This window comes from Ananas comosus, linkage group 1 (assembly GCF_001540865.1).
Source record: "Ananas comosus cultivar F153 linkage group 1, ASM154086v1, whole genome shotgun sequence".
NCBI classification, from domain to species: domain Eukaryota; kingdom Viridiplantae; phylum Streptophyta; class Magnoliopsida; order Poales; family Bromeliaceae; genus Ananas; species Ananas comosus.
The window spans coordinates 9,589,674-9,661,762 of record NC_033621.1 but is presented as its reverse complement, the minus strand read 5'-3'; the positions used below and the strand labels follow the sequence as shown (position 1 = coordinate 9,661,762).

Genomic DNA, 72,089 nt, shown 5'->3' with positions numbered 1-72,089 from the left:
CATCTAATTCCCTCATCCTGTCGGCGCAAGGCCTCGGCTTGAAGAAGCGCCATATTCGACTGTCGCTCCACCACGCCAACTAAGGTTGCCAGCTGCTCTCTTAACTCCTGGATCTCGCCGAATTTGGAGGATGCAGGCTTCTCTGGCTCAGTCGCCTCGGCCGTCACAGAGCGTGTCATCGACATCACAAGCTGCAACAAACATAACAAGCACAAGTTAACACAACCCTTGCTATCGCAGTCCCACTCATAATATACAAAATCCTAATCATACGAAAGTAATGAAGTGACCTCCCACTATTCCCTGGTATCACGTTGTCGGCCGCCAATGTGATCTTGCAAGGACATAGATGTTATTCATTTCGATCCAAACCCCAACACTTTTGGAGTTAAAACATGACCCAATCATAATACTTTCGCCAAATTGTCTCAAAAGTCTCCGTCTCTCACGCTCCTAATTCTTATCATTCAACTGGCCTAAAGTTTGCTAGGTCCACTAAGACTCAACTTTAGACTCTGATACCAATATAATCTGTCACGCCCGGACCCAGCGGAAGCCTGCCCGACGCGTGCACAGACTCGCTGTATACACCAAGCACCCCCGATGCACACAAGGCGTCTACTAAACAAGGAATAAATAAGAGTAGATTCCTAATAAGACTATCAGAGCAAGTAAAATAAAACTACTAATAGTCTACAACATCGACATCCACATGATATACAAAGAGCATATACAACTGAATCCAAAAGACTAATAGATCTCTAAATATACACATAATACATATTTTCCACAAATACAAAAGGAAAGATGACACCGGGTCCATCTATAATAACTCCGCAGAGGCTCTAGCTAGTTGCTAACCACTTGCCACGATCCCTAACCTTTTACGCTGCGGAAGGCTCTGAAACAAAAACCAACAACCAATGGGAGTGAGAACTATTAAACAATAGTTCCTAGAGGGTAAGCCGCGGAGAGTGACGAAATACACCACTAAGTCAACTGAGGCATGATATAATATGGTATGTAAGCAAATATCAGGGTAACAAATAAATTCAACAACTTAATTTATAAATCATGCCTCTACCAAAGAAGGTTAACTATCATGTTCATAATGTTCTAATGTCACATGTTCAATTATATGCCAATGTCAATTTACATGCATGTTCATCATTTCTATAATGCCATGAGTAAATTATATTTTTCATTGTCATTCCAACCATGCATCTATACTAATTTACATAGGTGTATATTTACTACCACTAAGGTTGTCAATGTAATAATGTCCCACAAAAATGTCCCACTATTATGAATGCATCAAGTGGTAACATAAGGTAGCAAACCACAAGTATGTCTATCTACTATATATGCATCAACCACGGTGATGTACAATGTCAAGTTAAGTCTCAATACCCAATTTACGAGAGACTTATACGAGGTAACGTCCTGCCTCGTGCCATGCCTAATGACCCCGTGGTAGTATACACTCCCCACGGCATCCCACTTCACCGCCCAATCCCGCACGGGCGATCTATCGTCGCAAGGCTAACTCCGGAATGTTAGCCGGTAGGGAGCGACCCTCACAAGTATGTGCGAATGAGCACATGGGCAAGCAAGCGTGATAATAGCATAGGATCCACAATTTGGATACTCAATCATCATGTCTAAAATATGAAATTTCACACATCGACTCTACGGTCGAATACTAGATCATGCATGTCATGTCTTGTTCAAAATTACTTGGGTGGTATGTAACTACCAACACATAATGTGCCTAAAGCATGCATAGTTCACATGTCATTATCCTATCTAGGATAGTTCACTATTTTGTTCAAGACTCCAAAGAGGTTCATAAACATGCAATTCCAACAATTGTTAAGGGAAACAGTTACCAATGCCATATGCAAAAGAGTTATAACAATATCCACAAAAACCATAATGCATGTCATGCATATGCTTTTCTACCAAAGTTCCCACTACATAGAGTAGAAGTGTTATCATGCAAGCAATTCATTTCACTAATATTATATGCAATTATCCTTATTAGGGCTCGCCCTAAAGGCTTTGTACTGTCATTTTCTCATGGCTAAAACATGAAATACAACTATATCTCTAAATCGAATACCATGTCACAATGTCAAATTCTAATTGTTCAACTAGATTAAAGGCACCAAGCTTAGCTTCATATTGACCTTAACATATACTATGTCACAATGTCACATTTATCTTGTCTTCAATAAGTATATTGTTCATCATGTAAGATAACCACTCTTTCTAATCCATACACTATGTGTACTCCAAAGATTGAACCTTTATTCATTATCTAACATGCTGCCTAAGGTTACATAAAAGGGAATTATCATGAAGTGTCATTCCATGCATAAGTCCATATTGTAAGCCTCTACTTCATAGAGCATAAATTTTTCTACACATAACATGTATGAAGCATGTTTTCAAAAATTCTAGCTGTCATATTGAGCATGAATATGCATCTAATTATGTCTCAAACCATAAGGAAGACATAGAGGGAGTTCACCCATTTCGGTGAGGTCAAACCCATCAGATACTCCTTGAACCCTTTCGTTCCTTCGAACGAAGTTGTCCACCAAGCTTTTAGCACCCTAAAAGAATTTCTAAGAGGGTTACAAGATTCGAACAAACATCATACAAAATTCACCAAAAATCACAAGGAAAAGAAGTGAAAATTTTCTTTAACCAAGTAAAACTTGTCCAAGGCTTAAATCAACTCAATGGAGCTTCAAATCCAACCTAAAGGAGAGTTCTACACTCATCAATTAAGCTCCAAAAGCCCCAAAATAAGAAACCCAAAAATAAACCCTAGTTCTTCCAAAATTAGATTTTCATCTACAAATCTTTCAAAACTCACAAATAGATATTGCAAGAAGAATACTAACCTTCAAGAAAGCTCCAAATCAAGCTAACTTGAGCTAGGGTTGGAGATTGATCCACCAAGAAGCTCCTCTCTTTACTTCTAAGCTCCCTCCCAAGCTCCAAGATGCAAGCTTCAAGGAGGAAATGAAGAGAAACAAGATCAAATCCCAAATCAAAGGAGGTTTGGGAGAGAAATCTAGAGAGAGAAAGGGGAAAACCCTACATTTTTCCCTTCTCAGCCTCAGCACAAGAGAGGGCGTGTGGGGAAGAGGGTGTAATATAAATATATTGTAACAATTCCCTCAAGACCCTTCAAAACTCCAAAAATTGCAAACTGCACGAACTGCAGTTTCTGCACTGTGTACCGGTACTCGGGGAGGAGTACCGGTACCCGGCAACCAGATCTGCCAAACCCGAGCCCCAGTCAAGCGATCTGTTTACGGCGTACCGGTACCCGCTCGATACAGTACCGGTATCTGACCTCAATACCAGTACTCGGTAACTCGGTACCGGTACTCAGCACCTCTCAGCCCAAACCCGAGAGCGACTCTGTCACGCCCCGCGACCGCTACCAATTTGGCTCGGCCCGGGCGCGTCGAACAGACGCCGGACAGACAGCACCTCCCTTATACGCCCAAAGCTAAAACGACAAGATCATGTACAAGAGTTGCCCAGAATAAACTCAATTAACATACATGATTCAATGAAGCACCACAAGTGCTATACCAACAAGAGCAAGATACAAGTAAATATACAAGTGCATAAAAGAGAGATAATCTAGCTATTACATCCATGTGGCATTCATCATTCACATTTACAACTTTGATTACATATTTCATCTCACCAGAAATGAATACAAGTTCATTTAGATACATATCCATCTCACATGCATAGTACGATCTCCAAAATACATCCTCTACTAGTCATGTACACGAGGGTACTCTAATGCAAAATGAAAGCTGCTAGCTAAATAGGGCGCTATGCCCTTACCACGGTCCTCTGCCGGTACACTCTCGCTAAGCCCTGCAATAAAGTGAAGTGAGAACTATATAAATATAGTTCCCAGTGGGTTCGGCCGCCGACTCCGCCGATCTTCCCACTAGATCTAAGCAGGCATAAGCAACAGATAGATAGATAGGTATGAAAAGAGCTGCTACATAGTAATGGAATATACACATGCTACTATGCCTCTGTAATCATGAAATGCTTGAGCATAGTAATGATATTCTACTAATTATGATACTATGCTTCTATAATCAATGAATGAGCTACTACAAAGGATGTACTCTACAACATGCACTATGTCTCAATATACAATTGAATGAGCTACTACATAGTATGAATCTACAACATGATACTATGCCTCAATAAATAATAAATGAGCTACTATATAGTATGCGATCTACAACATGATACTATGCCTCAAATAATCTAAATGAACGAGCTGCTACATAGTGCGTCGTGCTACTATGCCTCGATAATCAAATCTCATCTCGGCTAACCCGAAGGTTACAACCGACTCATGGCTAACCCGAAGGTTACTGCCAACTCACATCTCAAATCTCGCTAGTGGGGAGAATCTGCGCTACACCCACCCAAGACCCGTCTGCGGGACAACTGCGTCTGTCCCAACACGACTACTACTCCAGAGCTCACTACTTGGTTGGAGCAACCATGCCAAGGTTACACACACTATGTGAGTATAATCCAATTCCCTCACTGGAGGATAGTTAATGCTTCTGCTGCACTAGTTCACATGCTACTACTCAGGAGATCGTTATCTATCCTAAGTTCATGTCATAGTGTTCTACTACACTAAATTTGATTGCCACTCGTGATGTCATTTTGTTGTAAGTGTCTCGCTACACTAAATTAACATGCCACTCACTCATATTATAGTGTCTCAACTACACTAGTCCAATGTCACTTGTTTCTATCATCACAAGTCTAAGTTCATCACTTTATGCCACTATAGGATTCCATGTCACAAGACCCAATCCTCATGCATCCCTAGTCCATGTGTCAAGCCCACAATGCCACACTACTAAGAAAGCATGCAACCATCTACTCATCCTATAATGCATAATATCAATATATGAATATAATCAATATAGAGCATAGACATAAAGGGAAGCCCAGTTGCTTTGGGATGGACACCCCCCATCTTTAGGTGATGCTGCGAGTCCACGAATCCAATCTTATGATTTTTGGGAGCCTACGCCGCGTGTTGCGGCAATCTGTACCAAAACAGGCCTTTCCTTCGACTTCTTCGCGTAGGCTCGACGAACCGCCGAACCGACTTCGCCAACGCGTTCATATACCTAGCAATTAGGTTTGTATAGGGTTAATTTAGATCAAACCCTACTATTTCTCAAAACCCCATTTTGGAGCCCTAGAATCTTTCCAATGCAATAATCACCATTTAACCTTTAGATTCAAGCATCAAACATCTATTTGGCATCTAGGAGTTCCATAAAAACCATTTCTAGGGTTTAAGAATTAAACCCTACTAATCTACCATTAGAGCTACCAAAGCTTACCTCTTAAGCTTGCTCCAATGGCGAAGAAGAAGATGGAGAAGATGATGATCCCCTCTTCAAACTTCTTCTCCTCCAAATCCCTCTCCTCTAGCCTTCCTTGATGAGAGAGAGAGAGAGAGAGCTAACCTAGAGAGAGAAAGGGAGTGTTTAGGGTTGGGTTGGAAGAAATGAGAGGAAAAGAGAGAGAAACAAGCCTTTCTTTTAATCCTAACTCAGCACAATTGCTGGAAAAACCCTCCACTCTTCTATCCATGCAAACTGTCCAAACTGGGCCATTTTCGGGTACGGGGACCGGTCCTTGGTTTGAGGGACCGGACCCCGTAGGTCCAAAAATTCTGCACTTTTAGACTTGGCCAAAATTTCAGCATTTTCGCTAATTTTGGTCCGTTTTCGCTCGTTTTTGCTCCGTGGGTCTCCGATTCGCCTCAAATCGCACCGAGACTCTCAAAATATATTTTTAAGCGTATTTAAATCCTCTTTTAACCCACGCTAATGCCAGATTTAGTCCATGGTCCAACATATCCTTTCGAATTCCGTTTTCGCGCCCAACACGCAACGAAAATGCCCGAATGCTCCCGAACTTCGCCGGAATCATTCTAATGGCTTTTCAAATTAATATCCACTGAAACTTCATAACTTTAGAAGTTTGGTACCTTACAGACTCTCTCGGTCACGCACAGGGGTTCCAGTACCTCACCCAGGTATCGGTACTCGGCACCCCAACAACTGAATTATCAAATTTTGGTGCTAAGTACTCCTTCTCGCGTTCTCGAAACTCGAAGAATAGGTCAGTACTCAGTCAACGACCTTCAGAAACACTAAGAATAGCTCAAAACACTATTCTAACACTGCAACCTTGCTATTTACTAAAGTTCAGTGTGCTACACCGAATTGAACCAAATACACCTAATTGATTAACTTATCTTGCCTTCTTAATTTAGGCCTGACTTGGATCACCCAACCTAGCCTTCTGGGGTCGGTTGCTGATTTCCTTAACTAACAAATCATTTTGAATCAGATATCTAAACTTGAAAGGAGAGAGGCTGGCAAATAGGTTCAGATGGACCAAGTTGACAAGTCGATTTGATAGATTGCATAGAAGACTCTATTATTAGTATAATATCTTATAAATAAGATAGCTAATTTATGATTAGTGAGAAAGGCAAAAAAAAAAAATCTAAATATAGTGTGTTACTACAATTTAGTGTTCTTGGCCATGGTAATGTATATTGTTAAGTGTCCTTGACCATGTTAATATACATTGTTAAGAATGTACATGTACCACAGAGGAATATTGTAAGTTAATTATATTATTTCTCACAAATTTCCACTCATGTCCAATTTAAAACTGAAAATTATTGTTTGTAACCAACTAAACAAGTTTCATTTGAAATAAAATAAGATAGAAAATATGAAGCAATTAGAATTCGAACTTAAAATTGTCAGATCGTTGACGTTAACTATTAATCTCTAAAAGCCGAGCTGTTAGAAATACGCAATCAATTCACTTAAAACAGACACAGCGTCAAATAAGTCTTGATTGTAACTCCGCTCAACTAGTCTCATGCCTCTTCGAACATGATTCGGTCCAATCTGGCCTTCCGTCATTTTGAACATGACGCAGCCCAACATGACCTCCAGCCATAGGGCAAGACGCTGGCCCTTTAAGCCATCAAAATCTTGGATACCAATCAACTGTGCTCAAGGATGATTAGTATTGTATATGTCAATTGTCAATGCCTACAAACTATACATTATAATCCGATGGTGGCATTTTAGTAAATATTGAGATGTTTGAGGCTTTGAGGTGACTAAGCTCTAGTTTTTTTATTCAAACCATAGATTTGTTAGATATGGAAAGTGAAAAAATACATTTAGAATTGCTGATGTTGATAAAATTGCCAAATTGGGAAAAGCATGTTTCTTAGACTAGCTGGCCTAGTGCTTCTATCTACTTTGTGTGTTTCAAAATGAGGCTTGAGCTCTTGGCTTTTTATATACTGTATTATATAATAGTTAGATACTTTGTATTTAGGTATAATATCTAAATATATTGTTTAAAATTTTAAAAATATCTTAATATATTTTTGGTTGATCAAAACGTCCTTCTTGATTTCGACAAATTGCTTCAAATATTTCCAAATTTCTAGTGTTTACTAATAGGATTTGAGATATAGAAGGGTATTTTGATAATTTGTTGGTAAATTTTAAAATTTTAAATAGTATTCCGAGGTAAATAAGAAAAAGCCCTTTTTTCTTTAAATACTTTAGTTTCTAAACCCAAACCTTAATTTATGCTGCTTTAATTTTCAGTCCCTAATTGGTAAGAACACTCAACTTTTGCTGCGAAATAGCTGGACCTGGATAAAATTGAAAGAAGTTTAGGCATTTTATGCCAAGGGTAAAATGATAATTCTATAAGAAATTGCTAAATTCTTTTTTACGGTAAAAAAATTAAAAGAGCAACATATAAAAAAAATGCAAAAGCTAAATTATTCAAATGAAATAGAAGTAATGTATTAAATTCATTTTTATGATAAAAAATTAAACGAGTAATATATGTAAAAATGAAATATCTATATTGTTATTTAAAAATAAAAATATGTGAAACTTAACTGAATTATATATAGACCATTTGAATTTGGCTACCCAACCTTTCAAAATTTTTGTTTTGCTATTCAATATTTAAATTTATTTGGTTTGAGTAAAGAACAGCACTTTGACTCCAAAATATAAACCAATTGCTTACTTTAATTAATTAACTTTTATTTGTGAGAATTATATAAAATATACTAACTAAATATGTAAAGATAAACGACGCATTTTAAGTTTGAAGTGAAAGTATGGTTAACTCACTCAAATGAAACAAATTGAAAGTTTAGAGGGCAAAATCAAAATTTTGAAATTTTGATAGATTGGAACCTCTAATCCACATGCTCTATAATTCAGATAAGTTTCATATATTTAAACTAGAGTAGTATATGTTAATGCTAACTCTCAGAGGCCAGGGACTATCCATGTAACATTTTTACTAAAACCTATAAAGATGAAATATACTAATTAAATATGTAAGGATAAATGACGCATTCTAAGTTTGAAGTGAAAGTGCCGTTAACCGGCTCAAATCAAACAAACTGAAAGTTTAGATAGCAAAATTAAAATTTTGATAGATTGAATACTCAAATCCAAATGCTCTATAGTTCAGATAAGTTTATATATTTTTATAATTATTTAAATGAAACTAAAGTATATGTTGATACTAACTCTCAATTATGAGGTGAGGGACTATCCATATATGTAACACTTTTACTAAAAGAAAGAAAGCTGGCTAGCTAGCTGAGCTGTATGCATGGGGTTAGTCCAATCTTCCAGCATATAGAGAAATGGGGGACAGACCAAAAAGCAGGAAGTAGAAAATCACACAACCACTACTATTTTTCTTTTGGCTTCATTCTCTTCCACCTGTCTAACTAGCTACAGTAACCCCACCCACCAATTAATGCTTCCAAAAAACACCACATTTCTCAATTTGCTTTTGCTAAAAGCACATGGCCTTTGTTTGCTGGTCTGCAATGCATTGGAGTTTGAGGAGAGCATGCATGCAACTTGTTTGGAGGTATCAATATGGGCAAACATTTCCTCATTTATAGGTAGGGGTGTAAACGAGCCGAACACGAGCGAGCTGGCCTCAGCTCCTGTTCGACTCATTTACTAAACGAGTAATTCGATCTCGAGTTCATTTCGAACCAAACACGAGGTTGCAAACAGCAAACTGGATTGCCACCTCTACTACAATTCAACTTTTTTCTAATTTTCATTCACATGTTAAATTTAACTTTAACTCATGCTATTTAATAGCTTTTTGAATACAAATTTATGATATACAATTTACTTTAACAAAAATATAATTCTTATATAAATTGTATAATATAGTTTAATTATAACTGTTAAAATAGATAAATCTAAATGTTGAAATATATACGTGATCTCCTAGTAAAACTAACTATTTAAATGTTGAAATATATACACATGATCTCCTAGTAAAATTAAATATATTTTAATAATAAAATAGTAGATTCAGAATTTAAAATAATTNGTTTACTAAACGAGCGAGCCGATCTCGAGCTCATTTCGAGCCGAAAATGAGCTGACTCGCGAACAGCGAGCTGGATTGCCACCCCTATTTATAGGTAGAGAGCTAAAAATAATTACCAAGAAATAATGTATATACCCCAAATAAGTGCCCCACCAATAACCAATCATCCATTACTTAACCATGCATCCTTTGTTAATCACACAAATAGCTCATTTACTTGGCTATACATGTCATTTGGAAAAGCTTCTTTAGCACTACAGGTGCAACAAAAGTTTATGTCATTTGGCGAACAAAAATATAGAAAGCTTTTATTGTGTCAGGGGGCTGAAACGAACCTTTTTGAGCCTCGAAAAAATGATTTTGTTTAGAATTTTGAGTTCAATAAGAAATTATACGTTATTAGCTAGCGCTCCAGTATTCTACAAGCTCATTTGTAGAAACTGTATTCGCGCCTTATATATATGTTAATTTGGCCTATATAGCTTCTAATTTTGTTTTTAGTCGCAGTTATCTCTAAAGTACATACAACAACGCCAAACAAGCTCTAAATTATTCGTTAAACACTTTAGATAACCCTGGCAATGCTAAAAACTCTTTTAGCTAGGCCTTGTGTGGCTGTCCAAAGGAGTTATCCGATGATAATTTATCTAACATAAAATTTTTCTTCTATAATTAATTCAAAAGTAGAGAGTTTTATGTGGTACGCATTTGATCACACTTCTCGTCTACGGAAATTTTATGTGGCACTAACTCTTGGGTACATTGTTAATTAGTTACCCAGATCAATTCTAAATACTATACTATTCCCTCCATTTAATGGCTTTTGTTATCTCATGAGTGAGCAACGCATGCGACGATTACTATTATTGTAATTGGTGTTGCTACGGGCTTATACGTGGTGCAATTTATAACCTATTGTGATCAGGAGTTCCATTGCATCTCTTCTCGCAGAATATTAATTTGTGCTATCTTATAGAGTATCTTATCTTGTATCTTTTTACTATGGACCATGAGGGCACGTTTTCATGCTTTCCATACCTTCTATTTTATAATCCAATATTGAGGAATAACTAAAGAAGAACATACATCTTTATTTGCTGGCCAAAAGAGTGCGAACTAGAGCTATTCTAAGAACTTGTATTGAGGAATAACTATCTTTATTTGCTGGCCAAAAGAGGAACTTGTATTTTGTCTTTGTCCGGCTTTTCATCTCTTCAGAGGCCTTGTTGCCTCACCCATGTAGCTAAGTTCATACCCTGAATGAATGAAGCGGGTAGCGTGCTATCTTTTTCTCAAAAAAAAAAAAAAAAAAAAAGAAATTTCTGCAAAAGTATAATGAGGCAGGCCTAAGTCGCATTGAGAGGGAAGAAATTAACGTAAGGATGAAAAGAGAGATACACCAAAAATGCAATTTTTTGACGAACACGAAAATATTATTAATCAACTCTAAAAGGCTAATTACATTAAGCGAACGCCACATATATTTATATATGGTCGATATCCAAATCATATAGTAAATAAAGATGATAAATTAACTCTAATATTTTTCAAAACCTAAATCAATCTAAAATAACCAAATAACCAGACACAACTTTGTGAAAATAACCTAAATATGCAAAAATAGAGGCCTACATAGTTGAATTTGGTTCCAAACTAGATCAAAACAATTTTGTCAATCGACACATAGATCTCAAAAATTATTTTCCTAATTAGGGCTGCACGCTAAAAATGGATATATACTTGAACGAAAAGTTATAATCGTTGAAGGATTTTCCGCGTTGATTCTAAAAATTGCTGAACTCAACAAGATTTTCGAGCCAGTTTAGTTGAGTCACGATTTTTTTTAAACTCTAACACTAAATTGACCGAATCATATAACAATGTAAAACTTCGAAAAAGCATTAAGTGTTCTTAATTTGTTGATATCGTCTCAAATAACTTTCCACTATGCAAGAATCGGCCAAAGATTCATATTGGGTCTTTTGATTTTAGGGTTCAAATAAATGCTTTTTCACCTTATGTCACAAGAGTAATCAAATCTTTTTATTTACATAGGCCTAAATACTTAATTAACTATCACTTTACATAGCAAAATAAGCAATTATTTTACAGACAAGCTAACCAATTAAGTTATTATTTGATTTTTTTTTTCCTTTTATGTTGTTTTTTTGGCCCTCTAAACTTATATTAGTGTACCAAATAGATAGCCTCCAAATGTGATCAACCATTGAGGCTACATGGAACTAGCTAGCGTAAATCGAACTCAGAACCTCTCGATCTGATATGATGTAATTTAACAACTAGCTATTTCCCTGGAAAAACTTACTCTAACAAAGAGGATGTTTTACCAACCGTCTCTAGAGCAAGTGGCAAAGAGTTTGGTGGTTGGTACCCGAGACCCAGGTTCGAATCCTAGTTGATTCACATTTCCAGCTAAGTTTATTTCTAAATGAAATAAACGAAGCAGGTAGCGTGCTACCTATCTCTCTCTCAAAAAAAAAAAAAAACAAAGAGGATGTTTTAATATCATATATTCAATCCTAACCAAACTTATAGCCTCTTGAAGAATGAGTTGTCGCAATATTTTTTTTTTCAAATGTATTTTTCTAATCACCAGATGCCATTTTAGTGGGCAAAAATTAATGTAAATTGCAGCCAAGTTTTATACCAATATATGCTTGCATCCACCTCATAAATATTCTTTCCATCATCAAACTTAACTGTAGATAACAACAGGGACTAAATTGGTACAATTCAGAAGTTCAAGGGTTGGATATATTTAAACCATAAAAACTTTCCTAAAAGTTTCCAATAAAAACTTTCCATCCACCTCATATATAAAGGCCAAAGTAAAACTTTCCTAAAAGTTCAAAGATCAACGTTCACTACAACAACAACGGTGTATAGCGACACTTTTAAATATTGGTATAGGTCAAAAAAATATTGCTGGCTAAATTACCAAAATTTTTAAAAAGTGTTGCTCTATGTGGGGTCGCTAGATATATAGTGACAGTTTAAGAGTGTCAGTATAACCTAAAAAGAGTGCTGCTAATTTACCAATACTTATTTAAGTATTTAGTAACTGCCGGAACTTTACCTCGTTGGCTGCGGTGGCGAAGGAGGAGGAGAGCGAAGGGCTCTTCGTCTAGGATTTTAGCGGATTGAATGAGGGGAGAAGGGGCGATGGTGATCATTTTTTTTTTTTTCCTTTTCTGTTTGTAATTGAGCCAAATGGGCTGGGTGGGGTGGGTTGAGTAGAGTAACCTTTTATTTTTTATTAGATTGGGCTTTATATTTAGGCCTTAGTAGATTTTTTTAAAAATTTTGACATAAATAAGACACTTACACAAAAGTGTCCCAAATATGTGTCCCTATAATCTAATTCTGTTGCAGTGAGCAATGTAACATAAACCCAAAGCATCTCTAGGGCAAATGACAAAAGGCTTAGGGCCCGTTTGAATACTCCTGAAAACGTAGCATAGTTAAACTATGCTACAGCGGTAGAAAAAATATCCTATGAAGCGTTTGGAAGGAAAAAAAGTAACGTAATTTTTGGAGTATAGTTAAACTATACTCTAAAAAATAGAGTAAAAGTTTAATCCACTCTAACCAAAGAAAAAAAAATTCCACCATTCTTGAGCTCCCTCATTCAAAAAAATGCATCAAGTTCTAACTTTTAAATTTCAACATAAAATTTTAAATTTCAACATAGATTTTAAATTTCACATAGATTTAAATTTTAAAATTTAAAATTTAAAATTTAAAATTCAAAATTTCACATTTCACATATCAAATTTTAAATTTTAAATTTTTTTTGAAATTTTAAATTTTAAATTTTAACTTTTAATATTAAAATTTAGAAAAATCCCGTGAAATTGTACAATGCGTATCCAAATAGTTTAAAAATTGAATCCGTGGATTTTTTAGAGTTGTAGGATTCTCTACTTTATCTAGATCAAAACCACAGTTTATAAATCCGTGGAGATTTTTTACTGTGTATCCAAATAGGCCCTTAATGATTGGTATCCGAGATTCTAAATTAAAAATGTAGTTACTTCACATTTTCAGATAAGTTTATTTCTAAAAAAAAGGGTGCAACATAAGCAACTTTTTTACGTTTTCTCAAAGCCACATATACTCACCTCTTAGAGGCCCTCTTTGTTTTTTAGTTTGAATTATTGTCTTCTTTTTTTTTTTCTTTTAAGAGATAGGCAGCACACTACTCGGTTCGTTTATTTCATTTAGAAATAAACTTAGCTAGAAATGTGAATCAAGTAGGATTCGAACTTGGGTCTCGGGTACCAACCACCAAACCCTTTGCCACTAGCTTTAGGGACGGTTGGTAGTTTGAGTTATTGTCACTACCAGTTATGTATATCCCTATACAGCTAGTGATCATCCATTGAATTTATCCTTAGCCAATATATTCCTTCCTCGTATTGCAGGTGGTGCTAATTAGGTTACAAATTCAAAATGCGGTGGGTCCTAATGCAAGTCCCCTTTGGCTCGACATATATGGCTCTTTGGGCACCTAAATAAACACATTTATTCCTGCTAGAGCCTATGTTGGGAATCCGGTACTTACCCCGGTACCGGAGAATCCACAACTCGCTGCGATATCGACTGCTGTGAATTCGGTACTGATTATTACGATTCTGCAACGGAAGTGTCAAATTAGATTTTTAACATAAACCCGTCTCCTTAGCAGAAGCTGATATAATCACAAAAAAAAAAAAAAAACCAAACAGAAATTATGTGGGTAAAATAAGATTCATTAAATAAGAGAAGATTATACATGATCCATCTTCTATAACATAGTAGCTACAACCCCAAGCCCTCTTCTTGAATCTCTCATACCCTTCTCTCGTCTTCTGTAGTCTCAGAAGATATTTCTCTCATCATGTACACCCGTGCACAAGATCTAGGGCTGCGAAAGCCGCTCACGTCCTCTTCCACCCATGCATTAATTAGGTGCATCCAAAATCATGACTACCTTGACCATCCCATATGGGTGTGGCTAATCAGTACCACCACTACCACAATCATAGCACATATGCTATATTTATAGCTTACATCAAAAGCTACCAAAATCCTAATCCAATTAGATTTTACTCTAATTAATATTTAAATCCTAATTTATATCTAATAAATTTAAATATTAATCCTAATCCAATTAGAATTCAACTACAAATCTAACCAAATCCTAACAATATATACTTAAATAAAATTTTGGGTGGTTTTTGTGACCCACTTTGGACTACATATAATGTGTCACCTTAAAGGGGCGAGCATTCTGTCCCCTTTAAGGCATGGTTGGGCTAAGTCACATTCGAAATAGCGGGAGGTTGGATTAAGCCGAATTATGTTCGAAGTAGCGCGAGGCTTATTGGGTCGAGTTTTGATATTCCACATCCGTGGGCGATGTGTTGATATATATACTTTAAGCGAATTAATTACATATTTTTAATAGATCAAGCTTTTGGAATTAATGTTAGTACCAACAATCCAACATGATGTTGAAAAAAATTTGACTCTAATACCATATCATTGAAGCTCGAATGCTTAAGACATGACTTATATTAAGCAAGGATTGGTCCTTTTTATATATTACATGTTCAAGCAGAAAAGAAAAATAATTCAAAAGCAAAAAATATTATACTCCAAAAGGGAAGAAAATAATGTTGTAATATGATACATGCATAATCAAGTGAATAGGATGACATGCTGATATCCTTAAACATACGCTACATGCAACTGCTTAGGGCTAATAATCCAGCTCGCTGTTTATGAGCAAGCTCGTATCTAGCTTGAAATGACCTCGAGATCAATTGATGGCTTAATAAACAAGCCAAACACGAGATAAATTTTTCAGCTTGAAATCTTAAAGAGCTGAACACGAGCTGGAGTCAACTCGCTCAAGCTAGCATTTGGTTTGAAATGAGCTCGAGAACAATCACTCGTTTAATAAACGAGCCGAATACGAACTAAATTTTTCGGTTTGAAATCTTAACGAGCTAAATACATGATGGGATGAGCTCACTCATATTCGGCTCAATATAGCTTGAATATACATACATACATACATACTATATATATATATATATATATATATATATATATATATATATATAGAGAGAGAGAGAGAGAGAGAGAGAGAGAGTAGGGCTAGAATACTTGTAAAAGTATCATGGGGATGATATTTGTGTGCTTTTAGCCCTTGGATGGAGAGATGTGAGGTTGAGATGATGGTGGTAGGTGGAATAGTGATTAATCCAAGGGCTATTAATAATCAAAAAGTAGATCCAATGGCTTAAAACCTAATAGCACCATGATGGTGATACTTGTAAAAGTATCATAGCTCAACTCTCTCTCTCTCTCTCTCTCTCTCGTACTATATATATATAATATAACTAGAGAGAGAGAGAACTCGAGAGAGAGACAGGAGAGGATGACGAGAGAGAGAGATGGGAGGAGAGAGAGTGACTAAAATACTATCGATAGCAAACGGACTCGTTGCCACCCATTGTATTCGATTGATGAGCCTTCCAAAATCGACGAATTCGGTTACGTTGACTATGATTCTATATCACTTGAAGTATTTTAAGAAATCAAATTTATTATATTTCGATATTGTTCTCTTTATCCATCGAGTAGACACAAAAGTGATGAACGGCCTGAAAATGAATATCTTTAAAAATACAATGATTAAGAGTCTTGTAATCAAGATCAAAAGAGTATAGATACTGTCTTTACAAATGGTAAAAAATTTCTAACAAAAATTCAATTTGATTTGGATATCTTACGCCCGTTAAACGAGAAAACGCCTCTATCGACCATTAAAACTACAAATTTTGAACCCTCTTGATAATTAAAACAATATGATTGTGAAAAGATTTAAAATTTGTTTTAACACTTTAAGTAGTATAGATCATGTTCAACGGTGGCCGATCGGTCAATTTGGAGGCTCTATCATTCGAGAAACAAAGCGCGTGGAACGCGAGCTCGTTTACTATTCGATAGACTATCTAGCCTCAACGCCTATATATCTATATATATTATATAATATATTATATTGGCCATGGTATTTATACTATTATGATATGGATCCTCGTACTCATAACGTTGTGTTTCGATTATGGAGCTTCACGAACGACGTCACTCCGCTTAAATATGATCATAGAGGTTATTTGAAACTTTAGAAAATACATTTCAGTAAATTTTTGAAATTCATAATTAAAGTCCATCAAGTGGCAGCTAAATGTACGTCAAAATCGAAACGACATCCTAAAAAAAAGTATGATCGGATCTTCAATTTCAAGATCGGATTTTTGACATTTACTCTATCTTAGGAATATGAATTTTCTATCAAAAAATCAGAACAAATTCCGATTCTTTTACACCGTTCAACTAGAAAGTATCCCATATCGGCTGGTCCGTTAAAAATTGTTCAAATTTGTGACCTCTTGATCTGTAAGGTAAATGATGTCGAAAAATTATAACAATTTGATTCTAGAAGTTTTATAATTTGTAAGATAGATGTTTAACGGTGTGGGATTGTTCCGATTCGGAAGCTCTATATCTGAAAAACAACGTTATGAGTACGAGAGCGATCGTACTCTAATAGTATAGTAGCCGGACCTCATATATATTTATAATATTATAAGTGAGGCTACCTATGCTTATCGGAAGCACGGACCTTCGTTGCTTCCAGCTCGTGTTTCGATGTTGCGGGACTTTCGAATCGGTGATACGGCTCCGTTTAAACTTGATCTAGAGTATTTGAAATACCTAGAAACATAAATTTTATTATTTTCGGATATGCATATTGCTAGTTGATCGTAGGGGCTCAAAATCAACAAATTTCAAAGGGTCGTAGTGAGCCGTTTGCAAGTTTAGGTGTAGAAATTACAAATCACGTGAATTATTGATAAGAATTCTTATACTATATAAAATAAGATCAATATCTTCTGTTTAAAATTTTAATGTCATATCTTTCCACGATTTTATAAGATTTTACTTTTCAGCCGTTGATTTGTGAGCCCCTCTTCACATAGGCAAATTGATATCGCAAAAATAAATAAAATTTATTTTCTAGTTACCTCAAATACTTAGATACAAGTTAACGGTAGTCGATCGACGATTATGGAAAGTCGCAACATCGAAACGAGCTGGAGCACGAAGGCTCCGTGCTTCCGATAGCATACGTGCTCACTGCATCATATATATATTTATATATAATATATATATATCTACTATTATATATATATATTATATATATTATTAGTATATATATATATTAATTATATATATAATATATATATTATATATATATTCAGAGCAGAGGAGAGAGAGTCTGGATTACTATTACTTTTTATGAGTACGATCACCTTCGTACTCATAAGTAGTTTTCGATGATAGAGCTGTTCTAATCCACATCCTATCGTTTACTTAAACATTATCTAGATCATTTAAAACTTCTAGAAATCAAATTTTATAATTTTTCGACATCATTTACTTTACGATCAAGAGGTCACAAATTTGACAATTTTTAACGGCCAGTATTGGATACTTGCTAGTTTAACGGTGTAAAAGAATTGAAATCGGTTATCCACTATCTGGATAAAGAGCAATAACTCTGATCTTCAATTAAGAAATCCGATCATCCATTTTTAGGACATTATTCGATTTTGACTGTTCATTTTATACCCACTTGATAGACTTTATTATGATTTAAAAATTACGAAATTTATTTTCTAAAAGTTTCAAATACTATAGATCATGTTTAATAATATGGATTGTCGATTCAGAAACTCCATCATCGAAAACAACTTATGAGTACAAATGCTTCTACACTCATAAGAGTATAGTAGTCCTACTATATATATTGTTGGAAAATCTTTCTGATTTTTTATTAAAATATTCTTTAAAACAATTCGAAAGTTTAGTTTTAGTTTTAGAAAAGATCTGAAGAAGAAAATAAATAATAAATAAATACTTTAAAGAAAATGATTAGAAAAGGCCTGTGGGTCGAGGCGTATAGAGCACTGTCCTAGAAGTGAAATTGCCCCTCCATGTGCTAGGCTTCCCAGCAATTACTTTCTTCAGCGATATAATGATCACGTTTCACCTCGTTGACACGCTTTCAAGGTGGCATAAGACGAACCCAACAAGTTTCAGATCCAGCAAAGAAAACTTGGCAAAAATCGGCGGAAAAGATCAATGATGAGAAAGTAGGAAGAGGCGAGGTAGGGTTTAGGTATGCTCGGGTTCTTCTTTAACTCGTGCAACCTCCTTCAATATATATAATCAAGGCGAGAATCTTGCTTCAACGTGTCAAATCCGTGTAGAACAAGATAAGCCTAAGATTATACGGATAGGATTAGGATATAGATAAAAACGAAAAAATAAAAATAAAATAAAATAAACCGGGTGTATGAACCGCCCGTGCCGCAACTCGGACCGCCTGACTCGTGCCGTGCGTGTGTTTAAACGAGATCATAACTTCCATTTTCTCCCAAGCAACTAGCTTGAGAATAAAGGAATATATATATACACCAACAACACCCTTTTAGTTTCCAATGTGGGACTAAACCTCACATATGGAAACTTTAGTTGGGCTCCCAAGTAAGGCCCATTAATTATTGGGCTGCCCAAGAAGCCTAACAAGTTTTAAATCAAAAAAATCCAATAAAATCCAACATATGTGTGTATGTGTAGAATTAGGCTACTATACTATTAATAGTACTAAATGCTTAGTGTTATTAGGTTTTTGGCCCTTGGATGAAGGGATGTATGATTAAAATTATAGTGGTCCCCTAGGGTTTAGTGGTTGATTGTTGTAATAGTATAATCTAACAGGTGGAAATGATCAAAAGGGCAAATCTAACGGCAGAAAACTTGAAAGCACCAAGTACTTGGTACTATTAATATTGTAAGGAATGAGAACCTCAATGTGTAACATACCGAACTTCTAAAGTTATGAAGTTATGAGGTATGTTGATTGGGAAGTCATTAAAATGATTCTGGTGAGGTTCGGAAGCATTCGGGCGTTTTCGGAGCGCGTAGGTGCGAAAACGGGACCCGAACGGCTTGTTGGACCATGGACTAAATCCAGCATTAGCGGGGATGAAAAGGTGATGTAAACGCGCTCGAAAACATTTTTTGAGAGTCTCGGTTCGATTTGAAATGAATCGGAGGCCTAACGAGTGAAAACGAGCGAAAACGAAGAAGAAAGCTGAAAATGCTGAAAATTTGGCTAAGTCCTAAAAGTGCTGAAATTCTAGACCTACGGGGTCCAGACCCTGGCTTCAAGGTCCGAATCCTGAGCCCGAAAATGGCCCAGTTTGGTGCAGTTTACATGGTTGAGGGGGTTTTTGTGTGATTGTTGGATGAGGGGAGTTATATGAGTGGCTTAGGGCTCATTTCCTCTCACTCTCCTATTTGCAAACAAGCAAAAAGACCTCTCTCTCTCTCTCTCTAAGAAGCTCTCTCTCTCTCTTGGAGTTGATCATGAGGAAGAAGAAGATAGAGATTGGAGCTTGAAGGAGGATCACCATTGTCATCTTCTTCCTTAGCTTGGGAGGAAATGCTAGTAGAGGTAGGTTTTTGAACCCCTCTCATGGTGAATCGCTTGGATTAGGTTTAAATACCTTAGAAATGGAATTTATTGAAGCTCTAGATGTGGTTGAGCTTATTTATTGCAAGTGTAAATGCTAGTATGTGGCTAATTGCAATAATAAGGATTTAGGGCTCCAAAAAGAGGGCTTTTGCTCATGAAGGGATTTGAGCTTAATTGATCACTCTCTAACCTAATTGCTAGGTATACGAACGCATTGGTGCGCTCGGTTCGGCAATCCGACGAGTGTACGCGAAGATATCAAAGAAGAGGCCGATTTCGGTACAGATTGCCGCAGCACGCGGCGTAAGCTTCCAAAATTCACGAAACCAGAATCGTAGCATCGTGACATCACCTAAAGGTAGGGGGTGTCCATCCCGAAGCAACCGGATTTCCTTTTATGTCTAAGTTCTATGTATTTGATCATATTCTCATATGTTGATACATTGTGCACTATAGGATTAGTAGATGATTGCATTTCCATTCCTTGCATGTTACCTAGGTTGTGTAGCATTGGAGGATTGACACTTGATCTTAGGTTGCATGAGGTGTGAGATCCCTGGTGTTTGTCTGTGGAGGCTTGTCGACAGCTCTGGAGAGTGTCGGGACAAGTCCGAGTCGCGTTGGCGTCAAATAGACGTAAAACGGACTCCGTGCGACGCGAGGGCGGCTTATTGCGAAGAATTCTGCAAACTGCAGCATTCTCTGCTTGCTGTACCGGTACAAGCAGAGTGGCTGTACCGGTACAACCATCGCGCAGAGGCTTAGCAGCTCTCGGGTTAGCTTTTGTACCGGTACAAGAGTCCGTGTACCGGTACAAGATGGTAGGTAGAGGGCGAAATGTGTAATTTTATCCCTCGTTTGTACCACCCCTCACTCCCCTCTATTTAGCTTCGTGTAGAGAGAGAGAGAGAGGTCTTCTAGCTGCAACTCTCCATCTCTCTCACTCTCCCACCCGGTTGGAAGCAAGGAAGGAGCTTACTTGGAGTTTCGTCGCCGACGTCGCGCCGCGGGATCGTTCGAGCACGTATTTGACGCCGGGACTTTGCGAGAAGACCGGGCGAGCGTGCGACTACGCTGTTCTTGACGTCGTGCTGGTGCTTGTCGCTGTCGAGGTGAGTAATTCAGCCTTCCCTTGGATTTTTGGGCAAGTTCTTACTACTTCAACTCGGATAATTATTGTTTGCTGAAATCCACCGTCGACTGTTAGTATTTCAGCTCGTTCTCGACGTAGGAGCATCGGATTGCGACGAGACTTGGCTCTTTGGATTCAGAACTTCGAGAGGAATCCACGAAGTCCTTACTTGCTGGATTTGGTGAAGGTTAGCTTGGTCGAATCCCTGTTGTACCTCACTGCTGAAATTCGGGACTGAAACGGTGATTTATTGTCGTGTAGAGCTCGAGCGTGGACGATTTCTGGACTCGGAGCTGTGCGTTTGATCCAGCAAGTTGCTCTACACCAGTGGGAGTCCTTCGTTGCCAAGGATTAGCATTTTAGGTGGGTTACATCGGCTTTACTCCTAAGTTCTTATTGGTCGACATGTATAGATCTTGATTTCGGTAAATTGTGTTAGCTCAAATTCATGGACTATATGTAGATTGTGAAATCTGAATTTTGGAGCATATTTTATAAATTAAGTAGATTATACATGTTGGACTTGAAAATTGAATTAGGAGAAAACCTGCGATTTGGACCTGTCACCAGTTTTAACTACCTGATTTAGCTCTAGGAGCCGTTAGAAAATTGTACTGTCGCAGTTTCTTCGAGACGAGTACTCCAGGTAGTTTAGAATGTATTTACACTCGTGCTGGTTCGCCGAGTGGATTTTTACAGGGTCGTTCAGGTCGTTTCGGACTGTTGGGTGCCGTCAGAGTTGACGGTGGACCCGTATCGCCTTTTTGGCGTCAGATTGTGCCGAGGGCACGTTACCTGTTGGTTGTTAGACCAGTTTGAGTCGATTACTTGACTTTGGCTAGTTGGAGCCTGATTGAGCTCGACAGAGATACGCTGCATACTCGGTTGGGTAGCGCCCACGAGTGCCACTCCGGAGTCAGGCTTGTGCTTTTGCGTTGGTGTCGCTCATGCCAGTTGGACTTGCTCTCCACGGACCAGTTAGTGTGGATAGAGCCCGATAGTCGCAACGGGGCAGGGACGGGTGTATTCACAGTCCCGGGGACGGGTATGCTTACAGTCCCGATTGGATTGGGTCAGATTTGACATTTCCTACAGTTGGTTAGTGTAGAGCATGATAGTGTAGTGGATGATAGCGGTAGAGTATGCTTCCTGCTTTCCTTCTATCCTTGCTCCCTTCTGTAGACTTAGTGGGTGACCGATGTTGTTTTGGGCGGTACCCACTGAGGACTACTTGTTTTTACAGTAGTTCTCACGCCCAGTTGTTACCTATGTTTTTGCAGAGCCACAGGTTCCGGCTGCTGCACCGTCCGCGGATCAGGATCGAGGCAAGGGCGTCGNTGCGAGTTAGAGCCCTACCCGACGTGTTGAGCTAGAGGTGCCATACTGCAGGTAGTTGTTGTTTTGGAGTTTATGTACATAGTTGTTTAACTCGCCAGTGCGAGTAGTTTTGTATTTTGGATGCTAGCTATGTATATAAAACTCAGTTATTTAGTTGTTCTTGAGCAGCTCTATGCTACTGTTTGTAGTATCGTTTTTCTACAGATACTTTGACGCTTCGTATACAGGGGAAATTCCTTTGTATACGGCGGATTTGTCGGCGTGCCCGGGGAACGAGATATCCGGGGCGTGACATGAGGATTGGGTCTTGTAACAAGAATCCTATAGTGACAATAATGATGATGAACTTGGACATGTAAATGGCCTAGATGAGTGACATTTGGACTACTGTAATAGAGACACTATAATATGGACGAGTGGCATGTCGATTTAGTGTATTGAGACACATACAACATCATGACATACAAGTGGCATTCAAATTAGTGTAGTTGAACACTATGGCATTTGAACCTAGGGATAGTAGAATTCCCGATTGTCATGTTGTGGAAATTGTGCATTTAGCATTAGTGCAGTTGAGGCATTATAGCCCTAGTAGATAGGTTATCCTCCAGCGTGGGGATTGGATCATACTCACATAATCTGTGTAACCATGGCGTAGTCGCTACACCCAAGTAGCGAGCTCCGGAGTAGTAGTCGCGTTGGGACAGACGTAGTTGTCCCGCAGGCGGGTCTTGGGTGGATGTAGCGCAGAGTCTCCCCACTAGCGAGATTTAAGATGTGAGTCGGGATAGCAACTTTCGGGTTAGCCCTGGGGTAGCAACCTTCGAGTTGGCCATGAGATTGGATACTATCGAGGCATAGTTGCATGACGCACTATGTAGTAGCTCGTATATTCTGATTATCGAGGCATAGTTGCACGACGCACTATGTAGTACTTCGTTCATTCATGTGATCATTGAGGCATAGTAGCATGTGTAGAGACATTACTATGTAGTAGCTCATTTCTTTACTGTTGAGGCATAGTAGCATGTATTAAGACATTACTATGTAGTAGCTCATTTTTTTTACTGTTGAGGCATAGTAGCATGTATAGAGACATACTATGTAGTAGCTCATTTCCTTATTGTTGAGGCATAATAGCATCCATTACTATGTAGTAGCTCATGCATTTCATTGATTATGAGGCATAGTAGCCTGTTGCATATTTTCTACTATGTTGTAGCTCATTTCAAGATATCTATCTATCTATCTATCTGTTGCTCATGCCTGCTTGGACCTAGTGGGAAGATCGGCGGAGTCGGCGGCCGAACCCACTTGGAACTATATTTATATAGTTCTCACCCCACTTTGTTGCAGGGCCTAGCGAGAGCGTACCAGCAGAGGACCGTGATAAAGGCATAGCACCCTAGTAGCTAGTACATTTACTTGTTGGTATAGCACTTGTACATTTACTTGTATCTTGCTCTTGTTGGTATAGCACTTGTAGTGCTTCGTTGAATCATGTATGTTAATTGAGTTTATTCTGGGCAACTCTTGTACATGATCTTGTTGTTGAGCCTTGGTCGGACAAGGGAGGTGCTATCTGTCCGGCGTCTGTTCGATGTGCCCGGATCCGACCAAATTGGCGGATCGCAGGGCGTGACAAATATAAAGCATAGTTGTCACACCCCAATAATTCCACATCGGATAGGAATGGGGATGTGATTGGGTATTTAATAGACTTAGACACTAGTAATAATAACTAGGCTTAAGCATTTTGGGCAAGTGGCTGGGCCCAACGAGTTATTATTGCTAGTCGGCTGGGTCGTTAAATTTGGTATTAGAGCCGATTCACCAGCTGGAAGTGTGAGATGAGTCTCGGCTGAGCCAGAGTCGAAAAGACAAGGTGATAGACTATGCCGAAGTCTGAATGACAAGGTCGCTATGGCAGGGTTTGGATGACAAGGCTAGCGAGACGAGTCTCACATCGTCTGGTGATCTTAGGCTGTGTGTGTGATTGGATTGAAGTCATTGGACTGACGAGGAGGTCAGGGCCTTAACGGGGGGTGTCTGTCACACCCCAATAATTCCACATCAGATAGGAATGGGGATGTGATTGGGTACATGATTAGTAGATGTTGTATTCTGGAGAGCTAACATGTATGATGAGATGAAATAGTAAAACTTATGTAATCAATATGCAAATGATGTAAATCTATATGTAAAGGTTGAATGGATGTAATAGCTAGATTATCTCTCTTTTATGCACTTGTATATTTACTTGTATCTTGCTCTTGTTGGTATAGCACTTGTGGTGCTTCGTTGAATCATGTATGTTAATTGAGTTTATTCTGGGCAACTCTTGTACATGATCTTGTTGTTAAACCTTGGTCGGACAGGGGAGGTGCTATCCATCTGGCATGTGTTCGACATACCCGGATCCGACCAAATTGGCTGGTCGCGGGGCGTGACAAATATATAGCATAGTTGTCACACCCCAATAATCCCACATCGGATAAGAATGGGGATGCGATTGGGTATTTAATAGACTTCGACACTAGTAATAATAACTGGGCTTAAGCATTTTGGACCAGTGGTTGGGCCCAACGAGTTATTATTGCTAGTGGGCTGGGTCGTTACATTTGATATCAGAGCCGATTCACCAGCTGGAAGTATGAGATGAGTCTCGGCTGAGCCAGAGTCGAAAAGACAAGGTGATAGGCTATGCCGAAGTCTGAATGACAAGGTCGCTATGGCAGGATTTGGATGACAAGGCTAGCGAGACGAGTCTCACATCGCCTCGTGATTTTGGGCTGTGTGTATGATTGGATTGGAGTCATTGGACTAACGAGGACGTCAGGGCCTTAACGGGGGGAGTCTGTCACACCCCAATAATCCCACATGGGATAGGAATGGGGATGTGATTGGGTATATAATAAACTTAGACACTAGTAATAATAATTGGACTTAAGTATTTTGGGCCAGTGGTTGGGCCCAACGATTTATTATTGCTAGTGGGCTGGGTTGTTACAATAGTAGCCGGACTCTATATAAAGAGTGAGTTGAATGAGTATACTATTAATAGTGTCTGAATACTGTTTTATTACCAACTTTTTTACCCTTATGTTATTACTATTCCATCAATTAAAACTAGCAGAGCATATATTCAATCCATTGTAAGTGATGAAGGGAGAGCAAATCTATAAATGACGAAAAAGATTGATAAAAGCTTTCACTAAATTCCTCCTGAGGGCCAATTTTACGTTTTTCCTACTACCTAAGAAGTGTTTCTTAATAACAGAACTGCTAGCTTTTTTAAAAAATAGTAAATTTGTTGATAATATTTAATATGAAACTGATGAAAGAAGAGTAAGCGTTTTTGACAAAAATATAAGTAGCACAATTGCCTACCCTAAGGGCCTGTTTGTTTTAATGTACATAGACTCTGGGTTGAAATAGACTTTAGATTGAACTAAAGTTCAGGTAAAAATTATTTAACTCCGTTGTTTGTTTTTATAGCTGTGAAGTGAAATTATATAAGTTCTGTTGTTTGTTTGTCTAGAAGTAAATGTTATAAAAAGTGAAGTTCCACTTTCTCTTTGTTTCACTTAAAATTATTTAATCCCAACACTCCTAGTAAACTTACCTCCTAAATGATATTATTGCTTCTTTTGTAACTTAATAAATTATAAATTATAAAAATAAATAAATATAATTATATTTCTATACAATTATAAAATAAAATTTTAAAATAATTATAACTTTTTTGTATATAAATTATAATAATGCAACAAATAAAATTCTAAAGTTAAATAATTATTAACATTTAACAAATTAATTTTTATCGTATTTTAAATTTGCAAATTAAATAAAATTTATATACAAAAAAGTTATAATTATTTTAAAATTTTATTTTATAATTGTATAGAAATATAATTATATTTATTTATTTTTATAATTTATAATTTATNTTAATTATTAACATTTAACAAATTAATTTTTATCGTATTTTAAATTTGCAAATTAAATAAAATTTATATTAAAACTTAACTAACCAAACTTCATCATATTTTAAACATGCAATCTAAATAAAAAATTAAATACTATCACAATTAAATTCATTTGGATGAAATACAATGAGAGAGAGAATAACCCTAAACAAGTCATTGTAATTAAGTTCTCCGCTAATATTTTATGATTTTTTCTCTCTCCTTCACTTCACCAGAATTGACTTCTCCTTATGGGAGAGCAGAAGTCAATTTTCGTGTTTTAGCTGAACTGAACTTTTGACTATATAAGTGGCAAATAACGTACTCCTGCAGCCCCTGTACGTGAACTCTCCTGGCCTGGCTCGCAGAAGGTACCTCGCTCTATAGTCGATCGTAGCATAGTACCGCACCAGCCAATCCATACCAAGTACAACATCAAAGTCCTGCAGCTGCCCTAAGACCAACAGGTCTGCAGGCATAATCCAAGGGCCCAGCTGCACGGAACACGACCAACAACACTCTACTACCTGCAAAACATGATCGAAAATCTCCACCTTTTGTGCATGCAACAACGGCCCTACCTCTAGATCATGCAATGATACAAATGCTCGGCTAACAAAAGAATGTGGTGCACCGGTATCAAATAAGGTACGAGCTCTAATACCAGAAATCAAAATGATACCTGCCACCACCCGGTCGGCTGCTGTAGAGTCCTCCACCTAAGCTGCATACACTCTGCTACTCGAAGTTTGCTGTCGCCGCTTACTCTGTCGCAGCACAGATCCTCTGTCATCCTGGCGGTAACTCGGTGATGCTCCATGAGACTGCTGAGGTGTCGGCTGTGCTGATGCCATCGATGGTGCTGGTGATGCTGCTCGGGGACAAGCTGCCCTCATATGTCCAGACTGACCACAAGTAAAACATCGGCCCTCTCTCTGCTCACACTGTTGGGGCCCGTGTGGTCCCCCACAAATCAGACACTACGGAGTCCTCTGCGACTGTCTCTGCTGACGAGTCCCCCAGAACGCTGACGCCCCGAAGACCCACGATCTTGAGAGCATGATCATGGAGGCCTCGGTGGATGCCTGCTACTCGACTGTCCTCCATCATCTAGAACCGGGCGCTTCCTATCCTGACTCTGCCCCGGCATCTGAGCCCGCTCACGGATCGATACATCTCCTCTCTCCACCCACAATGCCTGCTCAATCGACGCATCTAAGGTCCTCAACCTCTACGCCTGCACCAACCGGAAGATCTTTGGCCTAAAGCCTCCCTCATACAGATATACCTTATGGGCCTCATCCCTGGCTACAAAGCACACAATTCAGAAGCTGAGTAAACTCACGAGTATACTCCTGAACTGATCGCTCCCCCTACTGTAGCTTCTTCTGGTCCTCTTCAAGTTTCTGCTTCACGCTGTTTGGGAAATACGCCCCTTATAGCATTCCGCAGAACTCATCCCATTTCATCTGCAGCGCCACCAATCAATGAGTCTGTCTCATCCTCCGCCACCAGGAATGCGCATCGTCGACCAAACAGTGTACTCCCAAATGTACCTGTTCCCGCTCCAGTATGAACAAGTCATTGAATAGCTTCTCCATCACGCTCACCCAGTCCTCTACAATCTAGGGCTCCGTACAGGTACCGTCAAAGCACGGTGGATCCAATTGACGGAAACGAGTAAGCCTCTTTGTCATCCGCTCTTGCTCAGCCTCAGACATCTCCGACGCATCTCCAGAAAATGAAACAGGCGTCGTAGGAACTGTCACTGGTGGGGGTATAGCTGTAGCTGGTGCGGCCACTGGAGTAGTCGATGGTGGAGCTGACTGCTCTGGTGCTCTAGGTGCTGTGCTCGGCGGCGGAGTAAATGTCTCACACATTCTATGTAACAGTGCCCCCTGCTGCCTCGTCGCCTCAGTTAGGGCAGCCAACTGCTCTCTCAGATCGGGAGGTGCACTCGGCCATGCCTGCTTAGGCATCTCGGGTGGTGCGGCATGATCCCGCGTCGACAGTCGACCTCGGCGTCGATACATGGCTACCTAAAACCAAAACAAAGGTCAGATACAAAGCACAATCAACTCTCGACGCAATCAAGCGAAAGTCTAGAAGGTCGCCTCTATTTCTCCTCAAAATTATGTCTTCTGCAACCGACATAAGTTTATTGGCCGAAGCAGACACTCCTTCAGTCACTCACTCCACTCTAGGAGGAGTTAAAATAATTCAATCGCTGACTTTCGCGATAATTCATGCCTCTCACGTCTTGCCTTCCTAAGATTTACCAAGCTTAAGGTTTCTAGGTCCCAACGACCTAATACTAAGCTCTGATATCAACTTAATCTGTTACGTCCCAGATTACACGTTTTCCCGGGAACACCAACAGACCCGCCACATACATAGGAATTATTCCTGTATACAAAGGGATAGTTGTACCTGTAAACAAAATCAAGCTACAACCACAAGGAAGAGAGCTGCTAAAAGAAAACATATATAAATAAACATTAGGTTCACTATACATACAAAGTCTCCAAAATACAGACACCACTCGCTCCAGCAAGCAAACTAACATAAGTATGTACATAAACCAAAAATACCACAAAACTACCTGTGAGAGGTACTCCTCTAGCACTGCAACCCGGGAAGGGATCTAGCTCGCGACTCCCTCTCCATGATCCATTTCAGCGACAGCAGCAGCCGCAGAAAAAGCTCTGCAAAAAAGGGTCAACAACTGGGTGTGAGAAATACTACAAAAAGGAGTAGTCCTCAGTGGGGACCGCTACCGACCTCAACATGGCTCACCCACTAAGTCTACAAAAAGTATGCTCAAGGATAGTAAAGGAAGCTGGAAAAACTCTAAAGCTACATGCCACTATACTATCGCTAACCAACACTAGCTATCTATAGATATAAGCAAGATGCAATCTCTGACCCAATCTCACTAGGGACTGTGAACGCACCCGTCCCGCCTGTCGAAGCTACACCAACCACCACCACGTTGGGTTACTAGTGGAGGCAAGTCCAACCAGGACATTACGACATCAACGCAAAAGCACTAAGCCGGACTCCGGAGTGGCACTCGTGGGCGCTACCCAACCGAGTATGCAAGCGTGTCTCTGCCGAGCTCAATCAGGTTCTCACAGGCTATAATCAAAGCAAATAGGTCTAACTAGTCTAACAACCAACACTCACGTGCCCTTGGCACAATCTGATGCAAATACAGAAATCTCGGTCCACCGTCAACCGCGACGGCACCCGACAGTCCGAAACAGTCTACACACTACTATAAATTAAGCTCAGCATCCCAGCACGAGCGTAAACTCATCCTACACTAACCTGGGTACCCATCACATACTAACAACGACGATACAATCGAACCACAGCTTCTAAAGTTAAATCTGGTAGTTTTCAGAAAATGACAGTGTAGGATCTATAGTTTTCTCCTAAGTCAACTCCAAGTCTATGGAGAATAATATAGAGGTATAGATGGAAAGTGGGTGGGTGAAAAGACGAAATATCGGGCAAAGATGGGGAGTGGAAAAACGAAATATTAGGGAATGAGAATAGGGGAGAAGACAAAGGTGAAGGAGAAACTGCCATGTGGCAAATTCTATAGGGAATAATATAGAAGTATAGATGGCAAAGTCTATGGAGAATAATATAGAGGTATAGATGGAAAGTGAGTGAGCGGGGGAAACGAAGCATCAGGGAATGAGAATGGAGAAGAAAACAAGGGTGAAGGAGAAACTGCCATGTGGCAAATTCTATGGGGAATAATATAGAAGTATAGATGGAAAGTGACGGATGGAAAAATGAAGCATCGGGCGGAGATGGAGAATGGACAGACGAAGTATCAAGGAATAAGAAGGGGGGAGAAGGCACGGGTGAAGGAGAAACTGTCATGTGGCAAATTCTATGGGGAATAATATAGAGGTATAGATATCGATATAGATATAGATATAGATGTGTAGCCTTCAGATTAAGTAGTACCACTATTTCTAAAGGTATATGTTAAAATTGTTAAAATTACAAACGAGATCATATAATTCTCTTTCAAATAGAACAACTCTACATACAAAATTCCACAATGCAGAATTGTGTACTCTTTAATATAAACAATAGATAGTAAATTTTTATACATAGATTTAAGTCCAAATATAGTTTAAATTTGTTCACAATTGTGCCAAAGTATAATTGATTATATTTTATGACAAAATTCGTGATTTCGACCTAATTTTAATGATACGAAATATCATGGATCTCTCTTTAATGGTTGTCTTTAGTCGCATACTCACTCGAGATACTTCGGCCCAGAGTTTAGCCCTAACTAGAGACAGATGATATTACCTTCGCCTTCTATATTGCCCTATGTCTTTTACTTCAATTTAGTTGTCTATAACCACAACAATTAATGGAGGATAACTTATTTCAAACACCTTATTAGTGTCGCGTTGAATAGTTCTCACAACTTTTCCAATCATCATGGCACGATTATTAGTGTCGCGTTGAATAGTTCTCACAACTTTTCCAATCATCATGGCACGATTATTTATTAATAAAAAACCAACCAAACTATTAGTAAGGAAATTTAGAATTAATTAGAGAGTCGAGAGAACCTTAGAAAAACAAACGAGGCGAATCTTATGAAGTTCCCAATTCAAATTAGCCCATGTTGCCATGTTGGGCTCCCTATAAACCTGTATGGTCTCTTTTAGATAATCGAACCGAACTGAACCGAAACTAGATGGGTCAAATGATATCGGATTCCTATTTGGGCTTGATTTTTTGGGAAAATTTCAAATTGCCCCTCTATGGTGTAACTTATTTTTACTTTGCCACTTTACGGTTCAAAAAATTACACTTTAATTATACTGTATAGCGCATTTTTTACTTTGCCCTCTATAGTTTTCAAAAAAAGTTTCTCTTTGCCATCCTATTTGATATAGAATTTTTTCATAAAATACAAATTAAATCACAGAAAGAAAAGGTGCAATCTTTTGAACTATGGAATGACAAAGTAAAAATGAGTTAAACCACACTGGGGCAATTTGAAGTTATATACGTACTCTTCATTTTTCACAAAACTTGCTAACCGTACTAAAATGGTTCATAAATATGTAATGTTGATTTTTGATTTTCTCTTTCTTTTTTGGGTCTAAAAGCAAATTCTCTTGAATTTAGGATTACAACTTATGAAATCAGACTCAAGGTTAGATGTCTTGATTAAGTTCAAATGTTTGGTTCGTGTAGGTCAAAAATGACTGAGGGCGTGATTCGTTGGTCGTAAAACATATAGAAAATTATTTTTCGACTTGAAAAATTATTTTTTTTATATTTATTTAGCCCTAAAAAAATTCTTGTAAATTATTTTTACAGATTTGAGAAAAATAGAGTACTTCTGTTTCCTGTTGATTTTCGACTAAAAACGAAAGTTTAAACTACGTGAAACTCTTTTCATTCATTTTTTCCTATCAAATCAAGAAAATATAATTTTTTTTCCTTTCAACCAGATGGAAAACTATTTTTTATCCTCTATAAACCAAATACAATAAAAAGTTTTCTTTTTTTATCGAAATTTGTTTTTACAAATAATTACATTTTATACCTTCTAAATCAAACTTAGGGTGTGTTTGGTTCGCTTCTTTTTTACCCTGGAATCGGAATCGGAATGTGTGAATCCGTTTGTGGGTGTTTGATACACGGGAGTTCCATTCCGTGATCCCCAATCACCTCTTTTTTCAATCTGGCCCAGGAGGCCGGATTGGAAGTTGAATCTGGACGGAATGGATATTTATTCGGATTAAATTTATTTTTTCAACTTTTTTAATTAAAATATGAGTTAAAATTTAAAAATTAAACATATAATTTTAAATTTTAATTTGAACTTAAATTAAAAATTAAAATTTAATCAAGTATTTCAAATCTAACTTATGAATTTGAATTTAAATTAATATATTATAAAGATAATGTTAGTATATTAATTTGATTACGTTTTTTATATCCACCTGAACCAAACACCAACAATGAAAATGATTTATTCTGATTCCGATTCAGGTGATGAACTAAACAGAATTAGGTAATGAGTCATTCTAATTCCGATTCCAGCTTATTTTTATTTCGATTCCGATTTCGACTCCGACTTCGAACCAAACACACCCTTAGTCTAATGAAGTTCAATTACTGGAATTAGGTTACTATACTATTAATAGCACCAAGTCATTAGTGCTATTAGATTTTCAACTCTTGGATGAAGGATATGCAGTTAGGCTGATAGTGGTCCTCTAGGGTTGAGTGAGTAGTGGTTGAATAATATGATCTAATGGGTGGAAATGGTAAAAAGGATAAATTTAACGGCGGAAAACTCGATAGCACATAGTGCTTGGTTCTATTAATAGTATAGTAGCCAGACTCTAATTACTGTATATTAAAGGCATGTTTAGATGCTCATTTTTTTGGAGCATAGTATAACTATGCTATAGGTGTAGGAAAAATTTTTCTAAAAGCTGTTTGGATGGTTCAAAAACACACCAATAAAATAGGGTATAGTTAAACTATACCTTATTAAGGTGGCGTTTGGCTCGGATACAAAAGGGAAGATAAGGGGTTATCCCCCCCTTTATACCCAAACAAAATTTTGGGAGGTGGAAACAAGTTGTTCCCACCTAGGGTGGAACAAGGGGTGAGAACAAGTTGTTCCCACCCCGGGTAGAGAGAGAGAGAGAGAGAGAGAGAGCACCCCCGGTAGATAGAGAGAGAGATTTTTATTTTAAATTTAAATTTAAATTTAATTTTTAAAATTTATAATTTTAAAATTTAAATTTATAATTTAAAATTATAAATTTTAAAGTTTAAATTTTAAATTTGATATTTTTAAATTTTAAATTTTAAATTTGATATTTTTAGTTTTTAAATTTTAAATTTGCTATTTTATATCTTTGAAATTTAAATTTGTCTTAAATTTAAAATTTGATATTTAAAATTAAAATTTTGAAAATTTAAAATTTAATTTCAATTTTTAAAATTTAAAAGTTAAAATTTTCAATTTTCAATTTAAAATTATAAGTTTAAAATTTTAAATTTTAAATTCAATTATAGGGGTAATATCATTATTTTCTATTTATAACCAACAACTATTTCTCTTATTCCCAATAACCATCTAAACACAATTTTTCTAGTTCCAGCTTATACTCACATTTTCATCCAAACAAAAAAATACATTTATTCTTACAAAAATTCATACTTGTACCTATTCCCGGTATAAATAGTTCCTACTAATTTCCGAACCAAACGGAGCCGAAAAAATATTGTAAAACTAAAATCTACTATTTTCTCTAAAAAATCTTACAATATTTTTCGGGTCACCTCCCCGACTCGCCCAACTTCCTCCCTCTCATCTCTGATCTCCCTCCCGTTGCCCTCTCCACAACTCCCAACCATCCCACCGCTGCTGCCGCTGCTCTTACCTCAGCCGCCGCCGCCGCCGCACTTATTTCGGCCACCGCCGCTGCTGCACTCATCTCTCCCACCGCCGCAGCAGTCACAGTCACCTTGGCCGCCGCCGCCACACTAACCTCGGCCGACATTTTCTTACCCCGATTTTCTCTAGCCCCTCGACTTGCGATGGCCGGAGAAGTGACGCTCCATTTTTTTTTTTCTCCTCCAATATGTAAAGAAGGAATCACCAGATTTTTTTTTTTCTCAATAGGTTCCATTTTGAAGGAATCATCCGATTTCATTTTTTCCCAGTAGCTTCCATTATAGAAAGCCAATGTCTGAAACATGAAGCTTAGCCAAACAAGCTTGAATTAATTAAAGAATATCAAACTATTTTATTTTTAGATATCTTTAAAATTTTATTTTTCAAATTTAAAATTATTTAATAGCTCCCTCAAGACTAATTTTAAAAAATTATCAAAAATCCTATAGAATTGTGTAATATATATCCAAACGGATTTTAAAATAAATCTGTGAAATTTTTTAAAGTTACAAAAATTTTTATTTATAATTTGGACCAAAACTATAATATTTAGACTCCAAAAACACTTTTTTTTTTTTTTTTTTTACTGTGCATTCAAACAAGCTAGCATAATTAGAAATAAACGGGCGAAGTCAAAGTCCGGTTCCGCCGACGACTCACCCGTCTCCCTCTGCGCGGACTCATCTGCCCCGATCCCTCTCGTAAACCCCGATCCCCATGAAATCGCTCCTCTCCTCGCTATCCCACCGCACATATGAAGCCCTAGCGCGCTTCTAGGGTAGGGTTTCTCTCTCTCCCCTACCTCGTCACGCCGCCGCATGAAACCCTAGCGCGGTGCGGTCTCTCTCTTCCTCCCTCCTCCGCCGCCGCATGCAACCCTAGCGCGCTAGGGTTTCTCTCTCTCTCTCTCTCTCTCTCTCAGCAGCGAGGAGGCGGAGGTTGTGGACGGTGCTTCTCGCAATCTCTGAGCCCTTGATTCCTCATCTAACGGTAATCCCTCTCTCTCTCTCTCTCATGCCATTATAGAGCTATTTCATCAGCATAGGTTTGTTTTCTGTTTTGATACTAAAATTGGAGATATTGGTATCAAAATAATCTTTGTAAAATAAGTTATGCTTTGATCACAAATCGAAGCCCTGGTTGAGTTTATGAAGTTGGCTTCAGATGGAGGATGTAGAGGATTTGTACTCTTCTCTGAAATTGAAGCAGTGCTTATATTGGTAGTTGAAGAACGATGAGACATGATCAGCAATTAGGGCGTGTTTATTCTCATTTGTATCATCGACGCCATATTTTCACTTTGTAAATATATAAAGCCTTGTATATTTCTGCCTATATATTCTCTTTTGTTAATGTTTGGACAGGAAGATAAAGAGAGTTTCGTGGCTTCCGTATCAAGAAGAAGATTTTTTTTTTTTTTTCCAAGCTAACTACCTGTTTTACCTGTGCCATTTTAATATTTTTATAATAATGCTGCTGTATCTTGCTCATTCTGTAGATATCATATTTTTCTTTCTCAGTTCTCATCAGCTATTGGCCTTCATGGAGTAAACAATCTCAAAACTGTTGCAACTGCAGTGACAGTTGCAAATTTGCAATATTCACTCTTTTGCCAATTTTCTAGTTTCTATAAAATTGTTTGTCTAGCTAAAGTACATCTACATCAGATTATCTATGTTCTACCTTGGAAACATGTAATTTTAATTTATTTTACTACTATGTTGATTAGTCTTTCACTTTTCGTTACAGACGGCTATTTTCTGAGGGAGAAGTCCGTGAAACTCTACATTGTCAAAGACCTGCTGCAACATTCTCTGGTGAGATAAAACGACAAGTCATTCTATCTTAAGTTTATACTCTGCCTCTTCCTTATGTTTTGTTCATGGTAATCTCCATAAAGAATACATGATCGTGCTACAAGCTATTGGCCTTTAATACGCTTCTTCCTCGTTATATGTGTCGTCAGATTATAGACTATTAAGCAATCTGGCAAATTCACTTGCTTCTCATGTGTCTCCTCTTTCTGTCAGCTCTGTCAGGGCATTGATTTTAAAATCGTTTCTTGATACATAGAAGAGGAGAAGATAGGGATTTATATGGTTCTGCTCAGTCTACACTGCTTTGATTGATGGAGATATGCGATTGGTCTCGATGAACAATAGTGATGTGCTATTCTACTTGACTAGTTAGCATAAAGGTTACATGTGAAAATTGTTGTCAGCATCTGCCTAGATGTTCGGACCAACATTCCCAACATAATTAGGTTATTGATTTTTTTTCTGACTCGTATAATGTGATATGCCTAGATGCTCTCGCCAAATAAGCAGCTAATGAAGTGATTTTACTGCTTTTTATTTAGTTCTATAACTAATATTCACCTGATGCAATGAAAGCCGAAACCAAATGGCGCATCTCCTGCCTCACTTCTAGCTTTACATTAAGAAAACTTTTCCAAGGCTCCTATGGCATACAGCTTGTTGATTCTTTTTTGTGTCCTGGGTTCAAAATTATATCTCACAATTTACAATTTTTCCGCCCTAATTTCATCCTTGCATAAGTTTCATAGCTTATTAAGTTTTGGATATAAACATTGGTGCACTGACCTGAGATAAAGGACAAGATTCAAACCAAATTTAATGAGTTAGGAGATGAAGATAAGAGGGAGTTTCCTATGAATTCATGCTAACAAACACGAATAAAATCTTTGCATCTTTGGCACCATTAATATGCAAAACTTCCCTCTTCAATTCACAGGTTATGGACAAATCTAGATCTCTTCCTCCTCACCTTCGGTGCTACCAGTCGACATCATTTGACGGGTCAGGACTCATTGATTGTTATTGGGTAGGCATATTAGCCATATAATACATTTTTTTTCCTTTCATGTCTTGGTAGAACATTGGAGTTTGATTAACTGGGTTATAAATGATAGAATCCTTACGAAGCACACAATTTTGTCAGATACAAGATGGATTTTTTTTGGGGGGGAGAGAATTTTTGTGCTAGTTTTAAGAATTTATTGCTTTCTTGTGCTTGTCCTTTAAAATTTATGTTGTAATTATCTAATTATAGTATCCGATGTTTGAAGTGTTAATTTTTTCAAAAGATAGTATTTTATGCTAATTTTTGAGAATTTGTGTTACTATGATATGCTTTTTTCCATATTTTAATTCTTTTTTTGTACTTGTGTTATGTTGGCTAAATTTAAGTGCTATGTTTTAAAAGGAAAATATTTTGTGCTAATTTTTCAAAATTTATTGCGTGATTATTTTTTGCTTAATTATTAAAATTTATCATTAAATTCCAATTTTAGAAAAGATTACTTTATGCTATTATTTTTCAGAATTTGACTGTCATCAAATTAAATGATGTAAGTGTTGGAATTTAATTTTGGTGAAGGCGCTTACATTATTGCAAACAAAATATGAAAGTAAAATTTAAGTGAAGGTGTACCTACACTGAGCATGAGTTACGTTTGAATTATAGTTTCACCAATCCAAACATTCCCCTTGCTCCCTCTTCTATGCCACCTTTCTTGGTCTCTCTTTCTCAGATTTTTCACCAATCCAAACATTCCCCTTGCTCCCTCTTCTATGCCACCTTTCTTGGTCTCTCTTTCTCAGATTTTTCACCAATCCAAACATTCCCCTTGCTCCCTCTTCTATGCCACCTTTCTTGGTCTCTCTTTCTCAGATTTGCGTCGCCAAAATAGTTAACCAAGTTGGTATACCGATTTGAACCAGTTTGAAACTGGAATTAAAAACTGGTCTTGGTAGACTGGTTGCGGATTTGGTTCAGATTTTGGCCAAACAGGTTTTGAAGTTCTGTAACCGTGGATTGCTGGTTCCGACAGACTGATTCTAGTGCTGGTTCAAACTTTGTCAGGAGGCGGGAGCAGTTCTAAAATTTCGTAACTGGTGGGCGGTTTCATCCCTACTTATGAATAGGGCTAGGTCCATGGAATTAGAGAGAGCATGCTATAAACACAATAGGAGCATGATAAGCCAAAACTACTAGTGTCTCGTGGGTACACAGTACCTTATCACACACCGGGGTCGTTGTCCCCTTCTGGGCTCTTCGCTCTCCTCTCCCCTCCCTTCCTCCTCCCCTCCTCTCTTCTCCGGCGAACCTATAGTGCAGTGTGTCGTTGCCCACATCTGGGGCTCTTCCCTCTCCTCTCCCCTTCCCTCCTCCCCTCCTCTCTTCTCCGGCAAACCTGCGGTGGAGTGTGTGTGTAGAGGGCGAGCACTTGCTTGATTAACGGATACCAAAGAGACCAAATAAGGGTTTCTGAGTGGTTTTGTCATGTGTATCCTTGATAGGAGGATGAACTAATTTGAACTTAATTTGTGGAGGGTGAGAGATGAGTGGTTGGTTGCCATTGTTTTGATCACTTGGCATGATATTGGCTGCTAAAGGTGCCGCCTTTCTGATGTTTTGAGGAGAGATTCCTACAAACAGGCCATGTTCAGTTGGTTGTTTTCACTAAAGAAAGGGAGAGTCCCTGCTTGATTAGTGGGTATAAAATAGAGCAAATAAGGGTTTTTAATGATTTTTTGATTCACGTTTTTGGATAGGATGATGAATTGAATTGTTTATTTTTTCTATGAGTAGCGCTAATTTGAGCTTATTTTGTGGAGGCAAGACAAATGATTGCTGTGGCTTCTAAAGGTGGCACTTTAACTATCATTAGAGGAGGAGAAAAAAGTGGGAATTTGGTATACTTGTCCAGGTCTTACAAATCCCTTTAAAAAGGTTATGATCATATCTATTTTTAGTCAGTTAGTTTTGATCAGAGGCAAATGCTAGGCAGTCTTCTAAGATTGATAGTTAGATGTAGAGATGGCCACAAGGTTTTAGACATTCTTCCATGTATTTGACAAATGTCCTGAACCATATATGGATCTTCTCGCAAAGCTACGCTCGTAAATTTAAGCATTTCCTGGTGTTCCTTTGCATTTTCATGTATGCCTGACATAAATATGGATGTGAAGTTCAACTTGCATGGCACTGTGGCTTTTATTAGTTTGATGAGTTCACAACCTACATCATCCTAATCTTCATATAATATTAGGGTTCTAACTAGTCCAATTGCTTTCTCTTTGATAAACAAACAAGAAATGAGAGGCCATGCTGAATATTCTTAGAAGGAAGATTTCTGTTATACAAAGTGAATCTCTATCCTAATTCATATGGTTCAAATTAAATTACAGATCTGTGTAAAATTGGATTTAGCCCATCAACTGGTTAACCATCTCAGTCCCTTTATTATTCAAAACTTGAAGTCTCAGATCCCTGTATTTCCTTAGACTGGTAGTCTCATGTTCACTATTGCTATGGAGTTTGGAAAGGTTGCCTTAGTTGACATCATCCTATTTGTGGACTTCCTACTTTGATTTGGTTTTTTTTTTTGTAACATTTTATTGCAAATTTAAACTTTTTTAGAGCTTCCAAGCATATAAAATATCCACTGTAGCAGCTTCTAAATTAATTAAATCCTTGCTAGTCACAGTTTACTCTGAAGACTTTGAAGTAATCAATTTTCTATACCGTATCACATTTGTTGTTTTGGTATAATTGATTGTAGAAATTTACGAGCTCGTCAATTGTAGGTCACTTCAAGTAGACAGCATTTTTTTATTTTTTCTATTTTTGGATTGAGAACTCAGCTTAAGTCAAGGGCTCTACTAGTGGAAATTATGCACATATAGGCATCATTCATCCTTTTAGGGACTTCAACACTTCTTCAATAATTTCACATTCTTTCAAGATATTAGCTCTTAAGTCTTAAACTAGTTTGTCAACTTATCAAATTGCTCTTTTAACAAAAATTATTAGTATTGGGCCTATACAATTGCAACTCAATGGAGAGTAAGAAACCAGAAAAATGTCTTTTGCAATTTCTTCATTCATTATTACCTATATATAGTATTTATTCTTATCAAGTACTAATGAAGCAAAGAAAAGAATATGACTGTAGTTTGTACCTGCGCAGGGTGTGTGTTCATGTCACTTTCGTACACTATTTTTGTAGCATTATTATCAGTTTATCCTATTGAATTTAGTGGCATTTTTAATTTCAGCCGAAGTTGAAGGCCAAATCGACTCAAACCAAACTAAATAATCAGTTTTGGTTTCACTTGTGGTCCAGTTCGGTTAGGAATACAATTAAAAAGAAATCTGTTTTTGGGGTCAGTTCAGTTTTGGTAACTTCTGATATATCCTATGTTTATGTTTTATATTATATTAAATATATATTAACCTCTGATTCTCATTCAGTATTCTATGGTTCTGTTAAACTCAGTAAGCCAATCTGATATATAGTCTTGTCATTTTTGCATTTTCCCCCTCGTAGCCACCCAGGATAGAGTTTAAGCCCCACTCAATTTGAAGGTAGCGGAGACTCGGTGCTGTCGAATGTCATTGTATTTTGCTGGAAAGGAGCTCTTCTTGACCGTTTTCAAGGTCCTCTAGCAATATTGGGAATTAGTATTTATGCCAGCAGCTGCATCATCTTCAGAATCTCTTAGGTTAAGGTCAGGTTTTGTGGTTTAGAAACCCACTTCGAAATTTAGTTAGTTCCTTTGCTGATTGTCTCCTCATTTCCATTAAAAATTTATTGGTTTGTGCTACCAAATTCTTTCATTAGTAAAAGAACTCTTTTCATTTGAAGATTTTCAACACCCCCCCCCCCCCCCTTTTCCATGCTCTTTGTCCTAAAGACTGATCTTCCAGTGATTAAGATTTTCCTGAATCCTGATTTAGTAACCAATAAAATATCTTCACCTCTCCCATTCAGTCGCCTGTTCTAATCTTTTATTTCTATCAGTTTGTCCTGTTTTAAGCCTTAACCACTGGATTTGCAAGATTTTTGTTGGTTTTTTTTTGCTTAGTGTTTTTCTGATTTAAGTTATTAACTGTGAACAAGCTATCCTCTTTTGCCTTCTTGTTGGTGTTTGTCAAATTGTTTGTGGTTCCAGTCAGGCAAACCGAATGGTAGAACTGGACCAAACCATATGTATATCTCTGTCTTTTTTCAGTCTTTGTGACACACTTTCAGTCAGTTCAGTTCCCGAAAATGTTAATCTGTTTAATTTGTTTCAGCAGACTTTGTGTCTCAGAAATTCGAGCAAAAGGCATAATCATATACTTATTGAGCTACTGTTTTTCAACTGTTTTGCTTTTTTATGGGTCTCAAATGATTGTATGACGCATTACAGTATTATGTTGGACTGCATAGATGTGCAAGTGGCATGCGTACCAACTATGTGTCTTGAGCATATATGTGAATCAAAAATTTATTTTCTACTGTAGACTTTTGAATAGTTATTTCTTGATAATTGAATGATGGTTATTTTCACATTTAGTTTACTCATTTTACTTGTTCTGAATGGTTGAATTCTGCAGGTTGCTACTGTTTAATTATGGAAAGTACCTCATGTGACGAGGAGGGATCATTAAGAGATAACAATGTGGACCTCAATGAGGAAAATATCGAAAACCACATGTCATTGGAGGTCAGCAGTCAGCTTGTCGAGGCTGACAATCTTTTTGCTTCCAACCAACCAAATTCAGAAAATCCCGAGCCTTTTGTTGGTATGGAATTTGAATCCGAGGAGGGTGCAAAATTATTCTACATGGCTTATGCAAGCCGCATTGGCTTCTCAGTGCGCATTAGCAAATCTCGCCGTTCAAGGAATGACGAGTCGATTATCATGCGGCGTTTCGTGTGTTCAAAAGAGGGATTCCATTTAAAGAAAGGGAATTTTGATGATGGCAAGAAAAAGAGAAAGCGTGCGACCATAAGAGAAGGTTGCAATGCAATGATTGAGGTAATTCAAAAGTATTACGGGAGGTGGGTTGTTACTAAGCTTGTGAAGGAACACAATCATGTAGTGGCTGCCCCCAGTAGGGTTAGATATATTGAGCCCGAAGAATATGCTCACTTAGATCCCTTTTTGGGTATGGAGTTTCCTTCTCATGAAGCAGCCCAAACCTTCTATTATGCATACGCGAGCCGCACGGGGTTTGACGTACGTATAAGACTCTCTCGTAGGTCTACAAGGGATGAGTCATTTGTAATGCGAAGATTTGTTTGTACAAAAGAGGGTTTTACTCCATCTGAAGAGAATTATGATGAAAGCAAGAAAAAGAGAAACAGTAGGACTCCTACACGGGAAGGTTGCAAGGCAATGTTTGAAGTAATTAAGAAGGATTATGATAAGTGGATTGTTTCCAAGCTTGTTTTGGAGCACACTCATGATTTGGCAGTCGCACCAAACAAAATACATTATATTCAATCCCAAAGTGAAGTAGTAGTTCTTGGGAAAAGCGGAACCCTAAATCGAGAGAAATCATTATTGCCGCCTCTTTCCAAGCCACCGATTGGGGAATCATTGGGGGGATTTAATAATTCACCGCCATACGATCATGACTTTAGGAATGAGAGAAGAGAAGCTCGCTATACTGCTTTTGGCTTTGATGAGACCCAAAAGCTGTTGGGTTACTTTAAGCGGATGAATGCGGAGAACCCTACTACTTTTTCCTATGCATTTCAAGTCGACAAAAACAATTGTTTAACACATGCCTTTTGGGCTGATGCAAAAGCTAGGGCTTCTTACTATTATTTTGGTGATGCAGTTTCTTTTGACACATCATTCAAAGAGAATAAGGACTTGTTGCCGTTTTTCATGTTCACGGGCTTGAACCATCACTTGCAATCTGTGATTTTTGGTTGTGCTCTTCTTACTGATGAAGCAGAAGCCTCTTTTATTTGGCTTTTTGAAAATTGGGTTGCGGCTATGGGTGCACGCCACCCAACTTCGCTAGTTACTGAGTTCAATGAGGCTATGGGGGTGGCCATTTCTAAAGTTTTCCCGGAGACACATCATCGGTTTTGCAAGTGGCACATTCTAAATCAATGCAAGGAACAACTGGCCAATATATACGGGACATCTGCTACTTTTGAGGAGGAATTTGAAAGATGTATAGTTGAATCTGAATCAATTGAACTATTTGAGTCGACTTGGAAGTCTGTTATTGACAAGTATGATTTGGGAGAGAATTCATGGCTAAGATTTCTATACAATATGCGGCAAAAGTGGGTACCAGTTTTCTTTAAAGACATGTTTACTGCAGAAATTTCAGCAACCCAAAAGCCGGAAAGTCTGAAATTCTTCTTTGAGAAATACTTCAATACAACAACTCCTTTACCTGTCTTTATTTCTCTCTTTGAGCATGCGATAGCTGGTTGGTGTGAAAGGGAAGCCCTCGAAGACTTGGCCACATCTTTTACACGACCAGTTCTGAAAACCCCTTCAAACATTTTAAAACAAGTGGCAGATGTGTACACGAGAGCAATATTCAACATATTTCAAGATGAATTCATTCATTCTCTAGGTTATTATGTTGATAAAATTGAAGATGGATTGGTTAGCAAGTTTAACGTTGCGAAAGAGGAGGATATTCATAGATCATGCACGGTAACTTATGATTTCTCTGATAAGAGAAGTAAATGTTCGTGCTCTAAGTTTGAGAATTGTGGAATTTTATGTAGGCATATTTTGAGGGTCTTTTTAACTGTTGATGTTCGTGCATTACCGGAGTTTTACATTTTGAAAAGGTGGACAAAAGAAGCCAAGAACGGGTTTATGTTGGATGAGTGTATAAGGTATAATGAGCTTTATCGAGATGCAGTTCGATATGCAAAGGAAGGGTCCACATCATCTGATGTTTTTAACTTCGCACAGCAAACATTACAAGTGGCTTTCGCCGATGTTGTTCAGATGAAGCAGGATATTGTTAATCGATGTGCAATGTGATGAGAATAACTTCTAAGTGTGAAAACCGGTACATAAGTCAATTGCAGCAGCCCTAGGTTTTTTCTTTAGGGTTCATAACTTCTCCTTTTCTTCTATTATTATAACATAACATCATAGCATCGTCTTGTTGACCATGTCATTTTCTCAAATGACATTACCTTTTTGGGTATTAGATTTCTTATGATGCATATCAACCTGTATTGTAGATGTCGCAGAATGCTAAATACTTGTAAAAATAAATGATGAGTAATCAACCTTCTGGAAAAGTTTGCCCTGTATATAATTTATGTTTGATCATGAGAGACTATGCTATACGCTGCGGTATCTATGCTAAGCAAGGATAGCTGTATCTCCAGTTACCTACTTCTAAAATAATATGCCGTGGTTTCTACTCTTTATCTTTGAATGCTTGATTATATTCTTGTATAATTTCGTCGTCTATATTGTTTCTACAGATTTGTTTAGGAGATAATGGGATAATCTCAGCCATCGATCGGGGCATTCCTTGTCGATATTATCTGTCAACTCAGGTAAGAATAGGAACCTTTTTGCTGTAAGTTTTGAAGAAGCATTTTGTTCTCTGTGACAGGGCTTTTTTTTTTTTTTCCCCCATATGATATGATAAAGTCTACAGGTTTGCTTCACTGTAAATTGTTTTAATGTGGGTCTCTTAACATGTAACTTCTTTTTTAGGGCCCTTTTCTTTTCCTTTTCTTTTCTTTTCGATTAATCACTTTGCACTCCTCATAGTGGATTTGCCTTGAGTTGCTAACTGCAATTTTTGTTGATGTAGCCATGTAAATAATGGAGGAAGTAAAATGTTTTTTTTTTTTTTTTTTGTATTTAGTATTTTTATTGTTGCATCATATTTCAAAAGTTTACCACCAATCAGTTAATCAAGAGGTTTCCCAGAAAGAGCTAAGGATTGTTAGTTATAAATTAGGCATTGGTGACCTCACTTTAAATCTTATTTGTTTCTTTTTTTTTTTTTTTTTTTTTTTGTTTTGTTAATTATCCGCAACTGATGAGAAATTGTAGTTACCTGCTGCTTTCTTTACCAAGCAATTTCATGTTAACCGGAATACTCTTATACTCTATTTGGTTCCGGGATAAGTATTCTTTCAAAAGTATTAATGTAGAAGTGATATAGAAGTATTGTGATTGATGATGCGGCAATAATTAAAATATTGCATCAGTTGTACATTAATAATTTGTCAATATTTAGCTAACAAAATTAAAATGTACGATTTGATAGTGTGATCCGGCTCATAGTTGAGTACCAAACATGCAAGTTACCTAAAAAATTACGACCAAGGCCACAAAATCAGAATCTAAATCATTGCTTGTATGTTTTGGCATTCGAAGTCTACATACAAAAAAAACAGGTTTTCAGCATTGAATTGTCACTCTTTCTTCTGCTGGCGATCATCTGGTCTACTTGTTGCCTTAGTAATTAGATTTTCAAATAATGTGATTTTTATACATAATGTTTCTTAAATGATGTAGACTGTATCTATCAGATTGGATTTTGATTTTAAAATATACTAATAAAATTTGGGGCGGGTGTACGCAATAATATCTCCATATTTATACAATTCTTCTAGCACACTAGATGGCGGCTAACTTTAAACAAGATAGGATAAGATAAAAACGTAACGCTGAGAATAGGCTTAGTAATAGATAAAGCCCATGAATAGTTGGAATAGAATTTTCTAATAATACAATCCCGTTCACTCCGCAACCTCTCAAGTAGATTTGTCACTAATCCATTTAGTCGCTAAATTCCCCTCCACTAGCATCTATTTGTCTTATTTTATCAAATCCAATCCTAGGTACAAGGTACCACACCTAAGGTAGAAGTCTATAAAATTTGCCTCAACTTCAGTTCATTTTGATTTAATTTTTCAACCTTCAAACATTTTAAACCTTTTTATTTATTTAATTTAAACCATTTGATAATATTCCAAGTAAATTTTTAGGCCCATTATTTTCTTCTATAAAATTGTACTCACATGACTTGAATTATACTAAAGTTTAGTTTGGTATTGAAACCCATCCGATGCTACTAGATAAAATAAAATTAGAATAAAAATATATAAGAATATGCTTCTATCGAAACCGACTGATCGCGATATGTGAAACACAATATTACGTATAAAAACAAACAGAATATTTTTCCATCGTACTTTCTCACCGCACGTAACACAATCTCTCCGGAATCCCAAACGAAGCCTAAGTTTGTTGAAATAAGCGGCACATTGAAATTTTAGAGTGTAAGAATCATTAAACGGATCGAATCAAAGGTTAGGTTGGAAAATCAAAATTTTTAAAGACTGGAAAGTTGGATCAAAATGGGCCATAGTTGAATCAAGTAACTTCCATACATTTTTTACATTTCAGCAAAATCAGCAGCGGATGAACTTAAAACAAACTAATAATTGGTCACAGAATATTCACCAGAATAGTGATAGAGAGATACCAGATCAAAGCAGGAAGAGCTCGAATTTTCTCATGAATGATAATACCCACCCACTTGATGATTATATATATATATAACTGCCAACAACACAACATACAAACAACAAAACAGAGCCATCAAGAACAAATTTATGAAAGTAGTCACCAGTGTCTCAAAATAATCGCCCTACGCTTAAAAAATTTGCTAATTGGATCTTCCGCCGCTTTGTATAATATTGCATCTAAGTTCTCTAATTTAACTTTAACATCTACCTTCTTTCGCTGTAGAATAGCTTGTCCTCGAACACGCGAGAGGCATCTTACCTTACTCACACTTGATGGATCGGTATATGTGGCGAACAAAGAGCAAGGCCGCGCGGAAACCCACCATACCGAGCATGAGGAAGAAGGCGTAGCAAATGCAAGCCATGTAACCGAAGAAGAAAGATGTCTGCATAAATCCCGACATGTCGGACCGGGCGTAGTAGTAGTATAAGCAATATCCATAGATGAAAAACCCGGTTGATCCGCCGCACAGAAATGACCTGCACCAGGTGAAGCATAAATTGAACGAAAAATTAAGTATTTCTATGCCAGAACCGTCACATTCATTAGGGTTATCAATTTGAGAAATGAATCGGTTTGTCCGAACAAATCTTAATATATAGATTAAAAAGTTTAAAATCATAAATAACAGAAATTATGAAGAGAACCCAACTAAAAGAATTTTTGACCCATAATTAGGACTGCCTCAGTCATTGTAATTATGGATTCGATGACTCACTATATCTTATGTCAATGTAGCGGAATCAAGCAAATATTTGATAAATTTAGATGTGATTTTCTGATTATCAGTTAAAGAAATTGTTCAAAAACTGGACTTGGTAGAAAAAGATGAAAGAATTTGCGAAACAGCATGTTATTGTGAGCCATGAATTCTCAGACTTGTGAGGTACAGCACAAATTTGCGAGATATTCTGGAGAACAGTTCCCCAAAAGTTTCTATGCAGCAGGCAGGTCCGAAGTCGCACTTATTAAGTCGTGCTACGCTAGGGAAAAATAAGAAAATATTTTCTACTTCTATGAAGCTGAGAAAGTACTTTCTCTCACCCCCTCATTTCAGTTGGAACAAGGAATAGAAGCCAAGAAACTTGACTTCTGAATTCTATACCTTTGGGCACCAAACAACTGTGTGAATGTCAAGTCAGTGAAATTCTAGCTTCACGGAAACTAGACTTCCACTTGAATTCTAGCGGTATAGAAACAAGCATGCCTTTGAGCCAAACAAACATGGACACACAGCTAATATTGAGCTCCAGGTGCGGACTATACAAACCTATCAAGTAATTGCTGGATTTAACATGACTGTAGTTGGGCCAACAACAGAAAATGGTGATTGCTGAATACTAGCGATGGAAGAACTAAGATGGCTTCCCAAGACTGAGCCAAATGGGACTACCTGGGCCCCCTTAAACCAAACACTACTAGTTCCCGAGCCTGGTCCCTCTGGTTCACTTAAAGACTACAAACTATAACTTTCTAAAGGTAACGGCCCTTCAAGAACAGGCACTTCTGACTTGAATCTTCCAAGTCACCCTTCACATAATTTCCATGTATTAGTATCTCACTATACTTCCTAAATACTGACCTAAATACTTAGGTATCACAAAGCATGTATATTCAGAAATAATACTACAGGAAAATAATTAGCTATTAGGAAATAATCATCTTACTTCAATGAGAACATGCAATTAAATATAAAGTGAACTAAATACTGCAACATAAAAAACAACAAGGAAACAAGTTCACGTCTTACCTCCACCACCACTCGTGGTCTTCAGCAGCAAGCTGGAAGTAGGTCAACGCAACAGTAATGAAAGCAGTGACAATAAGGAGAATGATGAAGACTATAAAGAGGATGCTATATATAGTGTAACTTCTGTGGCCCCAGACACTGGCAAAAATGTAGTAAAGCTCAATGTAGATCGCACTGAAAGGGAGAAAACCTGCCATCGCCATCTGTGTAATGGTCCCACGATACCAGGGTAATGAAGGGATCTCTCTAGGGTACTTGGTGGTTCTACAAGGGGCTTGGAACTCTGCTTTGCTGTTTTTACCAGCAATTCCACCCAAAACAAGCAGAGGAGCTGTGACCAATGTCCAAATAAGGAAAATAACAACAATAGTACCAAATGGTAATGCCGCTGTAGCACTGTATACAATGGCAACGGTATTCAGGAAACAGAATGTTAGGAAGAGAGGCCCACAAAAAAGGCATCCTGTCAATAGCAAATTCCTCACCTGAAAAGCAAGATGACAATTATATCAGAAGAATTTAGATACTTCCTTCCCCAGGAAAACTATCTATTTTTTTAAGTGTATATGCCTGCAAGTTCAAAATCTTATGTAATAGCCTTGTACAGATAAAAAAAATTCCCGCCAACCCCCCCCCCCCAACCCCCAAAACCAACCCACCATTAGAGGAGAGCAAAAACTAAGTGTACATTTTTTGTAAGAGACTACACTTTTGAGAATTATATATCTAAATTTAGATGTTACAAGGGAATAGACGAAGATCGATGATTTTGCAGGAACATATACATGAAAGCCCTAAGATATTAACAACCAGGAAATATTTTAAGATTTATTAGAATGATATTCTCTGGAGACAACCTTTGAGCATGTCCAAAAGGTATCACATTTTTTTTCTCTTGAGAATTAATATTAATATCTTACAAATAAACAAAAATACGAATGTGGAGAGAATGTAGAGTACAATAGTACGTACTACGTAGTCAGTAAAATAATACAGCACATACCCAGTTTGTTCCTTCAAGTTGACAATAGAAAGAGGTGGAAGAATAACCAGCAATGCCAGAGGTAAGCGCATAAATGACCACCAATGCAGTAAAAAGAGCTCCTCGGTTATAAGGGTAGAACACCCCAACTAGTGAAAGAATGAATATGAAGATCGCACTGCAGTGAATTCAAAAACAAACTATCAAAAATACATTAAAAAAAAAAGATCTGTTACCGAGAAAAAGAGAATTTACAAGTTATGCATATGCTAGTTACTGCTAGCTCGGCCCAGCTTCTGGACCAACTTCTCTGCTCTAAAAAGCAGGAACATCTGAGAAACAAAATGTATGGATTTTTTGCTGAAACATGATGCTCAAATGAGCTTCTGACCATCAAAAGCAAAATATCCAAATAAAATCATCTGCCTTTACTAAAACTGAAAGCTATTCAGGGAATTTTTCAAAAATAAAAAGGTAAAAAAACATGTGGAGCCCCCCCTCAATAATGGGCCACAATCTACTTTTGCCTGCTTTAATTTTGGTTGTTTCCAATAGTTTAATAAGGATTCTGCTACAAGATCATGTTAGCTATCAGCTGTTTATACCCACTGTTCTGAAAGCGTAATGTAGAGAGAACCTTAAATTAAATAAAATAGATATTATATTTGATTAAACCACCAAGCAACTGATAAAGTAACTTAAATCAAACAAATAAAAGTTTAGGCGTGCAATCAGATAAAATTGAGGGGTCAATTTTGGAGAGACTTACAATTGAGGGGCTCTTTATACATTTTGTTCTACCAAAAAAAAAAACAGTTGGTACTTCTTCGAGTAGCTTTATGCAAACAACAGCTCTATACAAGCTCCAGCAGTGCCAAAAGGGCTCTTAATACAAAATAACAATGTCATGGTATTTCAATCTCAAAATCTAGGACAAAGATGCTTGTGAATATGCCATTCTAAACAAGTGAAATAAAATAGTCTGACAAGCACTTACAGAGCAAATAGTTGAGTGCCTGAACCCAGACAAGCAGCAATCAATGACTTGTTATTTGGGAACCTGAAAACATCACCATGAATGTACTTCCATCCACTCTCTTCTTGATCATCAACAGACTCCTCGTCTTGAGCATATCTTCAGCAGAGAAAAGCAAAGATTATTATAAATACAAAACTAAAAAAATCTAGAACATGGAAAGTAAAGGAAAAGGCAATGCACATTCCTAGCTGTAATGATACTTATATTCCAAATGTGTTTTCTGAAGACACACAACAACGACAACAATAATAACAGCAGCAGCACCGAAAGAGAAACAAAACCAAAATATCTAAACACGGAAAGCTGAGGAAAAAGCAAGGCACATTTCTAGTTGTAATGATACCTATATTCAACGTGTTTATTGATGATGCAAAATTAAATTCATGGCTAGCGTAATTAATAACTTTCTCCATTCAACTCTATCTTTTGTGATGCACTTAGTAAATAAGGGGTCATCATATAATCATTACTAATTCTTGTCATTCAACTCTATCTTTTGCGATGCACCCAGTAAATAAAGGGTCATCAGATATTTTTCATAAAGTCCGATTATTGTATTTTTAGTTGTGCCCTCCATCAACAATTATACTTTTAAGTAATTCTTCCAAAAGACTAGAGATGCAACAAGCTCTAACTATTTTTTCTTCTTCATATACTTCACAAGGAAATGACGATGTTCATGAAGTTTATTACACCTAAAATTAGATGTATTAAATACTTCGCAAATTCATGTTTCTATTTTTTTGGTTTGGCTAGTGATCCCAATGACACAATTCAAAAGAAACAAATTTCTTTATACTTGTTCAGTTAGTTCTGTTGCTAAGACATTTTGCCACTTTACAAATCAAATAAAAAGACAAAAAAATGAAAAAAAATATATAACAGATAAATGAATTGCAGAAGTCATGGACTTCTAAATAATTGCATTAAGAGCCAGCTATGTTGGGTAAGCTTGAATACATTCACCTTTAGACTTTTTCTTTGCTAAAAAGGGAAAACAAAACGTAGAACCATGTTTGAACTATAGTTCATCTTGAATGTGTACCTGAACTTTAAAATTTATAATTTCTTAATGCACCACGGAGCCATTAATTGCTTTTGATTTAAGCATGCCACCATCAGAATTGAATGGCAATTGCAACGTTTTTAATGGAGTAGTTCATGACCAGCCAAATTATTCATTTACCTGATGAATATTCTATAACTACTTTTATAGAACTCAACAGATTTTTTATAATGTTGTAAAATATAGGTCGAACCAGCTGATCGAATCAGTTGGACTGTGAACCAGTATCCAGACAGGTTCGATTTGATCCATAAAACATGTTAAAAACCGTTTTGACCCTTTTGGACTGGCAGTGCAACTGGCAAAACCATTGAACCAGCCTAGTTTTATTTGCACTGGCCGATTCTATTCTTAAGTGTTGATGGGTTGATCCGATGGTCAAAAATCAATCTCTCTTCAAACTTTGGGGATTGCTGCTTTAAGACTTCCCCTTGATACCCCTTACAAACGACAAAGAGCAGCACCCATCCTTCCTCCTCGGAACTCAGTTACTAGATGGAGTTTGCAATAGTCCAACAATGATGGTACTAATGGTTGACAGCACCATCATCAGCCTCTTCTCTGCACGAACAGCACCACTGTCGGCGGCCTCCACTGCTACATCGACCTTGAGTCCACTACTAATTTAGTATTAACCGTATCACGACTGCATATATTAAGCCACCTCTGTCTATTAAGAGATCCCAACAGAAGCCTGAAACTTCAAATTCTTACATTTTTTTTTTTTAAGTATTTCTTAGTTGTTACTATGATTGTGGGAATTTGCTTATACATTTCTGTATCTTGTATGCTATATTACAAATTATCATTTTAGAGTGCTCACCAGTTCGATTGGTTCAACTGCTGGTTGGTTGAATCAGTAAACCGTGACCCGGCAGCTTTTCCAGTTCATACTCAGTTTCAAATTTTAAAACACTAGAGTTTTATATGGAAATGAAAAGGCAATGGAAAATAGATTGCAAAATTATAACCCTAAACCCTAAACTTTTAGAGTTCGATACAACTTCAAAAAAATGCTGAATTTTTCAAGTTCCATATGATTTTCAGTTCTCTTTATTTGCTTCCTTGGTGCAAAAATATTCTCTCCACTTATTATCTACCCAGAATATGACAATGCACTATAACATTAAAAAACTTTTTTTTTAAAAAAAAAGGCAGGGGTTAAGAGAATTTGACTTGATGCTTACTTGAGAAAATCATTCTTCAGGACCCGCATGAGAATCGTGGCTAGAAATCCTGTTAGAAGAAGAACCGTAACACAAGAGTTTATTATCGAGAACCAATGAACCTCCAAGTGGTGAGGCAGTGAAGATGACTGCGAGTACTTCTCCATCCTCTTCTCAAAGGGCGCGGTCGTCTCCTTCCACTTCGCAGAATACAAGAACTCTACCTCAACCTCCTTGTCCTCCACTAGGTCAACTATGGCATGCGGATCGGTATGTATATTGATCTGAATCACCCTATCATTATTGTAACGGATGTCAAAGTGGATATGCCTGTAAAGGTAGTACTTGTGTTCACTCGAATCGGCCTTTCCTTCTTTATCAACTTTTCCAATAAACCCCCAAATGGGAAGATCGTCGTAATACATCTGGAAATAGTAATCCTTGACGATCGCATTTCTGAACTTGGCCACATCTTCTTTAGTGAGTGTCTTCTTGCACACCAACTTGGAGTCAAAATCGACCCGGAAATCGAGCTTATATGGGGCATCGACTAAGCGATCCCCATTCAAAACTTCACCTAGGGCTTCTGTTTTCTCCTTCACATGTTCTATAATTAAATTACATGATATAATATCAAAATGTATTCAAAAAATTGGGGGAAAAAAAGATAAAAACAGGTAAATAAAAGAAGAGATCATCAACCTGGAATGCAGAAGGGTAGATCAAAGAAGCGGTACGTCTCACTGTAAACAAATTGTATCGAACAAGTTAAATATAATACCAATATATATCATAACATTATTACCTTAAATTTGGTACAAAATCTAACATCAATGTGATAGGAAGATAAGCTTCCTCATCGATCAAATCTCACACATTTAGTTAATAATTAGTAACATCTACGGAGATTCAGGTATCTGGATGAATCACCTAAATCCTAAAAAAAAAAAAAAAAAAACACAAAACTAACACATTTCCGTAACAAAACCCAACAAAATCCAAACAAATTTAAGATATTAACCACAAGAAAAACACATTTCTAGCAAATGCTAGATCCAGGAAACGATTAAAACCCTAGGGATCGATCAGATCTTAAGAAACAGAGGTCAGATCGGAGAGGAAGAGTAGGGGGAGCTCACCTAGGGTTTTGGAACGGGCCGACCTTGTTGGCGTAGAGCGGGACGGGGTCCTCCGGCTTATAGCGGTGGTCGGAAGCGTCCGCGGCCACTCCGGCGACCTCGAAGCACAGCAACACCGCCACCGCCACCGCCACCGCCACTGCCGCCGCCGCGGTGGAGCTCGTCGCCGTCCCTCTCATTCTCTCCCCCTCTCTCTCTCTCTAGTTTCCCTTTCTCTCTCTCTCTCTCTCCTTCGACAAAGAGGAGCACGAACTCGGGAGAGAAACGCCCGAGGATTTTAACGTTCATGCGCAGAGAATTAGTGGAGGTCATATTTTCACCGAAGCCCCTTTACTATGAAATAATTTGAAAACACTACTTTAATATTTTTTTTAGTCCAAATTAAAAATTCCATGTTGCACATTAGCCCCTGTCTCAATTTTCTCTGCATTAACAATTTTGCGGACTAGTCGACTACCCTCCTGTATTGTTGTCTAAAATGGATTCAAAAATTTAGAATAATTATTAAATTAATAATAAAATTTCATAAGAATAAATTTATAAAATAGAATTTGTTATAAGTAGCCAAGTAGAATCATATAAATTGAATAACATTATATAAACAAATCTCCTAAAAGAGAGCATACATCTTACATTCTCTCTGATCCTTGGGTTTAGAAAATTATTTGAACTTTTAGTATTAAAAACAAAACTTCTTAAGACAGACCGACTGTCCCTAGAGCAAGTGATAAAGGATTTGGTGGTTGGTACCCGAGATCCAAGTTCGAATCCTAATTAATTCACATTTCTAGCTAAATTTATTTCTAAATGAAATAAACGAAGCGGGTAGCGTGCTATCTATTTCTCAAAAAAAAAAAACTTCTTAAGACAGAAAATATTTTTTGGCCCTTGGATGAGAAAATGTTAGATGTTCGGCCCCCTTTGGGAGTATATAAGCAGCAGTGCACAAATTGATATTAGCATCTATTGGCTCATCTCAGATTAAATCTCGACTAAAGTCAATAAAGATGAAAAATATCCCCTTTGCCCCTATTTATTAACCTATTTATTATAAGTATTGAATTATAAGTATTGAAGAATCTTTCATATTATTTTTTAGTGTCAATAATTAAGTAGGATTTTAAAGCATGCTGAGACACATGTAGAGTGAGGCGCATGGGAGAAGGATAGAGCATAAGTGAGATAACGAAGCAAAGATAACGATTGTTTTTAATATAGAAAAAATAAGTGAGACACTGTTGGAAGCAAAGATAATAATTGTTCTTTATATAGAAAAAATAAGTGACATTAAAATGGTATATTTGAATGGATAAAATAGTCATTTCGCGAAGATAATGGTTGTTCTTTATAGTGCACTAATAAAATCTAACTCTAAGACTATATTTGAAAGAGCATAAAATTTTTTTTTTTTTTTGAGAGATAGATAGCATGCTATCCGCTTCGTTTATTTCATTTAGAAATAAACTTAGCTGGAAATGTGAATCAACTAGGATTTGAACTTGGGTCTCGGCTACCAACTGCCAAGCCCTTTGCCACTTGCTCTATGGACAGTCACTCCGCCACGCTGCAGAACGCCTCCGAGTGTGCATGTCCTCCACGACACGCACGCGCACTCCGCCAATGCTGTAGAACACCCACGGTACTTCAAGGATGAAGGACTCCTACGCGAGTGCCCGCGACTCCTTGCACCTTTCCTGCTTGGTCTGCATCGACGGCTCCGCAGCTACATCGACGACGACAGCGTCTGATGACGACATAGCTCCTGTAGGCTCGCCGCTTCCTGCATCCGCAGCGTAAACAGTCGCTGCTTCAGATACAACCTGTTCGTCAAGGATTTGGTCATGTACAGATCTTTTAATTTCTTCCACAACTTCGCCGGTGTCGGTAAGAGCATAAAATGTTAGAAGAAAATTTTTTACAATAGCGTTTTAGGGTACAATATAGGAAATTGCACCTTTAAATTAATATTTTTACACATTATTTATTGTTGTGAAGTTGTTAAATTCAATCACACTTCAAACTCAATTATTAAAAAGAGTTTATAAATTTAAGTAAAAAAGAAACTAGTAAGTTATGAGCTTTTGATCAAAGCTAACAAAGTCCTTAACTCATTAAACTTTTAAATTAAATTATATTCTCAAAAAATTTATAAAATTTAAGTGACAAAATTACTAATAAGTTATTAAGGTTCAAACAAAAGAATAAAATTTATGGGTATATTTTCAAATGCTATGAGTAAATCAAAATGTTGCCCTTAAATGAGCTAACAATTTGTAGTGTGTAGTACCAATGTATGGTACAAATTAGTTTGCATAGTACAAATTAATGATAATATAATAATCTTTGTAAGGGCACTGAAATTATTATCTCATTTTAAATGATTGGAATTTAGGGGTGCTTCCACTTTCTAAATTGTACTTTATTCTTTACCAAACTCTTCACCAAACTCCATGAATTTAGATATGAAAACAAATTATATGAATTTAGATATGAAAATGTTGTCTTAATGCAAAAAAAACTTTGATTAGTTCATACATGTAATTGAAAATGTTATATATATTTGATGGCATAAAAATAGTCAAAATATTTTCTATTTAGAAACTCATAGGGCTCAAGCCTGTAAAAGCTTCCACTGAAAACTTCAAAAATATTTTACGTACCCTTTTTTTTTTCAATATACCCCTCATATGTACCTCCGTTATTCCAAAATATCCGTGCAGTTACCACCCATTAAGTTAACTTAAGTTAAACGTAAGTTAAATATCTACTAAAGTTTTAAAAAATTAAAATACCATTTTTGCCCTTAACTTAAGAGCAAATAAAAATTATTAGTGATGGTAAAAGGGTATATTTGAAAAGATCAAAAATTAAATATTTTTTGTGCCCCTGACTTAAGGGCAAATAAGAAAAGTCAATGATGGTAGAAGGGTATATTTGAAAGGTTAAGTAGTAATTTCATACAGATAACAGTTATTGCTAACAGTTCATTAACAGAATTTAACTCTAGGGATATATTTGAAATAGGTTGAAACGTAAAAAATGTATTTTCAATATTAGCCTTCTAAGAGAGGTAAATCAGAAAATCGAAAACTTTTCAAGGCTATATAAACTATTGCCCCTATTATTTAACTTGAATTGTGAGACTCAAGTCCCAAATTTTAGACACGTTTGGAGAGTTAAACCTAGGACTTCTAAATCTCAAATAGACTTGTAAATTCAAAATCAATCTATAATCTATAATCTATAACTATATATTATTCCTCAATAACTGCATACGTGGCGCGAGAAGGCCGAGGAGCGGGCGAGGGTGTGGGTGCTGGCGCTGGCGCGGGCGCGGGGCGCTCGACGGTGCGGGAGCGAGCCGAGGCGTGGGGAGGCCGAGGAGCGGGCGAGGGCGGCCGCGGGCGCTGCGCAGGGGCTGCGCGGGCGCTGGCTCGGGGGTAGGCCTCCGGCGCTAGCGGCGGCGGGCGAGGCAGGGGCTAGCGCGGGAGCAGCGCCGGCGCTGGGCGGGCTCCGGCCTGGCGCGCGCGGGGGACGAGGAACGGGTGCCCGGCGCGGGCGGGCTCGGGGACGAAAGGCGTAAGCGGAGCGGCCGCGGGTCAGCGGCGTGGGGCTGCGCTAGGGCGGGGGACGCGTGGCGCAGCCGCGTGCTCTGCGCGAAAGCCGAAAACATCGGGGCGGCTCATAGCCGTGTGTTTCATCAGGGGTCCACGAGGCCACTTCGGCCTCAGTGACGCACATGAGAGAGAGGTCCAACGGTGGACCTCCGTCTCATTCTCTCTCTCTCTCTCTAGTAATATATATTTATTTATTATATATATAATTTTATTTATAAATATATATTTATTTATTATATATAGTATTTTATTTGTATATAGATATATTATTATATAATAATTTATTATATAATTTACTATTTATTTTTATAAAATGTAAAATATATAAATAAATGTTAAATAATTTAGACTATTGGTATTAGATATAAATGTTAATTTTATCATATTAAGCATTCACATATAAATTGTATATTAAAAAATAAAAAAAAATTGATGCAACTTAAATTAATTTTATATTTGACGAAAATTAATTGCGAGAATCACAAACAATGATTTCTCTTCTCATTCACTAACTACTGGGGGACTACGATACTTACTAAAATTATTTCACTAACTAATGGGGGGCTAAAATTTTTTGATATACTTATTGCACCATTTAAATTCTTTAAATTAATTTTTATAACTAATTTTCAAAATTAAATTTTAAAATAACTACCCGCAGCATCGCGTGGGTACCTTAACTAGTACTGACTCTAATAAGGGAATATTTGGTCCGAAGGTTTGAGGTTTGTAATCGGAATCAAAATGATTTAGGACTTTTTTATAAACTAACCCTTTACAATTTTAAAATTTACGAAATAATTCTTCCAAAATTATATTTATAAAATTAACCCTCATTTTGCCACGTAGGCGTAGGGGTGATTTTTTTTATGACGGCGGTAAATCATTTACCATCTTTAATAAGACAGTGAACGATTCACCGTCTTACTAATATAATTAATGAAAACGGTGAATGGTTCACCGTATTTTACTGAATACGGTAAACCATTCACCGTCTTCATAAGAAACATCTGCCCTGACGCCTAAGTGGCGAAATGAGGGTTATTCTTACAAATATAATTTTGAAAAAATTATTTTGCAAATTTTAAAATTCTAGAGGGTTAATTTATAAAAAAAAGTCCAATGATTTATTCCTATTATATATTGTTCTTTGGTAACTTTGGTTTTAGCCATTGATATTCTGATTATTATTCTGAGAGAAATCGAATCTGCCAAGATGATTCCCCCCAAGAAGATGGAACTCAACTTTTGCTCCAGAAAGGATTGAGGAAAAAAAAAAAAAAATCTTCTTTTCACTAACAATTTTTTATATATTTGAATGGAATTACAGATTCAAAATTTAATTTTTAATTTCTTATGTTCAAGTTTAAATTCTAATATAAGTTTGATATTTGAATTTAGTTCTAAATTTAAATTTAAATTCTAATTGTCAAATTTTGATTTAAATTTTGTTATGAATCTAAATAGTGAATTTAAAAATTAATTAAAATTCAGTTTTTTAAATTTTAATTTGAACATGATTCTGATTCCTGTTCTTCTTATGAACCAAACAAATTAAGTTTTCCTCGCTCCGTTTTCGATTCGGATTCATTCCCACTCCTAACAAGGAAATTGCACCTTTAAATTAATATTTCTTATTACTATTTTGAACCAAACTTATCCTAAATTTGAATTCAAAGTCAAAATCTAAATTTAATTTTAAAATGTAAATTTGATTTTTACTTTGAATTCAAAATCTGAATTACACTTCAAAATTTTAAATTCAAAATTCGAACTAGAATTAGAATTTAAAATATTAAGTTTAAAAACTGAATGTAAATTTAAATTGAAATTTGAATTCCAAATCTGAATTTGAAATTAAAATTTAGATTTTGCTAATTTTGAATTTGAATTTAAAAGATTAAGTTTAAAATCTGAATGTAAATTTGGATTGAAATTTGAATACCAAATCAAAATTTAAAATTAAAATTAAAATTTGAATTCAAAATACAAATTTTAATATGCAATCTAATACAATATTTGAATTTAATTTTTAAATTTCAATCCAAATTTTGAATTTGAATTTGATATTTGATTTCTAATCTAAATTTGAATTCGAAATCACATTTTGAATATAAAATTCAAAATCTAAGTTTGAAATTAAATTTGTAATTATATTCAAAATCTAAATATAAATTTAAATTTAAGTACAAAATCTTAATTTGAATTCGAAATTGAATTCAAATTTAAAACTTAAATTCAATAAATTAGAATTTAAATTTAAAAGTTTAACCCAAAATTAAATTTAAATTTGAAAATCAAATTCAGCATCAGAATTCAATTTTAAAATCAAATATAAGGTCAAAATATAAATTCGAAACTTAGAAATTTAATTGAACTTGTAGTCTAAATTTAAATTTTAAATTTCATGGATTGAAATTTGAATATAAATTTAAATTTTGAGTTCGAATTCAAATTTAGAGTCCAGTATTGATTCAAGATATCAAAACTAAATTTCAATATTTGATATCAATATTTAAATTCAATTTCAAAGTCAAATTCAAATTTTGAATTCCAATTCAAATTTCAAATTTATGTTCAAATCAAACTTAATGCTTTTAATTCAAATTCAAAATTTAATTTTAGTTTTTTAGTTAAAATCTTAATTTTAACTTTAATTGCAGCATTGGTCCTTAACTTTTTCGTTTTTTTTTCTTTAGGCCCAAGTACTAACGAAGCACTGACATGGCGGTTAGGTTTAGTTTGGTATTCAGGTCTATCTGATACTGTTAGATAAAATGGAGTTAGAAAAAAAACATATAGGGATATGTTTCTGCGTTCTCCAATGAGATCGCAAAAAATATATCATAACCGACTCATCGTGTATATTTTTTCATCGTACTTTCTCACTGTATGTAACGTAATCTTTTCGTAATCCCAAACGAAGCCTTAAAAGATTTTTTAATAGTTTGAATTTAATTGCAATGCAAAGACGAGGCTGGAGATTTGATTATAAAAAAAAGCAAGAAGATCAAAAAAGTGAAAACAACGTGGCAAATGTTAGGGACAACAGTGCAATTAACCCTAAATACTTGTCCTGTCCAAAAAGTGAATGTAATCTAACACTTCTCATCTTAGGACAGTAAAAAAAAAAAGAAAAATTGATATGACAAATGAAAAATTAATAGCTCTTAAATAAAGTGAGTATAAGAAATATATCTCATTTTAGAGTGCACCGGTAACATTCCTTTTAAAGTTTTTCTCAAATTATTCGATTTGAAAATAACATTTTGAATAGTTAGAGGTGTTTCCGTGCATTTTTGCACTAAAAAAATATTCTATTTTGCCTTCTTGTGAGCTTTAAATATAGGGAAAACTTAAAAAAAAACCCCTGTGGTTTCATAGTTTCTCACTTTACCCCCCTGTGATTTAAAATGTATCAATTTGCTCCTCTGTGGTTTCTTTTTTCTCTTTTTCTTATCAATTTCATTATTTTTTTTTCTTAAATCATTAATAAAGTTAATTTAAAGGGTACTAAAGTGAATATTTGATAAATCTAGATGGATATCTGAAGTTTTTTGTATATAATTTAATGAAATATTAACGAAAAAGTTATCGAAAAGATAAAAACGAAACTACATGGGAGTAATTTGATATATTTTAAACAATAGAAAAGTAAAGTGAAAAACTACGAAACTACAGGGGATGTTTTGAAGTTTTCCCTTAAATATATTAGCGGGCCTTGCTCGAAAGCAACATTTCAACGCTGAGGTGGTTGAGCAGGTTCAAACGTAAACGTGGACCAAAGTGCACTCCTTAAATGCAACGTGCATGGCACTGGAAATATATATGCATGCATGTTCCGTATAACGTGGATCATAAAAAAAAATAAAGAAAAAAAGTATGGAGACTCTCTCAACAATTAATAGACCAAATATAATTTCTCAAATTTATTGTTTGGAACAATTTCAACAGTGTCGCTCAAAAGTTACAAAATATTACAACTATATATCTTTTTAAAATTGCCAATATCATACTTACAAATAAATTATATAAAAAATGTCTCATCTAATTAGACTTGACAATCTCTATCGGATCCCGTAGGTACCTACAGGTTACCCGCAAAGTTGCGAATATGTGCACTATTTTTTCTTACTTAGAAAATTATAGATAAAATGGGTGGGTATCTATTAAATTATGAATAATTTGAGCAACTCACGGATACCCACAAACACCCGCATATATTTTTTTAATTAAAAAATATTTTTTTTGTTTATTCATTTCTAACCATTCTAATCCTAGTTTCTTTCCATATCTTTTTTTTCTAATTGCTCTGACCACCTCTCCTCCGCTTTGCCTCTTCCCCCGCACCGCACACACTACAACAAAATTAGATTATAGAGACATTTTCTGAGACATTTTTGTGTAAGTGTCACATTTATACTAAAATTTTTTAAAAAAATCTACTAACGCCTAAAAATAAAACTCAATCCAACCAAAAAATAAAAAGTTCTTCTACTCAAACAACCTCACCCAGTCCACTCGGCCCGATTACAAATAGAAAAGGAAAAAATAAAGAAAAATTGATCACCATCTCCCCTTCTCCTCCTCCACCGTCGCAGCCAACAAGATGGGGTTCCGGCGGCTGGAGTTCGACCGCAAGGATCTTGCAAGGACCGTAAAGGGTTACGATCACCACGTGTCAATCCGTCACAGGTTGCTGGAGGAATGGGTGCCAAACATCGAGGCGATCCCACATATAACGACCCTACATATAGCAACACTTTTAGAAAGTGTCGATAATTTAGGCAACATCATTTTTCTTGATCTGTACTGATATTTAAAAATATTGCTATATACCGTTTTTGTTGTAGTATGATCACCATCCTCCAGCAGCCTAGCCTATATCGGAACACGGAGTGCTCATTTATAGTCATTGTAAATGAAAACTATACTAATTTTGTATCACAAAAATTTAGAATAATAACATATTTTTACATTATATAACTAATGTGTTTTAAAATTTTATATTATTTATTGTATTTTGTGATATTTCAAATGCAAGTTATATTATGTTCTTTTAAAATTATGTATATATATTTTTACTTTTGAAAGTATATAGGTAAAAAAGAAAAAAAAAATCTTGCGGATGACTGACAGATCCTACGAGTAAAGATTTTGGTTATCAAAAAATTTACGAATAAAATTTATCCATGCCAATGTAACCTGCAGATATAATAATTCACGCGGTTTATCCAATCCACCAATTTGAGAGGTCTCTACATCTGATAGAACCATCACTGTAATATAATTTGACCAAAAGTATTGGATCAATCAGCCTCTAGCTATACTTAATTAATTTTAATTAGTGTGATATTATGTGTGAATAATGAAGTTTTTCTATCCAAAAATGACACTATGAGCTTGTTTGGCCTAAATGTGGAAGTAGTGCCATTGAAAAAGTACTGAAATAAATAGCACTAGTGTAGAAACCTCGCGATGCGGCAAGTTGATTCTATAGCAGTAAACTAATATATATAATAATTAATCAAAACGATTTCATTATCGGGTTTCATACTCGGTATAGGCAAAAAACTTGAAAATTATATTCTTCCAATATATAAAAATGATAGTGAAAAGCTCGACTTTATATTAACTAAATATATGGGCCAAAATATATTTACCATGGTGAGGAAAAAATAATATAATATATAAATTANGATAATGAAATTGTTTTGATTAATTATTGTATATATTAGTTTACTGCTATAGAATCTACTCGCCGCATCGTGCGGTTCTTACACTAGTATAAGTTAAACCTGTAAAGAGAAAGCATTCAAATTTTGTAGTAAAGAAGTCACTAATCGGCATAAATCAAGTAAATTAATATATACAATAATTAATCAAAACAATTTCATTATCTGCTTTCTTACTCAGTATAGGCAAGAAACTTGAAAAGCTCAACTTTATATTAACTAAATATATGGGCCAAAATATATTTATCATGGTGAGGAAAAAATAATATAATATATAAATTAAAGAGACTAAAAATTAATTAAATTTATTTATGTATATTACAATCTACAATTTTTTTTTGCATTCAAATTCTTAGACTTTAAATCCCCTTCTTCAAATCAAAGGGCTTATATCATTCGCTTTGAATCATTACAAATCATTCGCTTATGGCATGCTTGGTATTTAATATTGAACTAGATAGGATAGCACAGAAACATTGGATACGATTGCGATTAGGATTGGATTGGACAAACAACAATCCAATCCAATATTTGATTGTTATAGAATAGTATATAAAATTAGATTATTTAATGAGAATTCACACACCTAAAATAAATTTCATAATTTAAATTTTAATTTGAATTGAGATATTAAATTCAAATTCAAAATTTAAAACTTAAACTCTAAATTTGAACTTAAAGCTTCAATTTTAATTTAAAACTAAATTAGAAATTCAAATATGGAATAATTTGTGAGCTGGACTAAAACTATGAATCTTTATAGTCACAAATTTAATAACTTTTTCTTAAGAAAGGGAAAAAAAAGAAAGAATTTTTATGTTGAGTAGAAGGGGACAATCGCCTGCTTTCTAATGCGAACGATGGAGAACTCAGGAGCAATGTCCCCTCCTTTCCCCTCTCCGCTGGATCTCTATCACCGTTGTTGCCACTGCCGTCACTCGCCCTTTCCCGGCCATCGCCTTCGTCGCCGACGCTATGGCCGAGTGCATCGGCAAGTTCGTGCGCCGCCCTAACGCCACCTCCAAGGCCCGCATCTACACCGACCTCAACGTCTACTAACCCAAGGAGTACTAGGACTATGAAACCCTCACTGTCTAATGGGGGCCATTAGCTCGAGAGAGATAGAGGGGATACCATAGTGCACAGGAGAAGGTAAGGGAGAAAATTGATGTTGATAGAGGAGAGAAAAAAGAAAAGAAAAAACGAGAGGAGATAGGGGAGGGGCGCTATGGAGATAGAGAAGCAACGGTTGTAATTGTATTGGGACCGTAGATACATTAATTGGGACGGTGGAGAGAAGGTGAAGGGTTGTGTACGGTTTTTTAAGTGTGAACTGCTTCCTCAAAATTAGCTATGCATGACATGTCATTTAAGTATTGAGCTTTAATGAAAAGACAAAGTAATGAAAGTTAAATCCTCTCTCTAAAATAAGGAGAGTATGCCAAATCAGCTTAAACATTGAGTTTTCATATAGTTTAATAGATAATTTAATAGATAATAATATATGGTGTTTTAAAAAAAATGTTAAAGGGCGTTTGGTTATTTTTGTTAAAAGTAATGTCTATTATAGAAAGTTATTTAGTAAAAATTTTATTAAATTATTATAAACTAGTATAAAGTATATTTAAATAAATTTAATTTAGTGGTCCCACTAATAATTTTTGATAATAATTTAAAAATTAAAAATTAAAATTTGAATTTAGAAATTAATTTTAAATCTAAATTGAATTTAAAAATTGAATTCAAATTAATATTTTTTTATTTGGAATTTAAAATTAAAAATTAAAATTTGAATTTGAAATTTAAATTTAAATTTAAAATTTAAGTATAAAATTTAAATCTGAATTCAAAATTGAATTTAAAGTTACAATGTTAATCTAAATTAAATATTTAATTTTAAAATTCATTAAAAATTAACTTTGCCACATGGAAAAAGCCAAATCGTGGCCGACGTGTACGTTGCGCCAGAAGCATTCCTCCACGAACCTTACTTTGATAGCCACCGAGCAGTCTCACTTACTAGAGGAGATGCGTCGATTGAGGCTGAAGGATTGAGGTAAGATTGAGGATAGAAAAGAGATCGAGCGACTTCAGTGTGCATCCCAATGGTGCTTTACGATTTCGCATAATTAGTTAATTCGGATTCGGCAAAAATTCGGTACGGGTATAATTCAGATAAAATTCTTTCTTCTAATTTTTAAATTCGTTGAAAAATACGGCTAAAAAATGGATTTACCAATTATTTGGATACGTGATTTATACCGATATTATACGTTCATCAATTAAAAATTCGGGATAAAAAATTCGGCTATTAAATTAAGTTTTTTTTCTCTCAAAATTTATGCTATTAGCATAAATACTCATATTTCTTATGAATAACATTAGCTAATGTAAGTAAAAAAAAAATACAAACTATTTATACCTCAAAATAAATAATAAATTAAGTAAATAAAGATAAATTTTTTGATCGAGTGATATTTTTTAGAGGGGGGGGGGAGGAGGAGCGAACGTTTTGAAAAGATTTTTTTTTTTTGGTGCGAGGTTTGGATTTTGGAAAGGTTTTTTTTTTATCGCACTTGCTTGTTGGCGATCACTTTCTCTGTTTTGGGCGGGCCGCAATCGCAAGCGCGGAAGCGAGCGCGGGCCAGGGCGCGGAAGCGAGCTCGAGAGCAAGCGCGGGCCAGGGCGCGGGTGTGGGCCAGGGCGTAGGCGCGAGCGCGGGCCGGGGTGCGGGTGCGGGCCAAGGAGCAGGCGCGAGCTTAGGCCCGGGCGCGGGCGCGAGCACGGGCCCGGGCGCGGCCCCAAGGGCCCCTTTTTTTGGGCGAATAATTCGCGAATCACGAATAATTCACGAATAAGTATTTTTTCCTAAAAAAACACATTTTTTTTCCAAATTTTTCGAAAAAATACGAATGGCAGTTTAATTCATTTTCTCAAAAATTTGCGAATAATTCGCAAATTAACTAACACAGCGATTTCGCGATCGATCTTGGGTACCCAACAATCTCTAGGTAAAAGGAAAGATTATGATAGAGGCACACCGATTGCCTATAATATTCATTCAGGTAGTATTAAGATGTATTAGGAAGCAACACTATTATAGTAGCCTGTTATGAAGGGTGACGTGGCTGAATATGTCGCTTAGTGTTTGGTGTACCAGTAAGTGAAGATCGAACATCAACAACTGGCAAGGAAACTATAGAACCTACCAGTGCTGGTGTGAAAATAAGAGCAGATCTCCATGGATTTCATTACAATCTTGGCAGATCACAGAAGGACATGATGCTATATGAGTGATCATGGATCGACTAATGAATCTACCTAATTTATACTGATTCATATGACGTAGGCGAGAGATAGGCTTGTGTCACTTTACATTGATGAGATTGTGAGATTCCATGAAATATTAATAATTAGTGTCAATTATATCAGACAGGTACCCATAGTTTGTGCCATAATTTTGGAAGAATCTGCGTAAGATTCTCGGCATTCGACTCAACTTCAGTTCAGTGTTTCACCTGCAGAATGATGGCTAAATATAGCAAATGAATCATATTCTTAAGGATATGCTTTAAGCCTATGTACTTGACTATGGAGTCGGGTGGTATAAGTACTTGGCGCTCATGAAGTTTGCTTACAATAAAAACTTTCAATCCAACTAAGGATGGTGCCTATGAGGCCTTGCATGGACAGAAGTGCCAATAGCCTATATGTTGGGACGGCGTGGGTGAAAGGATGATTCTCGTGCAGGAATTGGTTAAGGACACTGAGCAAAAGATCAGGATTGCATGACAGTAACTCTTGATTCCCTAGAACTAATAGAAGAGTTATGTCGACCAGCAGCACTGTGATTTAGAGTTTCAAGTAGGTGACCATAAGTTTCTTAAGGTACCGCTATCCAAGGATATCAAAAGGTTTGCGCTCAAAGGCAAGTTGAGCACACAATATATTGGATCATTTGAGTTCTTGGAGAGGCTTGGCCTAATGGCATACTGGATCATTTGAGCTCACAGTATATTGGATCATTTGAGCTCTTGGAGAGGATTGGCCGAATGGCATACTAGCATGCACTTTCCCTAAGTTTGGAGTGTGTTCACAACGCCTTCCATATTTTGATGCTCTAGAGAAACATTTCGCGACATATGTAATTAACAGGATTGAGGTTCACAAAGCTACCTTTGACCTATGAAGAGACCCCGATGAGGATTTTGGCATGCCAAGAGAGGCAAATACAAAATTGTAGTATTTCGTTGCAAGGGAAGAATCATGAGGAGTGCAAAGCTACTTAGGAGCTAGAGTCTATGATGCGGGAGCAATATCCAAACATATTTTTGGATTTAGTTTAAATGTAATCAAGTTTCGAGGACGAAACTTTCTTTGAAGGGGGTATTGATGTAATAACCAAGGTTTTAATTTTAAAATTATGAAGACTTATGTACAAAATTGCTACATTTTATCTGAGAGAGATAAATTCTACACATTTAAGGGACTTACGTGTAATTTTTTCAGAAATTAGTATGGAAAAAGGCTGAGATTGAGAAAATAAAAAAGTACAAGGGCTTAGGTGCGATAAGCAAATTGAACCCTAGGGTTCTCTCTCTAGTGTAGGAGCACAAGTGTGATAGGAAAATATGAATTCTAGGGTTTCCCCTTTCTCTTTCTCTCTCTCTCTCTTTCTTTCACTCTCGGCTGTCGCTGTCAACTCCGACTTCTAGAGCTTCTTCTTTTCCCAATCTTAATTACTCACTCTCTCAATCCACTAATTAATGCTGCTATCTATAGTCGTGCGACCACCTTTTTGGTCAGTGGCCATCTTGGTCATTATTACATCTGCACAAATAAAAGGAATAACATTAGAGGTAGAAGTAGGAGCAAAGTCAGTAAGAGAGTCAATAAGAGAAGAGGAAAGAGGAGAGCTTAGCTTTTCCTTGTGAAGCTTTGGATTTGGGAGGAGAGATCGGTCATGGTGATCAGCTTCGTCGACGAGCGGAGTAAACAAAGAGCGATGAAGGAAGTGGAGCGACTGGAGGAAATGGAAGCTCGAAGCAGGGTTAGGCTTCGGGTCGGAGTCCCAAATTTTCGGAGTAGAGGAAAAGGTGAACCCAAGAACCGCCGGACTGTGGATAGTGCGGAGATGGACGATCCGGCGCCTGCTTGCCCGCATACAGGTGGATCGGGCGGGCTGACTCGCAGGTTGGGCCGAGAAGAGTGAACCAATGACCGATTGCCAAGTAGCAAGCGTTCTTGGAACGAACCAGCCACATTGCCCCATATTCCATCGAAGTTGGCCCACGCGGAATCAAAGACCTTCTTGTATTTCAATTCTCATTTTAGTACTATTCAATTTAGCAAATTACAATTTAGTCCATCGCATAAGGGAATAAATAGGCAGATTGTAACTGAACTCACAGATTATTATGGAAATTGTTATCTCCCTTTATTCTCATCTTCTTTCTTCTCCTCTTCTCTGCTTCAATATCCCTTTCTATTCTCTCTATCCTTCTCTCTCTTTTCTAAATCTCATCTTCTCATTCTTATTCTTTGATCCGTCATGCATGTTTGGATAAGGTAAAGCATTGTGATGTTGATCTGTTAAGACCATCATCCTCGACGCCATCCTCGTCTCAGCGAATTATCATCATCGACGGGTTGCGTAGAGTCAGGTACATAACAATTTGTATCAGAGCGGTCCGATCCCAGGGCGTTGTGTGGTGAAATCGCTTCCTAACTCCAATCGAGCATTGTCGAGTTTAATCGCGAGTAGATTTCTGCGCTGCCAAACCTGTTTCGAGATTGGGTTTGGACAAAAGAAATCACCACAGTAACAACCCTGAATCGAATCATGCTCAGAATACACTCAATCATCTTCAGATCTTAAGCAAACAACAGGTCAACTGGTCATTCAAACTGAGGTTCAGTTCTCGTGAAAAAGTATATTTTTCTGAGCGTCAAGATTGGGGGCAAACGAGGCAATAAGTTTAAATTTAATCCAAAGGAATATTTAGAAGAGATAGAAATGGCCGAGGGAACTAGATTGAGAGATCTTAGTGATCACATTCGTACATTAGAAGAGAAGTTCCAAAAATTGGAAATCGAGCATCAAGTAGAGATAGCAGTACTCAACCATCAGATTGCTGAAGTAAAAGAGACCGGGCAGAGGCAATATGAAGCATTACAGATTGAAGCAACCAAACGGCATGAGGAGCTGCTCAAGCTGTTAGCAGCTCAGCCACCTCCACTCAAGAGCCAAGACATGGCAAACCCTCTTGAAGGTAAATTTCCACAATGCGGTAACCCTGGGAACAGTAGAACGCCAATAACGATCAGAGCGGATAAAGGCAAAGGAATTCTACCAACGCTAATGAGACAAACAAAAGATGAGGAGAATCATAACTCACCATGGATCAACAAGCATAACCATCATCAATTACCTTACCCGAAACTGGATTTTTCTCTTTTTTTACGGTGAAGACCCTCGAAGTTGGATTGAAAATTGCGAGCAATACTTTGAGTTATATCAAATACCTCAGCATCAGTGGTTAAGTGTGGCAACTATGCATTTGATTGGTAAGGCAAGGACATGGAAACAAGGGTATTTCATTAACAAACAACTCATTTCGTGGGACGAGTTTACCGAGGCCGTATGTAGAAGATTTTCACAAATGGGCGAGAGATACTTAATCCGGCACTACAACAGAATTAGGTTATAGGGACACATGTTTGGGACACTTTTGAGTAAGTGTCCCATTTATGCTAAAACTTAAAAAAATATCTACTAATGCCTAAATATAAAGCCCAATCCAACCAAAAATAAAAGATTACTCTACTCAACCCACCACATCCAGTCCATTTGGCTCGATTACAAACAGAAAAGAAAAAAAAAGAAAAATCAATTACTATCTTTTCTTCTTTCTTCACTCAATCCACTGAAATTCTAGACAAAAACCTTTCCTGTCGTCCTCCTCCGCCACCGCAGCCAACGAGATAGAGTTTCGACGGTTTTTAAATGCTTAAATAAGTGTTGGTAAATTAGCAGCACTCTTTTAGGTTATAGCGACACTCTTTAACTGTCACTATATACCTAGCGACCCCACATATAGCAACACTTTTTAAAAGTGTCGGTAATTTTAGCTAGTAGCACTTTTTTGACATGTACCTACATTTAAAAGTATCGCTATAGACCGTTTTTGTTGTAGTGCGGGAGTTTTGTAATTTAAGGCACACAGGGGAATGTGAAACGTACCAAGAAAGGTTTGAGGAATTGAGATTCCAACTACTCTATTACAATCCACACCTGACCGTAGAGTACTTTATCGCATGCTACATTAATGGCTTAAAGGAGGGATTAATTCCATTCCTAGACATCGCGCACCGTGTTCATTGGAAGAAACATACGAGCAAGCTCAACTACATGAAAAGGCCCTTGTTGCCCTTAATCGAAGGAACAAATACAATCCTAAGACATCAGGAGTACAATATCAATCAAATTCCTTGTATAGGAACACTGCCAGCAAACCCAATGACGGTACCAAACCTCAGTACTCGGCCTTACAAAAGAATCCTACGAACCAAACCCCGATTAACAAGCAGCTGATGGATCAGAGGAGAGTTGCTGGATTGTGTTTTCGATGTGGAGATAAGTACCATCTGGGGCATGTTTGTGCCAATAGAACCCTACATACCATGCAGACTATGGATGAAGTCGCGAAAATTTATGATGAACGCTGCCTACACGAAGAATCGGATAAAGGAGTAGATTCAAGAGAAGAACAAGAAGCAGAAATAATTCCTGAGGTAGGGGAGCTGCAGGAAATTGGAGTTTCAGTTCATGCCTTAAGCGGAGAGAAGCCTCAAGATACTATCAAGATAAAGCGCGAAGCAAAAAGTAGACCCACTACTATCCTAATAGACACTGGGAGCACACATAGCTTCATTGACCTGCAAGTGGCTAAGGATGTGAGAGCAAAAATGATGACAGCCGCACCCTTGGTAGTGACAGTTGCGAATGGGCATAAAGTGCTAAGTAAGCTTCAATGTCCAGAGTTCTCTTGGACCATGCACGGTCATGCATTTTCGGCTGATTTAAGAGTTATCAGGTTGGAGGGTTCAAGCATCGTGTTAGGTATTGATTGGCTCAAATCCTACGGGAAGGTAACCTTCGACTTCTTATCTAATTCAGTCACCATTACCAAAGAGGGACAGGTGCTAGAGTTGAAAGGAATTGAAGAAGGAGCGAAGCTAAAACTCATTACTGTAGCAGGAGTCAGGAGATGGAGACAGAAGAATGCTACTTTTTAAGTCATCAAATGATACCCGAACAATCCAGGCCAGAAGCAAGCATTCACCCTTGCATCCAGCAAGTGTTAGACCAATATCTAGATATCTTTGAGGAGCCGACAGGGTTACCACCACCTCACAGCCAAGATCACAAAATCCTGTTATAATCTCACACCACTCCAATTAATGTTAGGCCATATAGATACTCATATGAACAAAAGGAAGAGATCGAAAGGCAGATAAGAGAGCTATTGAACAACTCCATAATACAACGTAGCAACAGCCCATTCGCCTCATCGGCCTTGTTGGTAAAGAAGAAAGACGGAAGTTGGAGGATTTGCATTGACTACCGGCAGCTTAATAAAACTACCGTCAAGGACAAGTTCCCTATACCCATCATCGATGACTTATTAGACGAATTGGGAGCCTCGAAATACTTCTCCAAGATAGTCCTACGATCTGGTTATCATCAAATCAGAATGGATCCAGCTGATATCCTGAAAACAGCGTTCCAAACTCACCAAGGGCATTATAAGTTTAAGGTTATGCCATTTGGCCTCACCAACGCACCTGCCACCTTCCAAGCTATCATGAACTGTACGTTCGAACCTTACTTACGAAATTTTTTGTTGGTATTTTTTTATGACATTTTGATCTATAGTAAAGGTTTGGAGGATCATGTGAAACACTTACAACTTACATTAGAGGAATTGCGAAAAAATCAGTTATATGCAAAGAGGAGTAAGTACTGTTTTGGGCAAGACAAGGTGGAGTATTTGGGCCATATTATTTCCGCCAAGGGAGTCGCCACAGATCCAACCAAAATTGAAGCTATGGTCCAGTGGCCAGCACCCAAATCTGTTAAGGAGCTTCGAGAATTTTTAGGACTAACGGGTTACTACCGAAAATTTATTAAAGGATA

The 72,089-nt window shown here is 36.8% G+C and overlaps 2 protein-coding genes and 1 long non-coding RNA gene across 3 annotated transcripts; 2 read left to right on the top strand and 1 right to left on the bottom strand.

Moving 5' to 3' along the window:
* On the top strand, window positions 20,907-22,608 carry LOC109719803. Its single transcript, XR_002218785.1, has 3 exons — window positions 20,907-21,255; window positions 21,351-21,638; window positions 22,556-22,608. It is a non-coding gene; the product is annotated as an uncharacterized LOC109719803 (long non-coding RNA).
* On the top strand, window positions 35,807-44,266 carry LOC109712880 (protein FAR1-RELATED SEQUENCE 5-like). Its single transcript, XM_020236678.1, has 2 exons — window positions 35,807-35,869; window positions 41,460-44,266. Exon 2 carries the CDS (start codon window positions 41,477-41,479, stop codon window positions 43,871-43,873), a length of 2,397 nt encoding a protein of 798 aa, XP_020092267.1. The 5' UTR covers window positions 35,807-35,869; window positions 41,460-41,476; the 3' UTR covers window positions 43,874-44,266.
* LOC109718456 (transmembrane 9 superfamily member 3-like) lies at window positions 46,268-53,805 on the bottom strand. The gene is made up of 7 exons (XM_020244715.1): window positions 53,539-53,805; window positions 53,102-53,142; window positions 52,421-53,006; window positions 50,126-50,263; window positions 49,150-49,306; window positions 48,147-48,631; window positions 46,268-46,875 (listed from the first exon to the last, which is right to left on the bottom strand). Exons 1-7 carry the CDS (start codon window positions 53,715-53,717, stop codon window positions 46,656-46,658), a joined length of 1,806 nt encoding a protein of 601 aa, XP_020100304.1. The 5' UTR covers window positions 53,718-53,805; the 3' UTR covers window positions 46,268-46,655.

Bases quoted from the DNA above. Each gene is read 5' to 3' on its own strand.
- LOC109718456 (XM_020244715.1), bottom strand. From the start codon at position 53,717: ATGAGAGGGACGGCGACGAGCTCCACCGCGGCGGCGGCAGTGGCGGTG. The intron at 50,264-52,420 runs GTAAGCATCAAG...TCTCTGCTGAAG, and splicing joins CTGAAGAATGATTTTCTCAA to ATATGCTCAAGACGAGGAGT. The intron at 49,307-50,125 runs GTAAGTGCTTGT...AATTCACTGCAG, and splicing joins GGCACTCAACTATTTGCTCT to TGCGATCTTCATATTCATTC.
- LOC109712880 (XM_020236678.1), top strand. From the start codon at position 41,477: ATGGAAAGTACCTCATGTGACGAGGAGGGATCATTAAGAGATAACAAT.